Source organism: Rana temporaria, chromosome 4 (assembly GCF_905171775.1).
Source record: "Rana temporaria chromosome 4, aRanTem1.1, whole genome shotgun sequence".
Lineage (NCBI taxonomy): Eukaryota > Metazoa > Chordata > Amphibia > Anura > Ranidae > Rana > Rana temporaria.
Window position 1 is genome coordinate 192968731 of NC_053492.1, and position 60948 is coordinate 193029678.

General features: G+C 41.8%; 1 protein-coding gene across 1 annotated transcript; it reads left to right on the forward strand.

Moving 5' to 3' along the window:
• The first annotated feature begins 23698 nt into the window (after nt 1–23698).
• Nucleotides 23699–48104, forward strand: TMEM207 (transmembrane protein 207). Its single transcript, XM_040347475.1, has 5 exons — nt 23699–23959; nt 34969–35003; nt 35088–35132; nt 47373–47509; nt 47769–48104. The coding sequence occupies exons 1-5, from the start codon at nt 23888–23890 to the stop codon at nt 47924–47926; spliced, it is 447 nt and encodes a 148-aa protein (XP_040203409.1). The 5' UTR covers nt 23699–23887; the 3' UTR covers nt 47927–48104.
• The last annotated feature ends 12844 nt before the right edge of the window (nt 48105–60948 follow it).

A 60948-nucleotide genomic window follows, 5' to 3' on the forward strand; every position in this document is an offset into this window, starting at 1 on the left:
ACAGTTGTCAGCAGGGGATGTGTCATTTAATAGAGGTAGTGTGACTGGTCAACTTTGTTCGGTGCCAGGTCATCATGGCACTGAGATGACATCATAAGGTGACTGGGAAAAATTGTTGGGCAGTGGGTCATCGTAACTGATGAGTATCTACATCACAGAACAATGTGAATAACTTGGATTTTCACTTGGGTTATTGTGTACCATGTATATGTGTTTCTCCTTTTTTTACTGCAAACCTCCACATTCCTCTTGGGTGACAGGCTGAGGCAATAAGGTCCTTGTCCCTCAACATGGAAACATGGTACTTTGCAAGAGGAGGGCGGCTTTCATTCCCCCCTTGCAAGGTACCCAATGTTGAAGGCATGGAGACTGGTAGGATTTAGAAAGAGAGACTCACTGCCCTTTCTTTCCTGGCCAAGCAGGCTGCATGTCTATACAAGAACCTGGTGTGAATTTTACAGGGAACCCAAGTAGCAACCCAAACCCTATCCCCGCCCACAAGGCCTCATCCCTATATCCTGTCACTCAAAAGGGGTGTGGGTGTCTGCATGGAAACTTATCAGAATCTGCAAGCCCTGTTTATAATAAGAGACCCTCAGATATCTCCCCCCCCCCCCCAGGTACATTGGTACCCCTTATTAATCAGCCCTATACTGTATAATGTGAAAAGCAAATAAAATCACCACACCTTGAAAAAGTCCTTTGTTAAAAATTCCAGTATCAGTGTTGTCACAATGACCCGACACCCGACGAAAGTTTTTTTGCCACCATGATGACCCACTACCCAACATTCTTGCCTCGCCTCGCTATGGCTACAAAATGACAGCTCCTCAGTCAACATATATTCCTGAACAAACTGGGTGACGTCTTTGACCAAATATTGCCATTATCTTATTAAGTCAAATACATCACTCAAGATCCCTGGGACGATGGTCTTCATGCTGGACTTTGCCAAACTTCCTGCAAACCAAACTTTGCTCACTTCACTCATCCCTAGGTTTCCAAAATCGGCAATCACAAGGCTTAATAGCTGTTACTTGGGCATGTAGAGAGATCTTAGCACTTAGTGAACTTGAAGCAAACCAACTTGGAGTCAACTTATTCTTTCATGTTGGATAGCTAAAGGGGAACGCCACTCCACTCCCCCCCCCCCTTACCCCACCTCACCCCACAATAATAGGAGGATTTCTGTATTTAACCCAGCATAGCAAGTAGGTGGGCAATGGGGTGGGGAGAAAAAGTAGGGGCAAGTTAAGTTCTGCTTTAGGTAAACTTGTTGCTTAATGTCCTACATTAAACATACTATATAAGCATCATCATATTGTACATTAACATACTTTAGTTAGTACTTGGACATGTTTGGGAATAACACTGGTATATTAAGGGCAGTACACTTAACAAGAGCATTTACCAGAAGTGTGCTTGCTTCATACATAAATCGTTAACACTCTGAACATGTTTTTTTAGTTGTTGTAAATGTATAACTTCTAATTAGGACCAAACTAATTCTAGACAACACCTTATGTGAGAGATCTGCATAGCTGTACTCAATGAAGCATTTCATGTGTAGGGTGGTACAGTAGGTGATGGTATCTGGAATAAATGTCTGTGTTCTGTTTTGTATAACTAAAATGTTGTGTAACACTTTGAAAACCACCAAGTAAAACTGTTATATAGAACATAAGCTGTATGGACAAACCTGATGATTAGATGGCAACACTTCCATCCAGGTCTAGGAGTGAGTGGCAGACATGGTCACCAATGGGCCCCTGTGTGAAAATAATTTTTGGGTGCTCTATTTAACTTCTGAACAAATGTAAATGCTAATTCTCTATATTCAACTACTGTGAACATATGTAAGTGCTAATTCCCTGTTTTAAAGTTTAGGGGGTCAGGTATCACCAGTTCAGTCTTATAATCGAAAAAGTCTTTATATTTTTCCCAAAAGATAAAACAAACATTGCATCAGATGAAAATCTATATTTTTTAGCTCAAAAACATACTTCTGATGACCTTCAGCATAGAAACAAAACAGTGTTTTACCAACTAAAAAAGGCTTGTACCTGAAAGAAGGGTATTACAGGTTTTTTCCTGTGTTTTCCAAAAGAGAAAAAGTCCTTAGCCGGGCTCGGCAATTCTATAGCTCAAACAGCTTTTCCCCCAGACACGTCTCACTCTCAAACTCCCCCTACTTCACCTGTGCTCTGTAGAGTTTGACATTTAAATCCCTCCTGCAGGTCCTTTTTCTTACCTACTACTTCTTGATTATAATCCAAATAATGGGGCGATATATCACCCATTCAGGACTCATCCCAGGAGTCCTGTAGATATACAGGAAGTGGTGGAGGCATCTACATTGTACCCAAGAGCACCCACACAGCATTTTGTTGCTGTCTCCTGGGTCTGTTGTGTACTACAAAATTATGTTCTTGGAGGACCAGGGTGCAAAAAAGAGGAAAACACTTTTGAACATTAAAGTGGAAGTAAACCCAATTCATGAAATTTGAGCTGGGCACAGATATCTGCAGTGTTTTGTTATCTCTCTTCAAAGTGCTAAGACCTGTAGCTATCTCCTGACCTGTTCCTTTGTTATCAGCCTGAAATTTTTGTCAGGGGAGGTTGCTCAAATATATTAACAAGGAGCTGGTCCTGTTACAAAACACCTCTGAGAGTCTCTGCCTATGAGGAGAGGGGGTGTGTGCCTTTCTTCCAATCAGCAATGTTAGCTATCTTGGCTGTATGCCCAGACATCACACACTGTGTTAAACAGGACGTGTCAGAGAGGTTCCTTTGCTGGTCACACTGTTGGTCGCCCTGTCGTGCGCCTGTGCGTTCCTGTACACGATGGTCTGCATGCTGATGTGCGGGTGCGTGTGCCTGTGCGTGCGGGTGCCTGCACACGCGTGGTGCACGCACAGTGCTTGGTGCCAATTTGCTTTTTAAAACTGTCAGAGTGCCTCGGATCGGTGCTGTCTGATATGCAGCTACCTGTGACCTTTGCTCCTGTTACCTGTCTAAACACTTGTCTCCTGATTACCCGGCTTGCCTATTGGATTACCCCTGCCTTCCGCCTGCACCTGACCTCAGCTTGCCTTGACCTTGAACCTGCCTGCTTCTCTGTACTTCGCTGCCTGCCTGTTGCCAACCCTGCCTGTGACCCGACCATCCCGCTCTGCTCCTGCTCAGCATTATCTGCCTGTGTTCTTGTCTCCTGTTGCCTGTCCAGCCAGACACCTTCTTCCCTGCACCTGGATCCAGAGCCGCATCTCCTGCAACTACCCTCCAGGCTCTCATACCACTCTGCATTCCAGTGCCTCCTGTCCATACTACCAGGGACCGTGAGTCAGACACATAAGTGAGACCTTCCTCTGCTCAATTGGGCTCTCCAGTCTGGTACGTACAAGTCTGACAGGAAGAGACAATTTCCTAACACGATCTGAACTTTTTAACAGTATATAAATGTGAAGACAGCAGATATACATGTGAAACCTATGTAGGGAGATTTGGTTCATCTCTGTGTATCACCTGAGGCTGTTCCCTTCACTAGGTATATGCGAGGGTTTACATCCACTTTAAGCATTTATGGTACTCTTTTAACAACAATGCCAATTACTTGCATTTATTGGTGAGGGATTTCACACTTGGGTGGTGTCAAATGCTTCTATTTATACATCCAAGTCAGGATGCCCTAGATTGGTGGAAATCTCCTCATTACCTTTACCAGCCATGACCTGTAATGGGAAAGTCTTTTTCCCTCTGCCTCAAAGGTCAGCTCAGTCGAAAGGCCTAAAAAAATTGGTCAACATCACCATTACCACTATTGCCTTCAATTAATGTTTTTGTCTTCAGTTCTGCATGGTTCCCTTCTTTTGCACAGCCATGGAAATGGCATATTTCTCCAAGTCACTAAGCTGTACAGTTAGCTGATTTCTAAAAAGTCCCCCTATAATGTCATGCACACGTTTTTTTACCACCCTGTCCTCTTTTGTGATACACCGCACAAAGGGTGTTCCAATTTCTTCCAACCATTCTTGCCTGTACAAACATTACTATGCTGCCTACATCTAGCAAGGCCTTAGCAGGGAGTTCAAATGCATTGTACACTCAAACTTTTCTTGACAAGGGGCATGGTGCAAACCGTTTTGAAGTGTAGTGAGCATGGGACCCAAGTATTCCCCCAGGAGTGACACTGCCAGCACTGAACAGACCCCAGTTTCCAAAGAAGGGTTTGACTAATGAGGAGATGGAGGAAATGTATCTTGGCCATTTTGAACACTGGCTTTGGGATTCTGCAGAGCTGGAAGCTGTAGAAAACCTCAGCGCACATGAAGAAAAGGGGCCCTGTCATCTGGCAGTCCCAAGTGCATACTTCTCTATAGTGCAGGGATCCTCAAGCTATGGCCCTCCAGCTGTTGTGGAACTACGCATCCCATGAGGCATTGTAAACTTCTGACATTCACAGACATGACTAGGCTGCCTAGTCTAGGCATGATGGGAATTGTAGTTCCTGAACAACTGGAGGGCCGTAGTTTGAAGATCCCTGCTATAGTGTATCTCTCCAAAATGTTCACTAACTAATCCACAGCCTCCATGGCTGATCCAGTTGTGGAGATTGCCAGGCAAGGACCTCAGATGCCAGTCCTTCACAAACATTCTATTTATGGGCTAGACGCCATTCCTTAACAAACTGCACCATGTTGTGCATTTAGGACCATGTTGTTGATCTGGTCGATGTCTCCAGTTATACACCTTTTTTCCTACTGACCACTGGGGGAGGGGTTATTACAGCCTGCCAGTGACCACCAATGCGAGGAGGTTTAACAATACTACCAATGTTGACCAACTTAGGGGAGATTATTGCAGTCACTTACACCAATGCTGGGGCTACAGTTTTTGTTAGTTATTCCAATGATGGGGGCTTATTTTACTCCCACATTACAAGACATACAGTGTAATGTATAACTCACTTTATTAACCATGCCCCTGTTGTCTGGTGGGTGCCACACTATGCACACCAATTTGTTTTATTTATTTTTTGATCAGTTCAAGGCTTCCTTTCTATCTATTCTCTAATGCTGGCAACTATGCAGGAGATAATGTCTCTGAACTCCTGCACATCAGACATATTGATATGCTAAGTTCAGTGTCTCAGTTGAAAGTTGCAGCTGTACTTACAGCTGTCCATGCTTCTTCGGCCAATTCTGTACCCAAGCCCAGCGTGCATGGTTTCATGATTATTGATATTAACCACTTGCTGACGGCCGTACGACTTTGTACGGCCTCAGCGCGGCTCCCAATTTCTAACAGGCCGTCTTTTTACGGCCTCCCCCTTTCGCGTTCCCCGAGCGCGCAGCGGGGAACTGCTGTGCTGGCCGTGTCCCTTGGACACAGCCAGTCCCAGATCGCCGTGAACGGCCAATCGGAGCGGCCGTTTCCTAGGCGATCTGTGCGGCCAATGAGAGATGATCTCATATGTTTACATATGAGATCATCTCTCATTCCCGGCTCTCGCAGACAGCGGTGCTGTCAGGGGAGAGAGGAGACGGATCTGTGTCTCTTGTACATAGAGACACAGATCGGTCACCCCCCCCCAGTCACCCCCCTCCCCCACAGTTAGAACACTAATTAGGGTACACATTTAACCCCTTCCTCACCCCCTAGTGTTAACCCCTTCCCTGCCAGTCACATTTATGCAGTAATTAGTGCATATTTATAGCACTGATTGCAGTATAAATGTGAATGGCGCCAAAAATGTGTCAAAAGTGTCCGATGTGTCCGCCATAACGTCGCAGTCCCAATAAAAATCGCAGATCGCCGCCATTTCTAGTAAAAAAAAAGCATTTATACAGTAATTAGTGCATATTTATAGCACTGATTGCAGTATAAATGTGAATGGCGCCAAAAATGTGTCAAAAGTGTCCGATGTGTCCGCCATAACGTCGCAGTCCCAATAAAAATCGCAGATCGCCGCCATTTCTAGTAAAAAAAAAAAAAAAAAAAATTATAATTCTGTCCCTTATTTTGTAGGCGCTATAACTTTTGCGCAAACCAGTCGCTTATTGCGATTTTTTTTTTTTTTTACTAAAAATATGTAGAATACGTATCGGCCTAGACTGAGGATAAAAAAAAAACGTAAAAAAAAAATTGAGCTATTTATTATAGCAACAAAGTAAAAATATTTTATTTTTTTTCAAAATTGTCGCTCTATTTTTGTTTATAGCGCAAAAAATAAAAACCACAGAGGTGATCAAATACCACCAAAAGAAAGCTCTATTTGTGGGGAAAAAAGGACGTTAATTTTGTTTGGGAGCCACGTCGCACGACCGCGCAATTGTCAGTTAAAGCGACGCAGTGCCGAATCGCAAAAAGTCCTCTGGTCAGGAAGGGGTTTAAGTGCCCAGTAAGGAAGTGGTTAATTTAGATGTAAGGGGGATGCAAAGGATTGTTGGATAATTTCTGAAAGATTAATCTCAAAGTGATACTTAAAAAGCATTAAAGAACATCTCTTAATCCTTAAGGGATATATTAAAAGAAGATCTGTTGTATTTCTACCTCGTCTCTCCAAAGGATTCACCAGCATTCACTGCAGATTTACCAACATAAGCCAGCAACATTTGTCTACATTTGTAACAAGCACTGAATGGGTGCTAATTCTTTAGTATAGGATGGAGAAGGTTTTGATTTGGCTCACAGTCTGATTGCCTGTCCTGAAAGAGTGGTCTTTTATCTTTTTAGCTAAAAATAATGAATTCCTGTACATTCCTCTAGGATAATGCATCTAATCATCTTGGGTTTTTGAATATATGAAACCACTTATTCACTCATATCCAGTTCAGGTAACCTTAGTTTAGTGAATGTTTAATAAATATTTTTCTTTATTTTCTTAGATTTTATATTATGTGATTTTTTTATTTTATTTTTTAAGATACTAATTTATGAGTTTAGAAAATTCATTTATATTTTTCAATTAAATATTTCTGTATTTATATATAATTTTATCAGCAGTCTATAGATGTATTCAATTCCTTACATATATTTCTTATCAATGTCAATGTCTTATCAATTACAGGTGCAATGACAGACGCCTGAGTACACATCAACTCTGTTAAATAGAAGCTTCACTGAACATCCTAAAGTAAGCACTACACATTGCGCGCAAATCCAGCCTCATGCCCGGCTTCTCTTACCTAACAGTAATACAGCAGTCTCCTCCTAGAAGACTCTTGTCATCAATCAAACATTAAGCCAGAGTCGTTTTGGTCATATGTATGCCCTGTTCACTCATTACATATATACGAGTAATAAAAGAGAATAAAATAATTATAAAGAAGTATACATGGACACTTTTATCTCTAATGCACATTATTTTACAATTTTTTTCTTTTAAGTGGACACAGTTGGATCTTCATGCCTTTTTATCTCTGGCCGCACTTGTAAGGATACAATTGGTTATTTCAATTAATTATTTAATGTTTAACGTTTTAGGAAGTAGTCACAATAAACAATTACTCTGATTAGTTGCTGATCTGATTTTACCACTACCCACCTATGAGCAACATTCCTTGGTTCCACCCCCTACTCACCTCCTAGTACTGCCTCTTTTAGATGATACAAAACTAAGTATAATTTTATAGACCCTGGCAGCAACAAAAGATCTCAACAAGCTGCTAACAGCCCTTGGTGGGCGCTCAACAAGCTTCAATAAATGCTGAGGCCTGCAAGCAGCTTTCTTAAAGCTTAAAGGGTCACTAAAGGATTTTTTTGTAGCTAAATAGCATTCTTTACCTTACTGCAGTCCTGGTTTCATGTCCTCATTGTTCGTTTTTGCTGTAATCCTTTTCTGTTCTGAACACTTCCTGGTTGTCTGTTTCCTGATGAAAAAAGTCATGGGAGCTTTCTCTCTGTGGTCACTAATCAAGAAGGTGTGATTACTGTGTGTCTAAAAACCCCTCAACACCAATCAGTTTCGTTTTCCAAACCATCACTGCCCTGTATTGGCTCTGTGTAGCAGAGAAGCAGTAAACATGCAAAAACGAAATTGAAACTGTAGGTACATTATATGATTGATTTTTATCTATTTTTAATAATTTTTAAAAGGAATCAGTTAACTATTATGTCTCTATACCCTGTAACCAGTCATTTCAGCAAAAAAAATGTTTCCTTTACAAATCCTTCAACTCCAGGTTTGCTATGACTTGGAGTTGGCCCAAACAAACTATTTCCTTCACCAACAGGGAGCGCTGCATACACTGTATGTAGCATTAGCGCCATTTTGCATCAGCTGTATGGGAACTTCCCAACTCGATCCTGAAACAAAAGTGCTGCTCAGTTATTCACAAAAAGCCTTGTATTTTACAAATAAATACAAGGTTTCCTGTGATTCTCTGAGGTGGAGAGAGGGGCAGATGAAGTCATGACTCAATCTTTTTCCAGGAACAGGATGGGAAGCCCCTGTCCCACTTCCAGAACACAATGCTTATACTGTATGTAGCTGATGCTACGAAGAGTTTATACAGTGCTCCCATCAGGCACATCAGTTAGTAAAGGAATTAGCATAGTTTATTTGGTTCATCTTGAACCTAACAAGTTATTTAGGTTTTAAAATAAAAATCAGCACTTCTATTAATATCTGTGTTTAATCTGCAGAGGCGCTTTGCAGTGGTTTTTAACCCTTTCTCGACCGCTAGCGGCGGTAAAACCGCCCCTCTAGCGGCTGAATAGCAATGCAAAATTGGCGGTAAATCGCTGCTAAAAATTGCGGTGCTTTACCACTGACGCCGCCCCCACCCCAGTGTTTAAGGGGCATTAAAGCGGAGTTCTACCCATTTAAAAGTCAGCAGCTACAAAAAGTGATCAGACTTTCGCCTGTCCCACAGTCCAGTTATCTGGGCGCAAAAAGACTCACTTCTCTCCCTCTCCTCTCCGCCATCATTCTAACTGTGGGCGCCTGGCTGTGGCTTCACAGCCGGGTGCGCACTGCACATGCGCGAGCCGCGCTGTGCGCTGGGATAGGCCGGGCAATCTTCTGGGTCCTGTGACATGTCCCAGAAGATTGCAGGGAGGGAGGAGGAGAGGGGAACTTCCTTCCAGTACCACAGCGCCAGGGGAGGACGTGGGAGCTGGGTGCCTGTAAAAACTGGGTACTCGCTCCCCCCCCAAAAAATGACATGCCAAATGTGGCATGTCAGGGGGTCACCAGCACTTGAAGCGGAAGTTCCATTTTTGGGTGGAACTCCGCTTTAAAGCTTACTAAAAACACAACAATTTTTTTCAGAGCTTGCTGTACAAACTGTTCTTATACAAGTTGAAACCCTTGTGAATGGGGCCTTCAAGTTGAACTCTAGCCTTACCTCCAGTATTGCACAGTTGCACAGGCTCCTTTTCTGTACTGAAATTGCTTACTCTTATTTCACTGCACACTGTGAGCTTCAGAAAAACAGCAACATCTAGTCCTTTTTTCCCCAGCCTGACTGTCCCCACTCTTTCATCCATTGGATGCCCAGCTTCACATTGGGCATTTCCTGGCATGGTCTGCATGTAAATACAGTCTGCCCTGGAATAACCATTCCTCCAGGCTGACACACACTTATTAAGGCATTTATATACTTGCATAACTACCAAGATGCTAGCAGAATGCTACAGAAAGCATTTAGCAAAACAACAAATCAACATTATGGTAACACATCCAAAATAGCTTGTCTGACATCAGTGAAAGTGTGCGTGCCAATGGGCCTTGGGCTTGTGTCGATCAATAGTTTTGGCTTGCCTTTTTACTTCAGTTTGAGAAGCTTCTGAGATCATTTAGAATTTATTGACTGATGCGTTTGATCTGCAGTTGACCTACTTCTAACCTGCTTCAAGCTTCTTTTGCATTCCCATGGAGTTTTATTGGGAGAGAAGCAGTTTGAAAGCGAACAAAAACTCATCCACACAAGCCTTAAAATACATATTGCAGTTATTGACGGCAGGGACAAATGCTTGATATGTTAGTAGGGGAATTCCCAAAAATATTTTTTGTCCCTTATCTTATACTTACATTTTGTATAAGCCTTCTGCTGAAAGAATTAGGAATTATTTTGACAAGCAAGGGACTTTGCAGATAATGCAGGCAGTGAAAGCTTAGTAAAATCCAATAATGCCAACATTCAGTTGTCTACGATGTCCAATAGAAGCTAATGTTGGTAATTACTTCAATTATTTGTAACAAGAAGTTACAGATACTCTTATATATAAAATAAATGTGTATTTTGAGAATTATATTAAGAATACAAATTTATATACAGTTGAAGAATACATGCTGAGAACCTCATACATTTTAGGTGCTGTTATTTAATGTGCCTATACGTACACTATACATTGTACAAATCTAGAAAACTACAGAAAGGAGAATGGGCACAACACCTGGAGTTGATACACTTAATGGGCTGGTCAGAGTTCTTGTTAAAGTGTACGTATGAGCAAAATTAAAGAGATGCAGTATGTTTCTTCATAATACGCACCATGTTTTGTTTCTTTTAAAATCCTGCAAGTACAATGCCTGGTAATCATGCAAAAAATCTGGTGAGCTTCTAACTATATGTGCAGCCCTGTTATTTTTACAGCACAAACTGTAACCATACAACATAAGGCAAATTGCCTTGTTCTGGCATTGGGACTGGCTACTACAGTGATTTATAGGGCATTGGCCATGTATGGCTAGTACATACTGTGACAGGAAGTCAGGTAAATCTGGGGGTGTTGTCACAGACCGGAGATACATTTCTGTCTTGTTTAGAAAATTCACCAATTACTATCAGGTAGAGGTAGCCAGAAAGGTTTAAGGACATTGGATAGCTTCAGCTGTTCAGAATAAAAATTAAGGCCTAAGTTGTCCAGAGGATTACTACTGAATGCTGCATCCTGAGGCTTGTTGAGTTAAGGAGAGCAGTGAGCTGAGGAAGACTTCTGAAGGTGAAGTGGTTGTTGATCTTTTTGCTGTGTGATAAGAAAAACAAAAACGAATATGTGGGGGAAAAATTGCGCTAACTAGAAAAATTAGTGATAAGAGGTATGACCCAAAAAGCAGCCAGCACACAAACAAAGTCCAGGCAAATAAATACAAAAAAGTGCAGCGCTAAAAAACATTAATGTGAAAAAAATGTTATATAAACATAAACAATTGAAGAAACACTTGTGTTTTTATTTCCTATACCAACGTGGAGATTGCTACAGACAAGCCATTACCACTGTTTGTTTGAATTTACATCATCTGTGAAGTGCATTCACCTTTCCAGCTGGAAGCAGTTTCATGAACTCTCCCCACAGATCATTGAACTTTGATTGCTTTTTTGCATTTATCCAGTGTTTTCCACTAGCTTGGTCGCTAGACACATATACTTTGGCTCTCATGAGCTAACTTCCCATTTACCATTCACTACACAAGTGTTTCTTCAATTGTTTATGTTTATATAACATTTTTTTTACATTAATGTTTTTTAGCGCTGCACTTTTTTGTATTTAAGAAAATCAAAAAGACTATTGTTTTCTGCTGGGAGACCAGCAGTGTCTGCCCAGCAGTAGGCTGTGCCAGACTCCATAAGTAGGTTCCTGTGTTGTGAAGGTAGATGGCCCAAGTGGCCAGGGTTTATTGTATGTTTTGTTTTGTTTATGCTGTTTGGATGCTTGCACTTGTTTCCAGCAATATGGAAGAATAAACCATAACCCTTGTTTTTCAACCACCCACGGCTGCCTCTCTGTATAATTCAGTGCGTAATGAACCCACTCAGGAGGTCACACACCCCACTACCGAGCTAACCCCTTACAATACGTAGTTACACGGGACCAATGTAACTATGTATAACATGCCAATGCCTGGAATTCTTCTTTAAAGACTAGTAAGCTGCAATATATTGCCATTTTATTTAGATTTTGGGTTTAAATAACTTTATTTTTAAAATTTTCTTATATATTCAAAATTAAATATGGAATTGGTTGGTTTCTGTAGGTGATTGCTTGACTTTTGTGCTTATTCAATATTCACACAAACATTACTAGGATTTCAAGTATAAATTCAACTTTTTAGAAACATTTTACAAATTTCCCCAATGCAATTCCAGATCCTCTGAATAGTACATACCAGTGCTTTTCATTTTCAAATACTGTTTCTGCTTGCCATCACATCTACAGCAATTTTTTGGGGGAGGGGGACCTCTCCACAGAAGGAGCTGGCCCGTCGACCCCCCCTCAGGTTGAATGCTACAAGTTCAAACTGCCCAGTGCACTTTCTCCTTCTTTAGTTGGAGTGGTTGAGCTTATGTACAGTAATGTACAGTATTTTTCATGGCATTTTGAATTGCATAGATGGCTTTTTGTAAACTGTGCTTAAGGTGAACCTAAATTTTTTTTTTGTATGTAAAACATCAGAGATGGACTTGTAATGGCCATGCATACAGAATAAGTACCCCAGCCTATACAAAAAGATCAAAGTATTTCAGTGCACGGAGTGTGTGAAAAAACAGCTAAAATAGGTATACACCAAGTCAAGCTGTAACTGTTCTTAAAGTCCATAATTTGTGCAAAGGTAAGAGTCCATAAAGCTTAATGCATGTGGTTTAGAGCACTTGCGGCCGCTATCCTGAGAGTCGAGACAGCTCTGTGTGGAACAAAAAGTAAAAAAGGGGGAAGCGCCACCTAAGTGCAGTAATAAATCAGGACAGTTTATTCACAATGGTCAAAAAACACTCAGAAGATGTAAGATATAAAATCGCTTATTGTAAGATATGGTATTGTAACAGGTGCTCATTGCGCCTGTTACTTCCTTGTACCTCGTAATGCGTTCCACGCTAAAACGCATTACGGCGACCGCGCAATGACGTCATCACGCGGCGCCGCCTGCGTTCCAGACTGGAACGCGGAAGTGCGCCGCAACTAACGGCGCCTTCTTTCAAATTAGTGCTTATGCACTACAGCTGCTTCCTCCCTATAAACAGAGCGGAGTGCCTTTTGCACACCGTTCTATTATTGTCAGCCGTAGCTCGGTCACGCCACAGAGATGGGTCCTTGCTAAACATACTTTACCACAGAATCCCAATTGCCTATACTGAAGCCTGCAAAACAGATAAGTAGCTATTGTATCACTTGTAGTGCTATAGCAAGATCTGCTACTTATGTTCCATCTATACAATTGCTATTGTTTATCATGCCTTCTGACTATCAACATATTTAGGATATATTGTTGTGCTGAAGGACTGTTTGCTAAGGTATACCTTAAAGAGACATCTACACTTAAAGCGGGGGTTCACCCTTAGAGGGCACTTTTTCCCCTTAGATTCCTGCTCGTTTTCACTAGGGGAATCGGCTATTTGTTTTAAAATATGTGCAGTACTTACCCGTTTAGGAGATGCATCCTCTTCGTCGCTTCCGGGTATGGGCTGCGGGAATGGGCGTTCCTTCTTGATTGACAGTCTTCCGAGAGGCTTCCGACGGTCGCATCTATCGCGTCACGATTTTCCGAAAGAAGCCGAACGTCGGTGCGCAGGCGCAGTATAGAGCCGCACCGACGTTCAGCTTCTTTCGGCTACGAGTGACGCGATGGATGCGACCGTCGGAAGCCTCTCGGAAGACTGTCAATCAAGAAGGAACGCCCGCTCCCGAAGACCCATACCCGGAAGCGACGGAAGAAGATGCATCTCGAAAACGGGTAAGTACTGCTCATATTTTAATACAAATAGCCGATTCCCCTAGACCGAACGAGCAGGAATCTAAGGGGAGAAAAAAAAAAATAATAAATGGGTGAACTCCCGCTTTAAATACCCTGAGCTATATTCACCTCTCATATGTAAGTATTAGTTGTTGCTACAACTCCTAATTACTACATATAATCTCAAAGTACCTGAGCTATATTGCCTCCCATACGTAACTATTAGTTGCCACTACAGCTCGTGTATTACTACGTGTACTCTCAAAGTACCTGAGCTATATTGCCTCTCATACTCAACTATTAGTTGTTACTACTATTACTATTTACTGCTTGCTTGACAGAAGTATACATTGCTTATAGGCCCTGTCTTAGTTGTTTGAACATGTTCGCTCTAACTTTTCTATGCTAGGGGTTGATGCTATTTCATAGCATCTCCCTTAGTAGCCTAATACATCCCTATACGCTCAAAGTGATATGATGTACAGAACCCCCAAACTCCTGTTTGTGAGGAGTGACGCCTGGGGTCCCTTACTGATAATCACTTGCATATTGAGGTGTATTGGAATATTGACCTTGAACTATATTTTTAAACGCTAAGCTCTGGTCACATGTTGTAATGTGTCCATTCTTAGTAGCTCAACACCTTTCTTTATGTGACACAGATATGATGTATAGATTCCCCAAACTCCTGTTGTGAGGAGTGACGCCTGGGGCCCAATACTGAGTTGTCACATAGAGAAGCGCATTAAAATCCTTGCTAACCGTAGTTGTGGTTCACTCCGTTCACCAGTGCTGTTATAGGTATCCGCCGCTCGTCTCTGTCCTGCAGGAGCCCCCAAGGATCTGACCCGCTGGAGATTGTATGGAAGGCCGGTGTGTTCAGACGGTGCATTCCAGGCTGGTTTGTGTGGACTTCCTGGTCTCATACAGGGTGTCCATTCACTTACATACGATCTCCAGTAGTCCGGATCCCTGGTGGCTCCTGTAGGACAGAGACGAGCGGCGGATACCATATCTCACAATGAGCGATTTTATATCTCATACCTTGTGAGTGTTTATAACCATTGTTAATAAACTGCCTTGATTTAATACTGCACTTGGGTGGCACTTCCCCCTTTTCTTCTTTTTTACCTCAGCCTAAAGGAGAAGGGAAATTGTGCTGCACTCATACAGAACAGGTACAGATACTAAGAAGTACAAGGACTCGTGTCGACAGAAGTTGTTTTCTTACACTAAACGAGCATTGGGCAGCACAGTGGCTATGTGGTAAGCACTTCTGTCTATCAGCACCAGGTCCATTAGTTTATATCCCAATCATGACACTACCTGCCTGGAGTTTGCATGTTCTCTCTGTGCCTGTGTGGGTTTCCTCCCACCATGCAAAGACATGCTGGTAGGTTAATTGGCTCCTGTCCAAATTGGCCATCATATGTGTATGTATGAATGCGAGTTAGGGAATAGGGACCTTAGAGTGTAAGCTCCTCAAGGGCAGGGACTAGATGTGAATGTACAATATACATGTGTAAAGCACTGCATAAATTGATGGGGATATATAAGTACCTTTAACAAATAAATAAATAATACATTTGGAAGGCATTTTATAAGCAGGTCATCAAAATTCCATTGACTTTAAAGGAGCCATACACATGACAGTTCAAAGTCTGCTTTTCACCTGGTTTGCATTGGGTTGTGTTCCTTTGGAGGTAGTGTGTCTTATAAGGGTACCTTTAAACTGCAGGAAAAGCAGGTCATACACAGATTTTTCCTGTCAAATGCTGCATTTTTCCATTTGAATGGAAAATGTAGCTTTTGACAAGAATGCCCCTTGACAAAAGCTCTAAAGATCAAAAGTGTCCAAACCTCAGAATAAGGAAAAGAATAGAGATTGTGGGCTGGAAGGCATTGGTACACCATCCAGCTCCACTTGTAAAACTCTAGGAGAAGCAGAAAGCTGCTGCGGCTAGACAAGGCACACGCTTACTTGCATTCTGCGCATTAACACTTATTATTGCTGACATCTATTGCTGACTTGGTATCTCCCTATGTATTCCCCTCCTGTTTAGTGCCAGTTATTTCAGTCCTAGTTAAATACTCCCATTTCTTACATGTTCCCTTAGTCAGTGTTGGTTCATGCAGGAACAGGGCTTGGGAAAGTCATTGTCTTCTTACACCTTAAACAAATTATAAAACATACTCTCTACTACATTTATGCAAAGAAAAATTGTGTTGGAGTCAACATCTGTGGCTTATTGAAGTGTTAAGCTGCCTCTCAATGAAAAACCGGTGAGGTGACCATACCATATCAAACTATCAGGGTCAGACAACATAGCCCTACAAGAAGATTTTTTTATTAAAGCTATTTAAAAGATACTCAAAACATATCTTTATTTGATTGGGTTCGCTTTCCCGACATATTGCACTAAACAGTGAATCTAGCTCCATTTCTAAATGTGTTTGTTGAGTTGATGACCATAACCTCAGACTGAAGAATTGTTCAGGGTACCAGTCGTTTATTATGCAAAACCATGTCCACCAGAGTGATTATGTTTAAACTAATGTCCACTCTTTCTCAGAATGAGCCCTCTACATAAGCTCTTTGAAGAATAGATTTTGGTATGCCGATGAGGCTTTGCATATTTGACTCAGTTTCCATTAATTGATTTACTTCTCACTGTTTGTACAACTTTCCATGAAGTATTTGCAGACAAAATTGAATAAAACCTCCAGTGTGTAGATATCAAATACAAGTTGCATACTTATGAGGATCAGATGTAAGTTCTCAGATGCTGACAATGGTAAACCTTACAGCTATATTTTAAAGAGACACAGTAACTAGACCAACCATTTCAAAAGCAGTTTTCCCAAAATATTACTTGTGTATTAAAAATATTTAAAATCTGCTTGTGATGTTAGCAGACCCAGTGGACCCATATCTGTCAGTCAAGTAATATTTTCTCTCCGCTCCTCCCTTAGTAGCTACAAAATTATGTATCAAACATAGGTGTGCGAACAGGGTGTGATAAATGTGCCTGGGCACACTCTAATCACTCTGTGTGGGGCAGATTCCCTGTTTAAACCCCTGATATTTCACCAAGGCCCCCTAACGGGGCTCCTAAAAAATGTGTAAAAAAATAATAAAATACAAATAAAACCTGCTGACACCATCCACTGCCTTACTGACACCAATCTCTGCCCTACTGACACCCACCACTGCTCTACTGACTCTGTCAGTATGTATACACATGCACACACATATGTATTTGAGCTTTGAGGTGCACACCCTAATGCAATAGGCTCTGCACACGTATGGTATTAAAGTGAGGGCCAGAGGAGCTGGGCCAGCATTGAGAATTTATACACTACAAAAGGAGGATTGGGCTATGGCATGTAAGTAGGCAGAGGGTTGTACAAAGGAATAGGCTACTTCTGAATTAATTATATTTATTGGCAAGTTCAGAGACAGGTGGCAAGTGAATACAAATTGTTCTATAAATGGAAAAAGTTGCAGGAAAGCATTCAAAGTGGTTGTAAAGGCATACCGTTTTTTTTATTTTAATGCATTCCATGTATGAAAGTGAAAACATTCTGGCCGGGATTCAGAAAGGACTTACGACGGCGTATCTCCAGATACGCCGTTGTAAGTCCAAATAAGCGCCGTCGTATCTATGCGCTTATTCAGAAAGGCAGTTACGTCTGAATTTGGCCAAGATACGACCAACGTAAGTCTCTTAGGCCGTTGTATCTTGGGTGCATATTTACGCTGGCCGCAAGGGGCGCTTCCGTAGATTTACGTGTCGAATATGCAAATGACCTAGATACGCCGATTCACGAACGTACTTGCGCTCGTCGGATTTAGCTATGCCGTTTACATAAGGCTTATGTCCGGCGTAAGTTTACCCCTCATAAAGCAGGGGAAAGTCATGTTAAGTTATGGACGTCGGAAACGTTGGAACAGCGTCGTATTTTACGTTGTTTGCGTAAGTCGTACGTGAATGGGGCTGGGCGTACGTTATGTTCATGTCCAAAGCATTGAGCCAACGTATCTTAGGGAGTATTTGCGACGTGATTCTGAGCATGTGCAACTTACTTCAAGCAACTTACTTGAACCCCCTCTCAATCCACTGATGTCCGCGAGAGCCTTGCCTCTCCAGGGACTCACACTCCTGATTGGCTTTTGGCAGCAGCAGGAGCTACAGCCAATGAACCAATCAGAAGATGGAGGGGGATGGATTGGTTTGCGCAAGAGTTATAGCGTCTACAAAATAGGGGATAGATTTATGGCATTTTTATTATTATAATGTTTTTACTACTAATGGTGGCGATCTGCGATTTTTATCCTGACTGCGACATTGCGGCGGACAGATCGGACACTTTTGACACTATTTTGGGGACCATTGACATTTATACAGCGATCAGAGCTAAAAATAGCCACTGAATACTGTATAAATGATACTGTCAGGGAAGGGGTTAAACACTAGGGGGCGATCAAGGGATTAAGTGTGTTCTCTGGATGTGTTCTAACTGTAGGGGGGATGGGCTCACTACAACATGACAGAGATCACTGCTCACTGTCAGGGAGCAGTAGATCCCTGTCACGTTGCTAGGCAGAACAGGGAAATGCCTTGTTTACATAGACATCTCCCCATTCTGCCTCTCCTCACCGCTATCGCGGGCCGTCAATGAACATCAAGTTTTCGGGACCTGCGGGCACGTGTGTGCACTGCCGTCGTATCGCGTGGGCCCACCGAGCTGGGATTTCAAAGGGACATACAAGTACGCCCTTTTTGCCTGCCCGTGCCATTCTGCCGGCGTAAATCGACGTGCGGCGGTCGGCATGTGGTTAAGTGTTTGGGTGTGACTTTAATTCTTTTACTTTTTATTTAAATGTATAAATGTGATGCTTATTTTGGGCTGTCTTTAATGAGACATCGGGATCTAAAAGACCTTCAACGTGAACCTGGGCTAACACAAACTCCTGACGGCTGCAACTGCTGGAAGTGTGTGTCTTTTCTCCCCTCTTTCTGGTTTCAACCTTCATTTAACTTATATAGCTGATACAGGTTTATTGGGAGTCTGGACATTTGGGATGAAATAATACCTTGAGATAGTACTATCCGATAAAATTGTGATTTTGCAAGGTGGAATTTTTATGTTGAAGTTTAATTGTTCTCAGCTGTCAGCGAAGAAATGTTTTCATTTCTTGCTAGGTAAGTGACGGTTCACACTACAGCGACTTGGGATCCGACTTGTGTCGCCCCAAGTCGCCCGACATGAGAAAATCCATTGAAGTGAATGAGAGCTGTTTTAATGTACACTACTGAAGTCGCTCTGAGTTCAGAAAAGGTTCCTGTACTACTTCAAGGTGACTTGTAGGCAACTTGTAGGCAACCTGTACCCAGATAGCTAGATTCAGGATGGCGAGTGCATACTTGCAGCGGCGTAGCTTAAGGTGTTTAAGCTACGCCGCCGTAAGTTAGCGAGGCAAGTACATGATTCACAATGTACTTGCCTGCTAAGTTACGGCAGCGTAGCCTAAAGCGGGCGGACGTAAGGGCGCCTAATTCAAATTTGTCTGAGGGGGCGTGTTGTATCATAATGAGGCTTGACCCGACGTGATTGACTTTTTTTTTAACTGCACATGCGCCGGGCGCCTACACTTCCCAGTGTGCATTGCGGCTAAGTCCGCCGCACGGGCCTATTGATTTTGACGTGGCCGTAAATCCCTATTCACGGACGACTTACGCAAACAACGTAAAATTTTTGAATTTCGACGCAGGAACGGCGGCCATACTTAACATTACTATTCCATCTATTTGATGGAATAACTTTAGGCCGCTAATGCGTTACGTAAACGGCGTATCTGTACTGCGTCGGCCGGGCGTACATTCGTGAATAGGCGTATCTACTGATTTACATATTCTACGCCGACCACAATGGAAGCGCCACCTAGCGGTCAGCCTAAAAATTACACTTTAGGATAAGAGGGTGTAAGACACTTACGCCGCTCGTATCTGAGCCTAATTTAAGCGTATCTGGTTACCAGAATACGCTTAAATTAGCGCCAACGTAAATTCTGACTTAGGCTGGTGTATCTACTGATACGCCAGCCTAAGTCTCTCTGAATCTGGCTAATAGATTTCAATGGAAGTTGCCTCCAAAGTCGGATCTTTGTCTTAACTAAAACAACTTTACAGGAAAAGAAAATAGTTTACCCAGGCAAACCCCTTCCTCCCACAGAGCTGATTATTCTGTGATTGGCCACAGCCAAAGTCACCTGTCCTGGAGGCAACTTTAAGTCGCATGGTAAGTTTCTCCAAGTCACGCTGAAGTCGCCTTGCAAAGTCGCGCTGTAAGTCGGGTTGCCCCTGTGTGAATCGGCACTAAAAGAAAGCTTGTAGATTAAACTATTGAAAGAAAATTAAATTAGATTCAACTTGGGATTAGCAAAATTAGATTCTTTCTTCAAAATGGATATTCCCCAGTGGTTAAATTACAAAGAGATGACAACTGGATTGTAAAAAGTAGCCATACCAGATACCAAGATTTGCCTTGTAATGATTTTTGAAAAGGGGGTAAATTGGGCTTTTCTAAAGTCTCCCATCTCTAGAAAGAATGATTGCTATCACATGACTATGGGCTGGAGATCTGGCACTATAAAGAGTAAATAGTATTCTACACAAACAGAGAATTATTGGTCAAATTTCCTAAGAAAAATGGCTGACCCTATAAAAATGAGACACTGACAAAATCTGCTAAGCACTATATACAGTATAAACTGTTGACAAATTGGTACATCACCCCAGTAAAGCTAACTAGATGGAGCCCCCAGACCTCTAGCGCCTGTTGGAGGTGTGGGAGCGATGTGGACACCCTCATACATTTGGTGGCAATGCCCGTTACTGACCTTGTTTTGAAAAAAAGTCAAGTAAATAATTTTAAGAATCACAGAAACTAGCATTACGTTCAATGCAGCATGCTGTTTGCTAAATATTTTACATTTCCAACTTAAACAATAAAATAAATCCTTAGCCAAACACCTGCTAAACGCTGCTAAAGCTCTAATTCTGACCCTTTATGCCTAGTACATACGATCGGTTTTCCCGAGGGTCAAAAGACTGTCGGGAATACCGAGGGGAAAACCGGGAACCGACTCGGTCCCTTTTCCCCTGTACACATGGCCGGCTTTTCCGAAAAAGAAAAATGACAGGAGAACTTTGGTCGGGAAACCCGATCGTGTGTATGCGCCCTCGCAGTGTTTCCCATAGGAAAACTGCGGGGAAAAAAACACAGCGATTTGCGGCGAGAAAAAAGAGAACATCAATTTTTAAACCGTAGTTTTCCTGTCGGGAAAACTGCCAAGGATCATACACATGTCCGGTTTTCCCAGCCAAAGGAAAACACCGCATTTTCCCAACAGGAAAAAGGATCGTGTGTACCAGGCATGAGACTAAAGATGGGAAAAACTAGACACATTACCTCTCTGACCAATAAGGTCACTCTGTAATTCTATCTGTACTGCCCACTAACTCTCTTCTGATACGCCGCGTAAGTGCGCGGATGCGCCGTCGTATCTATGCGCCTGATTCTGCAAGTAAGATACGCCTGAATTTTGGCTTCATATGACCGACGTAAGTTTCCTATGCCGTCGTATCTTGTACGCATATTTACGTTGGCCGCAAGGGGCGCTTCCATTGATTTACACGTTGAATATGTAAATGAGCGAGATACGCCGATTCACAAACGTACTTACGCCTGTCACTGTAATCTACGTCGTTTACGTAAGGCGTACGTCCGGCGTAACTTTAAGCCTCATAAAGCAGGTTTAAGTCATGTTAGGGTATGGGCGTCGGAACAGCCATCTTATTTTACGTTGTTTACGTAAGTTGTACGTGAATGGGGCTGGGCATAGGTTATGTTCACGTCGTAGGCATTGAGCCGTCGTATCTTAGGGAGTAAATTCGACGTGATTCTGAGCATGCGCGCGCATGCGCCGTTCTTTCGGCCCTTCATTTGCATGGGGTCACGGTTAATTTAAATGTATCACGCCCACTACCTTCCTACTTTGAATTAGGCAGGCTTATGCCGGCCAATTTACGTTACGCTGGCGCAACGTAGGGAGCGAGTGCTTTGTGAATACTGCTCTTGCCTCTCAGAGTTACGTCGGCGTAGCGCATGTGAGATGCGCTACGTCGGCACAAAGATGCGCCAATCTACCTAAATCCGGCCCTATATTTCCTTTTACTTACTTTTTCTTCATTCCAGTTCTTTACTACATATTACGCAAACTTACGTCGTTTGCGTAAGCGTAAGGTTACCCCTGCTATATGAGGGGTAACCTTACGCCAGTCCCACGTATGCCATGTTAAGTATGGCGTCTGGTCCGCGTCGTCTTTTCCCGTTGGGTACGTCGTTTTCGTAAGTCGTTCTTGAATACGACTTTACGTCAATGACGCACACGTCGGCGTCATTGACGTTTTCCGTCGAGAACTGGAGCATGCGCACTGGGCTATTTTAAGCCCGGCGCATGCGCAGTTCGAACGGCACGGGGGCGCGCTTAATTTAAATACAAGCCGCCCCTTGGAATTACGCGGGGATACGCCGGGCCAATTACACTACGCCGCCGCAAACTACGGAGCAAGTGTTTGGGGAATACAGCACTTGCTCCTGTAAGTTGGGGCGGCGTAGTGTAAATAGCTTACGCGACGACGACGACGCAGGAACTACAAGAATCTGGCCCTCTATGTCTGAGCATATCAGCATACTAGAATAAAACAAAAGTTATAGCAGGCACATTTACTAAGATAAGATTTTACTTTTTTTTATTCTTGTTACACCATTTTTAAGATTTAATCAATACTTTGTGGGGGAAATTTTTTTATTTGGGTACAGTGTTGCATGACCGCGCAATTGTCATTCAAAGTGTGACAGTGCTGAAAGCTGAAAAATGGCTTGGGCAGGAAGGGGGTGAAAGTGCCCTGTATTGAGGTGGTTAAAAAACAGTAATGAGCATTTTCCAGGGTACTTCATAAGTCTGTTTGACGAATATTAGTGATTTTAGTAATGCTTTAGGCCTGTTCACATGATTAGTGCATGAAAATACACACAGATTTGATGTGCGTAGAATATTTTAGGATCTGAAAATGGTGCAAAGATCTTGACTCCTGAAAAAAACCCTGAAGATATTGGCTGTCATGGACATTCTACTTTGGGCCTAGAGGAAGCCAACTATAGTTGTGCCCCGCAATGGAGTTGGTGACAAGTCCTGTCCTACCTTGAAATTTAGAGACTAGGCTACCACTAGAAACTCAATTGTCAAGGAGCAAAATTGTAAGTTTAGGTGTCAAGCTAGCATAGGTTTATAAGAGAGGGACCCAGAAAGTTTAGACAAAGACTGTGTCTATGTAGAAGCCTTCAGATTTCCTGTGCTCCCTACACCCTCATTCCTGTTCTCTATTCAATTGTGTAACAAAACTACAGAAACCTTAACAAAAGTGACTGGTGCCCATCTTTTGTACATTCTGAGACAAAAATCACTCAGGGAGGTGAATGTGTCAGTTAAGTTCACTACATTTGCAATGTAGCTATTGGTTAGCTGAAGATCAGTACTCATTAATATTTTTTTAATTTTCATTACCAATAGCAAAAAAAAAAAAAAAAACACAGGAAAAAGGCCAACTTCCATGATTCGGTGTGAATCCTTAAAACCTTAGCTATTTTAACATCTGCTGCCAAGTCTATAAGCTCCATGTGCCTTACTGCAAGGAACATGTGTAAAAGTGCTAATGATTATATTTAACGATTTAACATTTTTTAATTTTAAAACAATTTCCTCCTTTTTTCACCAAACAAAATCCAATAGTGATCTTTTTACTTTCTATAAAGTCTTAAAGTGGCTTTTTGCTCTTACTTAAACCTATATTTTGTTCTTTTATATATGTACTGTACTTGATATAAGTAGAATTTGACTTCTGAATGTAGGGAACTATATGTGGAGAGTTTGTGTTGCAATGGGTGTCTAATGACGTGAAACAAATGTTCATTTCACTGTTAACACCCTTTAAAGCAACACATTCTGCAGCCCATAATCAGTTGGTCACACAGGAAAAACTCCTTAATGAATTCAGCTGCCAGAACAGAAAACTTCAAAAGCACAGGAGACTGGCGTTCAAGCTGCCAGCGCAAATCTAAATAGGATTTTTCACATTCATAATGAAGTCTAAAACAGCGTGCTCCTATTTTCTGAACCTTTTTACTGGAGCGGTCTATTTTGCTTTTCCTCAGGTAACATTACATGCGGTGTATACATATGCATTACTTTTTACATTCATTTAGTTAAATCATATAAGGTGTATAAATATGCATTACTTCTTGATGTAACATTTAATTGCATGTAATCTAATTCATGCTTTCTAACTGTCCATGACTGCTGATCATAGGGTGCAAAAAGAAGTATTTAATACATAGCTGATAGTTTGTTGGATGTGGTTGCCTCAGTCAGCCAGGCTTTTTAAGATGTATCATTTAATGCTTTCCTCAATGCATTTATATATAAAAAATATATGCCGTATATACTCGAGTATACTTTTTTCAGCCTTTTTTTTGTGCTGAAAATGCCCCCTTTGGCTTATACTCGAGTCACCTTTTTGTTTCTGATCTCCCAGAATTTGGGGATCCGGTACCAGCCGGCCATAGGACCCCAAACTTTCTCTACAAGTGTGCAAAGTTTGTTGTCCGGGGGACCTATGGCTGGGGAGCACCGATTTTTCAAGCCGGGCCATAGACTCCCATGTTAAACGGTAATTTCTCCAGTGACTTTGGGGACCCGGTACTGGCAGGTCGTAGGTCCCCTGGACCTGGAACTTGGCACACATATAGCCCCATTCCTCCTCTACAAGTGTGAAAAGTTTGTTGTCTGGGGGACCTACGGCTGGGGAGCACCACTTTTTAAAAGCCGGGCACCCCTTCCATAGACTCCCATGTTAAACGTCAGTCTAGTCATGGACACAGTGAGGCATGGGCACAGTGAGGCATGGGCACAGTGAGGCATGGGCACAGTGAGACATGCACATGGACACAGTGAGGCAAAGTGAGGCACAGTAGGGTATGCAGATGGACACCCTAGACTTATACGCGAGTCAATATGTTTTCCCATTTTTTTGTGGTAAAATTAGGTGCCTTGGCTTATATTTGGGTCGGCTTATACTCAAGTATATATACGGTATATATAAACAATAATATATATTTGGGTGTGACATGTTCTGGGCAAAAAGTGGATACCTGCTACTGTTCTAAGATAATATTTAAAAAATAATATCAGAAGGCTGATTACACCTATTGCCATAATGAATTGCCTAATAAAGTCACACAATAATAAAGGAGACATTTATTTGCCCCCTGGGCCATTACTAAGAGGAAAGGTAGGGCCAGTGGCCCCAAGTGGGGATACTTCACTGTTCAGATATTGATTAGAGTGGGACCTGCAGTCAGTGAAATATAGTAGACAAGAAAGCTAACTCTTTGATGTGGTGTGACCAAATGTCGGGATCTGCAAATAAAGGTAACACAAAGATATATTTGCACCTACCATGAAAGGGCCTCTTTTTTGTGTTTCCCCTCCAGTCCAAACGTTTCCAGTCCTCCCTTGCCAGGTAGTGTAAATAGTCTTTAAAACTGACATACAGCATTTTTGGAAAGTGGACATTGGATTTCATTATCATTATCACGTTCCAATAAGATATACTGGAAAGTAGCATCTCAGTACAACTCTCCTTGTACTACTCCAATGTACTTTTGCTGCATTAACAAATGATATGAAATTGTTTCTGGCGATAACATTGATGTTTAAATGTCTGCAGGAATTTGTAGAAATAATTCCCTGAATATGTTCACCATTTAGAAAAAAACTTAAAAGTATGTGTAAATCCAACTACTTCATTCTCATATACTGTACATTTTATCATGTTTCATTTCAAAAGTCATCTCCAATATTTTTAAATATGCAGTTTTCAGCAAGTTAAAGTGGAGGTTCACCCGAAAACTTAATTATTAACATTAGATTGATGCTCATTTTGTCTAGGGGAATCGGGTAGTTTTTTTAAAATCGAAGCAGTACTTACCGTTTTAGAGAGCGATCTTCTCCGCCGCTTCCGGGTATGGGCTGCGGGACTGGGCGTTCCTATTTGATTGACAGGCTTCCGACAGGCCGTATAGAGCCGCACCAACGTTCGGCTTCTTTCGGCTACTCGTGACGCGATGTATGCGACCGTCGGAAGCCTGTCGGAAGACTGTCAATCAAATAGGAACGCCCAGTCCCGAAGACCATACCCGGAAGCGGCGGAGAAGATCGCTCTCTAAAACGGTAAGTACTGCTTCGATTTAAAAAAAACTATCCGATTCCCCTTGACAAAATGAGCATCAATCTAATGTTAAAAAAAAAATTCGGGTGAACTCCCGCTTTAATACACAATGATCCTGCCATAGCTTCATTGTTCAGGTATTTTCCCTTACAGGATAGACTATGTCCTTATCCCCCTACTGCAGGGGTCTTCAAACTTTCTAAACAAGGGACCAGTTTACCGTATTTCAGACTTTAGAGGGGTCAGACTGTGGTCAGTGGGAGTATAAAAGGTCCCAACGTCAGCAGGAAAAAACAATGCCATGTCATTGGTGTCATTGAGAGGATTCACGCCCCAACATTGGTGTCAATGGGCGCAACTGTGCCACATCATTGGTGTCATAAAGCGGAATTGTGCCCCTTCACTAGTGTTAGTGGAGGAGGAAATTGTGCCCCATTGTTGGTATCGGTGGAGGAAACAGTGCCCCAAGGGCCAGATTAAAGCAAGAATGGGCAAGCATCTAGCCACAGTTTGGAGACCACTGCCCTATTGTTTTGCTGTCATGTGGGCTTCTGATAGTGTCTATAAGCGGCCTTTTCAACACACATTATTCAGGTATGGCCATCAGGATTTCACACGCTCTAACGATCTGCCTAATAAGTAGATCCACTGGTTCCGATAAGAGTATTCTCCCTTACTCCTTTGCAAGAAGGCTTATGAGATGACCCTGAGGCCCCATACTCACGACCAAACATGTCTGCTGAAACTGGTCCGCAGGCCAGTTTCAGCAGACATGTTTGGTCGTGTGTGGGCGCGAGCGGGCCGAATTCCAGCAAACATTTGCCCGCCGGGCCTTTTCCCAGCGGACAAATATTCCTGGACTTGTTTTAAAACAGTCCGCTGGAATCCTGCCCGCTCGGACATGTACGGTCGTCAGTACAGACCTACCGTACATGTCCAGGCGCCCGCCGTCCCTCGCATGCGTCGAATGACTTCGACGCATGCGTGGAAGCATTTTAAAGGCGGGCCGCCCACGTCGCTGCGTCATTGTCGCGGCGACACCGCGTCATCGACGCGGCGACACCGCGGACACGCCCCGCGTATTGTTTACGCGCGGACTTCTGTACGATGGTGTGTACAACCATCGTACAGAAGCCCTCTGGCAGACATGTATGGTGAAAACGGTCCGACGGACCGCTTTCACCATACATGTTTGTCCGTGTGTACCCGGCCTTATTGTTACACGTCTGATTTGATTATCAAATTACATGGTCTTTTGAATGGACTTTATGTGGACTTATTTATTTATCTATGTTTCACTTTTTGCACATTGAGGCAAATCTCACTTTGTGCGATTTGGTATCTCTTATTTTCAGCGCTGCATTTTAATTATAATGGTTTACTGTTGACTACATGAGGAAGCTCACCCTAATAAAATGCCATGCAGCCTTCCATAGAGTGTGTGAATGTAAGCAGAAAGTGGATGCAAGGAGGCTGCAAAAGAGCAGAGGCACCGAGATACAATGAAGGATAAAAAGGGTGAAATTAAGTATGTTTTTAAATGGAAATCATTTATGGTATACAGTGCATTAAAAAAAAAAATTGTCTTGTTTTAAAAACCAACATTTAAAACAATTGGCCAGATTCAAGTAGAGCGCCGCATCTTTAAGACGGCGTAGCGTATCATATTTACGCTACGCCGCCTTAAGTCAAAGAGGCAAGTACTGTATTCACAAAGTACTTGCCTCCTAACTTACGGCGGCGTATCGTAAATGTGGCCGGCGTAAGCGCGCCTAATTCAAATGAGGATGGGGGGAGTGTTTTATGTAAATTACTCGTGACCCGACGTGATTGACGTTTTTTACGAACGGCGCATGCACCGTCCATGTACATATCCCAGTGTGCATTACTCCAAAGTACGCCGCAAGGACGTATTGGTTTCGACCTGAATGTAAATTACGTCCAGCCCTATTCACAGACGACTTACGCAAGCGACGTAAAATTTTCAAATTTCGATGCGGGAACGACGGCCATACTTAACATTGACTACGCCTCCTAGGGGGCAGCTTTATCTTTACGCGGCGTATTCTCTTACGGAAACGACGTATCTTTGCTGCGACGGGCGCACGTACGTTCGTGAATCGGCGTATCTAGTCATTTACATATTCTACGCCGAACTCAACGGAAGCGCCACCTAGCGGCCAGCCTAAAAATTACACTTTAAGATACGACGGCGTAGGAGGCTTACGCCGCTCGTATCTTAGCCTAATTTAAGCGTATCTGGCGTAACTCTCTATGAATCCGGCTAAATGTTTATTTTAAATAGTAAAAGTCAGAGAAAAATGCTGAATGGAGGGAACTGTCACTGTTATCATCATCATCTATTTGAAACATTGTTGGAGAATATGCCAGATGTAGAAGGCCGTACATGTGACCCCCCCTACCATTACCAAAAGGCAGCACACAATATTCGGTAAATGTAATGTTACAGAAAATTGTCACAGAGTGTAGGCATGCTACAGGAGAGGAGATGAACGAAGACTGAGCAATGAATGCTTTAGGAGGCAGTCATAGAATGGAGCCATTATGTGAGACTACCAGAGATTACCAATAATAAAACCCCTTTGTGCCACATTCAAAATTTCTCCTTATAAAAGGTCAGAGGAGAAAAAAAAAACATTAAAAGAGAAAAGGGGTGCACAAAGAAAAAAGTAGGTTAGTGTGAAACTACTAGAAGCCTTTCCAATCAATATTTTTCTTGTACTAGCTTGAGTTAGCACCGTTATATGGATTACAATCTTTAGGGACCCAGGGGGCCAGCACAATACGTACCACAGTTTGAGAACCAGAGCTCTACAGTATCATAACAACAGAGCTCTACAGTATCTGTCTACCTTACATTTACAATAGAAACAAAAAACATGTGAGGCCCCGTACACACGACCAGTTTCCTCGGCAGAATTCAGCTTCCGACCGAGTTTCTGGCTGAATTCTGCCGAGAAACCCGGCCGTGTGTACACTTTCGGCCGAGGAAGCCGACGAGGAGCTCGGCGAGGAAATAGAGAACATGTTCTCTATTTCCTCGTTGTTCTATGGGAGCTCTCGCCCCGCCGAGCTCCTCGGCGGCTTCAGTGCTGAACTGGCCGAGGAACTCGATGTGTTTGGCACGTCGAGTTCCTCGGCCGTGTGTACGAGGCCTGAGTCTATTTTACTGTGGATTTTTTCTATTCTTGTTGTTACTTGCTACTAGAGATGGGCCAAACATCCCCGTGTTTGGTTCGCAGCGAAACTCCCGAACAGGGGAAAATTTCTGACCTGAACCCTATTGAAGTCAATGGGAGTCGAATAGGAAAATCAAAAGTACCCATTTTGAAGGCTTATATGCCTTATATATTCAGGAGCAGTAATTTTAATGATGCTTAAAGTGCAACAATAAAATCAAAAAATTCCTTTAACCACTTAAGGACCGCCTAACGCTGATATACGTCGGAAGAATGGCATGGCTGGGCACAGGCACGTTGCCCTTTAAGAGCCCAGCCGTGGGTCGCGCGTGCGACGCCAGCAGCACGCTCGCAACCCGGTCCGAAGCTCCGTGACCGCGGGACCCTCGGGCCCGATCGCTGCCGGTGTGCCGCAATCGGGTCACAGGAGCTGAAGAACGAGGAGAGGTGGTTAACCCCTTCACTTCCATTATCATTTTCACAGTAATCAGTGCATTTTTATAGCACTTTTCGCTGTGAAAATTACAATAGTCCCAAAAATGTGTCAAAAGTGTCCGATGTGTCCGCCATAATGTCGCAGTCACGGAAAAAATCGATACCGTCATTACTAGTAAAAAAAATACATTAATAAAAATTCCATAAAACTATCCCCTATTTTGTAAACGCTATAACTTTTGCGCAAACCAATCAATAAACGCTTATTGTGATTTCTTTTTCCAAAAATAAGTAGAAGAATACGTATCAGCCTAAACTGAGAAAAACTTTTTTTTATATATATTTTTTGGGGATATTTATTACAGCAAAAAGTTAAAAATATTGTTTTTTTTTCAAAATTGTTGCTCTATTTTTGTTTATAGCGCAAAAAATAAAAACCGCAGAGGTGAACAAATACAACCAAAAGAAAGCTCTATTTGTGGTAAAAGGATACCAATTTTGTTTGGGAGCCACGTTGCACGATCGCGCAATTGTCAGTTAAAGCGACGCAGTGCCAAATCGCGAAAAGGGGCCAGGACCTTAACCTGCATATTGGTCCGGGTCTTAAGTGGTTAAATATAGTGCCTGGGGTCCCCTAAGTCTGCCTGTAAAGTGGCGCATCTGTAGCATATATAGAACATGCCTCTGCAGATATGGCATTTGTAAAGAAATTGTCAAATCCCATTTAAAATGGCTTGCGGTAGCTATTGCTAGCACTGGGCAATTGAAAAAAAAAATAAAGAATAAAAATCCCATGCAAAAAAAAAAAAAACGGTGTGGGGCCCCCCCCCAAAATTGATGCCAGACCCTTATCCAGATCAGCGAGCACTGCCCCCCACCAAAGCACCTTGTCCCCATGTTGATGAATTGTGGCGATTCCTGTACAAAGTGTAATTTATATGGTCAGCAAATGGTTAGATCTATAAAAGGAAAGCTAGAGCAATCTCCCCCATTCTCCGTAAAAATAATAAGATCAAAAAAGGGATGGTTCCTATGCTCCCATGGATTGACACAGTAAGCTATGGTAAGTATTTGATACAATTTTCTCTTTTCCTGACACCAACATGGCAGCATATATGTGATAAATAAGGAGCTAATCAGGGAGGGCTTAAAACGTATAATCAAACTTTATTACAATGGACCGTCATTCCATCAAAGTCCATTAACGGATAATTATTATTATACAGGATTTATATTGCGCCAACTGTTTGCGCAGCGCTTTACATCCCCTGGATCTTCCCTGTAGCGCCAGGCAGGTGCACTGCACCAACCAGATCTTGAGGACAAAAAGGAGAATAGAGGAGGTTGCTCTAGCTTTCCTTTTATAGATTAAAAGAGGTCCTGTGTGTGTGTATATAGGGGCAGGGCTATATCACGTGTATGCTGCCATGTTGGCGTCAGGAAATAAAGCATAGGGACACGAATGGGTGGGTATCTGGAAAGTTTGTTTTGAATACTAAAAATTATTTTTGCAAGGTAAGGCAAACAAACAACACAGGTAATATATCTACATTATTACCTAGTTACAACAACAAAAACATTTGAAAGGGTACAATGCCTTTAAATTAGCAGCAGCGTGCTTGAGGTTTTGCCTATCTGAAAATGCTTATTTGATAAAATCAGTTGTTCAGTTCTTGTGTTGGTTTAAACTGTTTTATTTTAAAATAGATAATGATCTTCTATCTGTTTTATATACTGACAGAGCTACTAAAAGATCATTGATTTTTCCACTAGGGGTATTTAACAGCAGCGTATAGAAAATGAGTTGCATTGCCTATCATTAGGGAAGAGATATTAATGCTGAACATCAGCCTTATATTATTCTTGCATAGACATTCACCAATCAAGGCAATTTGATATTTTCATACCTTCTCCCAAAAGCCAGCACACTGCTTGCATCAGGACTCTTCAGAGGAGTACGGAGGCTGGTAGTTAGGATTATAGCACCCCGCCAGCACCTCCTACCAGCCATGATGTGCCTGCATTGGACAGAGAAGCACAGAGACCCATTGATGACATCACTGTGTATAAAATAACCACTTGCTGCCAAATAATATACTGTACATGTACGTGATTGACTTCAAGTGGCTATAGTGAGGTTATGGCTGCAGCTGTCAGCCATAACCCTGATATTGTTTTCTTTAGCTGGTGATGCTCTACAAAGTAAATTACTTTTACAGGTGGCAGAAATGGGTCCTCTTGCCTCCCACCGGTGCCTCTTCAGGCTTTTCCATCTCAGCGGGGGGACCAGGATCCAATCTGATGGTTGCACCGACTTACAATGGAGGTGTTCGGAGACCAAATTGCCTTTAATAACTTCTATGGTTTATAAGACTTCTATGTTTACGGCAGATGTAAATACTGGCCTTTTTTCTGGAAAGCATGAGATCAATTTTTTTTCTCATACTTTCAAGGGTAGAGAAGAGATCTGGAGTCGTATAGACCCCAAATATCTCCATAAAGAGGAACTGTCATGCTTTATTTCTATCACAAGCAATGTTTACATTTAAAAAAAAATAAAGGGACAGTGTAAACTGGTAACTTGTAAAAAATTGGTTTATATATTGTGTTTTTATTTGCATTAATATTCATTGAAGTGTATTTTTTCCAAAATATTGCATTATAAAAGTCGATGTCTAAATACCATGTGACATAAAAAAAATTGCAATGGCCACCATTTTATTCTCTAGGGCTTCTGCTAAATAAATATATATAATGTTTGGGGGTTCTAGAAATTTTCTAGAATATATTTAGATTTTTTACTTGTAAAAGGAGTCAGAAAAGGCCTGGTCTTCAAGTGCATGAGAAATGTACTGAAAACTCAATTATTTTTTCATTAGCACCTTTTAAGGGGGTAAAAGAAGAAACAGCGAAGACAAAACTTCAGTAGATTTAATTTTAGCTTTACTTTCAATATGTTTATTGATGTTTAACAGAGAAAGGAGTACAAACAGTGACATTCTGGTCTTCGGCCTACATTAATTTTAGCTTTAGGCTCCATGCACACTAGTGTTTTTTATAAGCTCAAAAGTGCAATGTTGATAATAGCGTTTTTGTGCCAGCTTATAGAAGTTTTTAGGAGTGTTTAGGAGTGTTAGTGTTTTTTTTTTGCGTTTTTACAGTACATGAAGAAAACAAATGTAGCGGGCAGCTATTTTCTTTGCTGACTCTGCTTTACATTTAGGGGTTAGTCAGAGGTTTACTTACCTCTGACCTATTTTGTGTTCAAATTTGGACCTCTGTTTCATCCGTGGCTGTACTGCAGGTGACCACTATTGTTGTCTGGGGTGTCAGTTCCACCCCATGCCAAGGGTGGCAACAGTCAGATCCAGGTGTGTTGGGTGTTCTTTCTCAGCGGCCAATCAGTGGTGGTTGATCGCCTCGCTGTACATGCCGGGGAGGAGTATTTAAGGGATAGACATCATGGGTTCTGGGTCTTCGTCGTCCGCCCTGGGCAGTCATCCCACCACCCCTGTGTGTGGCCCTCCTGGCCAGGGGTGCGTGTTCAAAGTTTCCGGGCTCCGGGACCACGCTGATCTGTAGTCGTGCCCTGCTGACCAGGCCCAGTAGTCAGACTGGGTCTGCATTGCTAAAGTGGTCCTGTGCTATCCGTCCTAGAGGGAGGAAGCCATCAAATGATCGCATCCATCGCGTCACGAGTAGCCGAAAGAAGCCAAATGTCGGTGCGGCTCTATACTGCGCCTGCACACCGACGTTCGGCTACTTTCGGAAAATCGTGACGCGATGGATGCGACCGTCGGAAGCCTGCCGGAAGACTGTCAATCAAAATAGGAATGCCCAGTCCCGCAGCCCATACCCTGAAGCGGCGGAGAAGATCGCTCTCTACAACGGTAAGTACAGCTTTGATTTTAAAACAACTAGCCGATTCCCCTAGACAAAATGATCAGGAATCTAAGGGTAAAAAATGTTATTTCCGGGTGAACCTCCACTTTAACAAAATTATTTTTTTCTAACCTGAACCAATAACGTTTAAGAATCTTGAGGGACACCTACTAGCAAACGTATGTAGGCATAGGACATGCCCCTGCCACACCCCTTAAAGGGGACATAACCAAAATACGTTTTCTTTTTTTTTTTACCACTAATATTCCTTTATATTGGCTTTTAAAATTGACAATTGTCGCAATTTAGAATTTGGATGAAAGGTTTAGCACTAGGAAACACTTTTTGAAAGGTAAAAAGTGCATTTAATATACAACTATATAGATCAGACTAAAATTAGTGACAAATGAGGGGGGAAGAGGGACAGAGGGACATTGCTCCAAATCATGGACAGTTGGGAGCGAAGATTGTAGGGCAAAAAAAGAAAAAAAATCTCCTTGATGTATGAAGCCTGCCCATGCCAGTTATTTTCTTTTGCTTGCCGATCTGAAATTTGATCAGTGTTTCATATGTTGTTTTTATAGGCCGAAGTAATTTGTTATGGCTGTCCATGCATCATAAATGCAGATGATTAAATAATGAAGTCTAGAGCTAGTCATTACAACTTTCTTGTATAAGTTCTGTTCAATCTGCTTTAAATTTCTGAAAACCATGAAATGTGAGGGCCTATATAAACAATCCATGAGGTTGTATAAAATCAGGGAGGCTCTTACATTACATTGTTGACAGATCTAAGGGAGATTGTACAGCAGCCTAGACCAGGAAAAAAAAATGTATTTTTTTAAGCTCCAAAACAACTTGTTGGACCTTACACAGGGCTATGAACACCTTTCCCAGACCGGGCAAGTCATGATGCTCCCAACACATGCTACATGGGATTGTTGAGGGGGGATTTGGGAAAGTGGGACTTTAAGTGAAGTCATGACTGGGTAGAGTCATGTACCTCCATCCCTGTCATCTTGACGAAATGGGAACAAAATTGCAACGCAGCAAGGTTGCAAAGAAATGGGGACTAAGTCACATTCTCACCCATCTCAGAATTGCCAGGTTTGTCACAAAGTTGGTCGTATTCAAAGGAATAAAAGCTTCAGAAGCCATTTTATATGCCAGAAAATGTTGTGGAGACTTCTGATTCTCTGTTGAATATCCCTATGCTCTTAGTGGTTGTCCAGATGATACCAAACAGCATCAAAACCATATTAATGTAAATCAGTATAGATAAACCACCAATAGGTTCAAAAGGCTTTTTTACACCTATATATATATATACTCAAAGTAGATTGTGGATGTTTTGTCTATATAGATGTCTACAGTACAGCATTTTACAGGTTTATATAAATAATTTTATATTTTTCAGCCATCCTGCTCCAGTGTGTGTGACATATCTGACATGTAAGTTTAAAGTTTTATATGCTGTTTGTCATTATTTCTAAGTTTTTGCAATACAGTTCACTATCTAATTTTCTTACATTCTAGATGTGTCAATTATATTGAACAGCCCATCCATCTGTGGTATATTTGGTAAGTGTGCATAGTGATATATGGACAATACCTTGAATGTATATATGGTTATATTTTCTTCATTACCCTTCTATAGATTTTTTATAAATACAACAAAATAAAATGAGCAAAATTGATTTTTTTTGGGCTTCCGAAAATGTGTTACACAAGAAATAAAAGTATCAGAAAGGTGAAAAAAATGTCAGAAAAGTGAGAATGAGATAGAAAAGAGCATGTTTCCTATAACATTTTTGTTTCTACAAAGTATTCAGAAAAAAGTATTACATAAAAAAATAAATATATAACACCTTTAATGGCCTTATTCCTAGCAATGGTGTGGTAGTGGGGAGTTTAGCATTTACTGATTTTCCTGTAATAGTACATGGGGGTCATCCTGCAACTGATAGCAGCTACTCCCCACCCCCACCAATCTTGGCACACACTCGCATATTCAAACTAAGCAATTAAGTACTAGGTCCCATCACCTTGTTTCCTTCATCATTCCAATCATGGAGGCTTTTATACAGTTTTTAAGTTCTCTCCACTTATACACACTCATAGCTATATTTGTATATCTCAATTATCTCTATAATTGATTAGGAAGAGAGAAAAGACAGCTATTTTAGGTCAAAGAGCAGTAGGAAGAATCTCATTGAATGAATTGTAGGAAGATGCAGTGTAATCACAGGTAAGAGGTGACCTGGAGAGTGTTGCGAGAACCATGATTAGGTATTATTTTTATCCTGCATTAGGGCCCAGGATAGAAGGGAAGAAATATGATTATGGAATACTAGATGTCTACTGATCTACATGGGAATTATTTATTGGCTGAGATAGTTTAGGGCTGTAAACCTTTGATAAATGGTTAAGCTGACCTTTGATTTGTTTCAAACATGACATCATTGATTTGCTGCTATTAAATAATGACCACCAATGGCTAAATAATCTAATCAGAATGTAGAAAAACTTATAATAAGTGGTACTAAAGCCTGTGATTTCTTACATTAGCACTTTGCAAAAGCCTTATATCTATTTTCTTTTCGTTTTTAGAAAGGAATAGAACTATCTTTAAATTGCATAATATGATCTAATGTGACAGAACAATCTGATTTTATTTTTTGCCTGAAGGATCCCTATAACTTTAAGGTGCAGATTTTAGATCTACAATTCAGCTTTTTTTTTGAATATTTTCTGGATAAAATATGCTTTTATGGGACGCTTTTTTAAATGGGCTAGTTGACTATTTTGATGTGGCTGGAAGAAGCTAGGGGGCTTTTCCTTTATTATACAGTTTAGAAGCAACTGACATATGCCTTTTATTTAATATTTTATAACAATATCTGCGCTACTCTATACCAAAATAGTACAATATTTTTTATCAGCTGCTGTGTTTATATCACCAGAATGGGAAATGGAATGAGCCCCATTTGGGTACCTGCTTCCCCTTACCCACAACCCCCCCCCCCTTTTTTTTCCCTCCTCTCTTTCCTCACAATATTTTTTAATAAGTGAATAGGTATATATATATAGAGAGAACACCCACACTGTCACTAAATAAGTTATCACAAGAGAGGGAGGAATATAAGGGGATAGGTATGGGAATAGTATAGAATGGTAAGGGTGGGACTGGGGAGGTATAATCCTCCCAAGGTTTTGCCCCTAAATTATCATAGTTGGCCTCTAGCACGATTTTTTCAGGGAGGGGGAAAGAGGGAAGGCAAAGAAGGAAGGAAAAGGAATACAATACATATTTTTTTATTTTTTGGTGCCCGGGTTGAGAATGCCCAAATTGGGCCTCATTGGGTTATCACGAGAGAGGGAGGGATAAAGGGGATAGGTATGAGAATGGTGAAGTTTTTACACTTGGTTTTTGGCACAAAAAAATCCTTTTTTTGGTTGATGCTGTTGCTGTTATGTCACAAACACAGGGAGCTGGGGGGGGGGGGGGGCGGTAATGAAGGCGGGAGGACAACTGGAACCGGGTGGGGGAGCAATGATTTGAATATTGGGATTTTTTCATTCTTTCCTACTTTTGTTTTTTTGGATTTGGATGTGTGGTTTTCCCCACCTTTTGTACTCTCTTGACCCCTTCATGGGGAAGAAATTTGATGCATATTATTATTTTTATGTTTTGTAATACATTTTTCTTAAATTGAATAAAAAGAATGTAAAACACTAGGATATTCAACTTAAATCTCAACAATCAGCAAGTCCGGTGGCTACAATGGCCGCTAGCCACCCACGATTGTTCACAGGAGAAGCAGAACGGTGGTCTGCCTACGTAAACAAGGCAGATCGCCATTCTATGAGGTAGGAAAATTGAGATTTTGTGTTTCAGGAACATCACTGTGTTCCTTCAGTCACAGCATTCCCCCCACAGTTAGAAAGCATTCCCTAGGAGCACACTTACTCCTTTGATTGCCTCTGATGTTAACCCTTTCCCTGCTAGTTGGAAAAGAATAATTGGACAGTTTCCAGAATAGACACGATACTCCAGCCCTTGAAGTGTTAAAAGGAAAAAATGGGGGAAATAAACTGAGCGGGCATTAGCCAACTCAGAATAATTAGGACTTTGCGGAGATGGTGTGTCTATTAATAGGGGAGCATAGAAAACACACAGGTTTTACTAAAAAATACAAAATGTATTAAATAAGAATAAAATAACATAATGATAAAATCATTTTTGCCCTTTTCGATGCTGATTACAGAAGTACTAGACGGAGATAATGCTGGCCAATGCTAGAGTCATTAGTACAATTACAGTGCATATTGTTTAGCACTGATCACTGTATTAGTGTCACTGGTCCCCAAAAATTGTCAAAAGTGTCAGTTAGGTGTCCGATTTGTCCACTGCAATGTCGCAGTCCCGCTAGAAAATGCTGATCACCGCCATCACTAGTAAAACATTTAATAAATAACAATTCTATAAAAAATATCCCCTAGTTTGTAGACGCTAAGACTTTTGCACAAATTTACCAAAAATGTACCAAAAATATGTAGCAGAATACATATTGGCCTAATCTGATGATAAAATAAATAGATTTTTTACATTTTTTATTGGACATGTTTTATAGCATAGTATAAAATATTGTTGTTGCTTTTTTTCAAAATTGTCAATCTTTTTTTGTTTATAGCACAAAAAATAAAAACTGCAGAGGTGATCAAATACCACCAAAAGAAAGATCTATTTGTGGGGAAAAAAGAAACAGATACATTTGGGCATTTTTTGATTAGCTCTTATATTAGTATTAATTACTAGGGCTTTTTGATATTAATAAAAGTATTATTATTTAATAATTTTTAATTCTTATTCAGATTGTGGAGAAATATAATGATTTGTAGTTGGTTAAAAAACACATACTAGATAACGTGATCTCCAGCAAGAAAACCTTCATAGAAAAAAGCACTAGAAAGCAGAGACTCACTCATCAAAATATCTAATAATACTTATTCCGCAAAACATCAGTATTGTCATGACCAGAAATGAATATTCAGAGGTAAAACTGAATTATAGGCTTCTCTGGAAATGAGATTGGACTCACATAATATTAGATTACTCATATCAGTAATGCAGCTTTGTACAGGCAATCTGGTGTCAGCACATTTCCTGGGTCTTTATGTTCACTGTTGACTGAGTGTTTTGTTTCTGCTTTGCTGCACTGCAAAGAAAATCAACAGCTTATTATTTACTTATTTGTAGCTGCAAACCAGGTGAATGCAATGCTCGTCAATTCAGAAAGCACCGTTTTTACTGAAAGATTGTAATATAAAGTCCACATTGTCATGCTTCATGGATATAGCATTTTCCTCCTGAGTTTTTTAATAGGAAAATGTAGAGACGCATACTATTCAGTACCAACAAAGTTTGCAGTATATTGTATGCCAGTGCCAGGAGAAGGAGAAAAGTTAAATGTGTGCCAAATAATACTAATAAAGATTGAACTGCAGCAGTCAAGTCTGGCTTGCAATGTTTTGCCCTGTACATGTGATCGGTTCATTCGATGAAAACGGTCTGATGGATTTTTTCATCAGATGAAGCTGACTTTCATCAGTCGTACCTACACACCATCGGTTAAAAAAAACGATTGTTTCAGAACGCGGTGACGTAAAACACAATGACATGCTGAGAAAAATTAAGCTCAATGCTTCCGAGCATGCGTCAACTTGATTCTGAGCATGCGTGGATTTTTAACCGATGGACCCACAGACGATCGTTTTTCTCTATCGTTTTTTTAACCATCAGATCATTTTAAAACAAGTTCCTAGTTTTTTCACCGATGGATAAAAAACCGATGGGGCCCACACACGATCGGTTCGTCTGATGAAAACGGTCCATCAGACCGTTTTCATCAGACGAACCGATCGCGTGTACGCGGCATTAGTTGTATAATGCATCAGGCTGGGTTCACACTGATACTACACGACAGTCATATGACTGTCATCCTACTTTGCTCTGCGTCATCAATCCTACATTGTTTCTACATCAATCTGACTTGCTCTTGGAGAGGAAACCCATGCCGCTTTTTTTTTATTTGGCGTGGAGTTCCCCTTCAAGATCCTCAGAGAGCACAAGTCGCCCAAAGGGCCTGGTAATGGACTGGGGGAGGAACCCATGCCAATTTTTTCAATGATTTTTATCTATATTACCGGGACCCGGCAATACATTACAGCCGTGAGTAGTTTTAGAATAAATGTTTTCCTTTTTTAAATATCATTTTGCTGTGGTATTGTTCTAAACACGGGAGAGATGAGGAATATTTCATGTTTAGTGTTTAACGTTACGCATTATTAAAATCAGTGCTCCCAAAAAAAATGCAGTTTTTAAAACTTTCTTTTGCATTAATACATGTCCTCTGAGGCAGAATCCGGGTCCCCAAGCCTTTAAAATTAGCATTTTTTTTTCATGTTAGTGCCCCATGGAGTTTAACAGCGTTCTGCGGCTTTCGAATTTGCCGCGAACACTGCATATTGTTCGCTGTTCGGCAAACGGACGAACACCCGATGTTCGACTCGAAAATGGGGCTCATCCCTAACTGTGAGTAAACTTTTCACTTCCGACATGAGACTAGCATGCCACAAAAAAACGGACGGTCGGTTGTCCAAAATCCAAACGTGTGCACGAGGCTTTAGGCCGGATTCACATATGTGCTGCTGCGGTTCCCAGCATGATGTCCAGTGCATCCCTGTTCAGGTGCAAATCTAGTCAGAATTTTTGCCAGAATTCACACCTGAATCAGACCCAAAGACGCACAAGACCCTTTTGGAATGCAGACCGCGGACACCCCAGACATGTGTGAACCGGCTCCATTGCGAGTTGGGCACACTCGCATGTCATGCAAATTGGATGCGCGGAAACCTGCATCTAATTTGCACATATGTGAACCCGGCCTTAGGCTTAGATCCAGCCATCCATCCATCCATGCTCAGCCATTCCTGCCATACTCTGCAATACTCTGCAATACCCTGCCATACTCTGCAATACTCTGCAATACCCAGCCATACTGTGCAATACCCTGCCATACTCTGCAATATCCTGCAATACCCTGTTAGGTATCTCTTTACTCAATGTAACTTCATATTTCACATTATGCAAACACATTAGGCTAACTTTACTGTTTTTTTTTTTTTTTAAAGCACAAAACAGTTTTTTTCCCCCAAAAAAACGCGTTCGAAAAATTGCTGCGCAAACACTGTGCAAGATAAAAAGTTGCAACAACCGCCATTGTATTCTCTAGTGTCTTTTCTAAAAAAACATATATCATGTTTTGGGGTTCTATGTAATTTTCTAGCATGTAGGAGAGAAATGTCAGATTTGGCCTGGGTGCTCCAGAACGCCTGATGGTGCTCCCTGCATGTTGGGCCTCTGTATGTGGCCACGCTGTGTAAAAGTCTCACACATGTGGTATCACCATACTCAGGAGGAATAGCAGAATGTGTTTTGGGGTGTAATTTGTGGCATGCATATGCTGTGTGTGAGAAATAACTAATATAACAATTTTGTGAAAAAAAAATCTTGATTTTGCAAAGAATTGTGGGAAAAATTACATCTTCAAAAAACTCACCATGCCTCTTTCTAAATACCTTGGAATGTCTTCTTTCCAAAAAGGGGTCATTTGGGGGATATTTGTACTTTTCTGGCATGTTAGGGTCTCAAGAAATGAGATAGGCCGTCAGTACATCAGGTGTGATTAATTTTCAGATATTTGCACCATAGCTTGTGGACTCTTGTAATAAAGAGTTACGCCGGCGTATCAGTAGATACACCGTCGTAACTCGCAATCTAAGCCGTCGTAAGTTTAAGTGTATGCTCAAACTGAGATACACTTAAACCTAGCTAAGATACGACGGCCTGCGCCCATAAGCTGCACCCACTGTTTCAAACCTTCCACCCAGCTCTCACAGAACTGCTTTCAAAGGTACAGTGCTATCCCATTGCATGCTGGGAGTTTTAGTATGGGGCTGGATGAACATAGGTGATAAGACGGGAGGCAGAGGAGATCATGTTGCATCTGTCCTCTTCATGCAGGGATTCTGGGGCCTGGAGACATTTGGTCAATAGGAGAGGATGAAATTCTGCACTGACAACCACTGTATTGTTACAGGCTTTTACAATCAGGTTGTTTTATTTTTTAATTCATTGAAATACAAATGATTGGCAATCCTGAACACTAGGCAATTGATTCAGCACCTGAGACCTCTTTAGGGCCTACATTCATCTGGCGACACAGACACCACTTCAGGGAAATTTCACACACAGGGAATTTGATAATTTTATGGAAATATTTACACTGGTAATCAATGGTATTGATTACTCTAGGTAACTAATTGGCCAAAGGAAAGAAATTAAAATGTAATTAAATGCTTTTCAGACTTTGGGGGTTACTTACTAAAGGCAAATTTACTTTGCACTACAAGTGCAAACCACAAGTGCAAAGTGCACTTGAAAGGCACTGAAAGTGCACTTGGAAGTGCAGCCGCTGTAAATCCGAGGGGGACATGCAAGGAGATTAAAAAAACAGCATTTTAGCTTGCATGTGATTGGATAATAAAATCAGAACAGCTTCCCCTTATTTCAGATCTACCCCTCAGATCTACAGTGACTGCACTTCCAAGTGTACTTCCAGTGCAATTCAAGTGCACTTTGCACTTGTAATGCAAAGTGGATTTGCCTTTCGGAAATAACCCCCTATATGTGTTTCTTCCAACATTCTAATGAGTTATAACTGAACAAACAGTTTCATGTAAACTTACACAGATGTTTACCAGACAAATAAAACACTTTTATGTGCGCTATCTGAATATTTTAATTTTCAAAGTGACAGTGATATCATTGTGTCCAGCAGCTCAATAAGTGACATCTATACACAAATCAATTAGCACAACAGTTCCTTTATGTATTAATTGTTCTATATTCTGGTTCTAAATATTGCAATGCTGGTGCGCACCACTAGTTTTGCTGTCATTGCTTTTTATCATGTAACAGCTGACAGTGCACTTTACTAAAATAATAGTTATTTTAAAAAAAATTATTCTCTCTCACTTCCGTTGTTTTGAAATATAACTGGTTTATTATCATATTCTTTGTTTTCCTCAGGAAAATGGCTGATTAGCCACCTGTCTTGGCTCCTCCTCTGTAGACTTAGCTATTGTTATACGTACTGGCCTAACTAATTAGTCTACCAAGATCTGTCAAGCATTCATAATAATAGTCAATAAACTTCTCTGATGTCTTCAAGTTGAACCATATCTTTCAAGGCCTGTGGAAAGTACAACCATTTTTAGACAGACATGGCACAGCCTAGTGCAGAATTTATCAACCTGTTTACCACAGAAGAGCCATTACCATTATTTTCAGGCCTCAGGAAATCCCTGAAAAATTCAAATTTATTTAGGGTCAGTGGAAAAATGCCCCTATATTGGTAGTCAGTGGGAGGTATGGCCACCTTTCAGTGATGATCAGAATGCTATGATGCTGACTCTGCCAAGTAGTGCTGGCCTGGAACTATGCAGGCACGATGAGAGATAGAAGGTAAACAAGTCACAGCTCAAGGAACCCCTAGCAACTCCCGAAGGAACCCAAGGATTCCATGGAACTCTGTTTGAGAATAGCTGGTCTAGTGACTCTGCTGTCACCCAGCACAGGAAAACAGAATGGTAACATTGTATGCAGTTTAACCTAGTGACCTTTACCAAAATAATCTGATTTCCTTTGTAATAATGAAAGATACATTTTGATTAGAGGTTATAGGTGTAGCACTACCCCCGGAGGAGCTGCTGGTTTGTTTTGGGTGGCACATTTACCTTGTGGCTCTCCGAATTCCTAGGGGTGTATGGTGCATATAGCAGAAGTAAAGGAATGTCTGCAACAGGTGTCTTTTGATGTGCTCTTTATTACACAGCCGGGTAAAACAATAAACTTATGGTGAAGAGGGTAAAGTTGAAGGAAGAAGGAGAATAGCAAATTCAGGCGTAGTAATGGGGAAACAGTCCTGCTCCCATGTGTAACACTTCTTTGCTCCACTCCTACCTGAGTGGAATAGCGTACCTGGACAGGCCTCTCTCACTGACCTGGCAGCCAGAGTATCGCTCGAACCTTTGAGAAGAAGTCTCTACCACAGACCCTCCTGGAATGAATTCAGTAAGAAACCTCTGCCACAGGCCCTTCTGATTGTAGTTACGGAGATGTACCTCCTTAGTGAAATTACGCCTGGATCTCCTTCTAATTCCCTTCAGGCACCGACTGACAGGTGACCAGCTTCCCAGTGTCCAGATACCTCGATCCCTGGTGGATTCTCGAGAGCCTATTGGATCGCCAGCCTCTCATTGGCTTTCCTCAGATGGACTCCCCACCGAACAGCTATACCTCTTGGGATCTTCAGGATTGGGAACCCAGTAGACCACTGGGCTTCCTGCCATGACTCAAATGTTCCGGACCCATATGGTCCCGAAATCATGAACTCTGCGTGGCACGCACGCCCCGGCCAGGTAGGCCATAGCGCCGGGGCTCTGTGGTGCAGACACCCTAAAGGTGAATGCCGTACTTGAAGAAGAAGACCCAGAACCAATGGTGTCTGCCCCATAAATACCCTCCCCTAGCCATCACAGCGAGGCTCAACCCTCCTGATTGACTGCTGGGAAAGAGCACCCAAACCTTGACTCCACTGCTGCCACCTACTGCCCTGGGGTGGGAGGAACACCCCAGCACAACAGAATGAGCCCACAGCACACGCAAGCTGGGACAGAGACCCAATTTGAACATTTTAACCAGATCAGAGTTTAACTACACTCTGATCTTTTTCTAAATTTAAATAGCACCGGTACTTTGAAGTAACCAGGCACTACATAGGGTTAGGTTGCTATAGGTTATTAGTGTAGCGCCTGGTTACTTCAAGGTACCGGTGCTAGTTACATTTTAGAGGGGGATTAGAGTATTAACTGACTCTTATCCAGTTAATATGTTTAAATTTAGGTCTGTGTCTCAGCTTGGCTGTTCTGTGGGCTCATTCTGATGCTTCTGGGGTGCTGTTCCCACCCCAGGACAGCAGTGGAGTCAAGGTTTGGGTGCTCTTCCCTAGCAGTCAATCAGGAGGGAGTTTCCTCGCTGTGCATGCTGGGGGAGGGTATTCATGGGACAGACTCCATTCTTCAAGTGCGGCACCCACCTTTAGGGTGACTGCATCACGCGCCCCGGTGTAATGGCCTTCCCGGCCTGGGGTGCGCGTGCCACACGGTGTTCCTGGTTCCGGGACCATGTTGGTCCAGAAGATTTGAGCTGTGGCAGGGAGCTCAGTAGTCGACTGGGTTCCCAATCCTGAAGATCCCAAGCGAGATAGCTGTTCGGTGGGGAGTCCATCTGAGGAGAGCCAATGAGAGGCTGGCAATCCAATAGGGTCTCGACAAACCACCGGGGATCAAGGTAGCCAGACACTGAGAGGCTGGTCACCTGTCAGTCGGTACCTGAAAACAATCTGAAGGAGATCCAGGCGCAAATCTATTGAGGAGGATCATCTCTGTAATCACAATCACGGGGAGGGCCTGTGGCAGAGGTTTCTCCCTGAGTCCATTCCAGGAGGGTCTGTGACAGAGACGTTTCCCTAAAAGTTTGAGTGATACTCTGGCTGCCAGGTCAGTGAGATAGGCCTGTCCAGGTACACTGAGTCCACTCAAGCAGGAGTGGGGCAAGAAGTGTTACACGTGGGAGCAGGACTGTTTCCCTATTTACTCCTGAATCTGCTGTTCCTCTTCTCCTTTCAACTCTTCATTTCACCACAAGTTTACTGTTTTTACCCAGCTGGGTAATAAATAGCACAGAAAAGACACCTGCTGTGGACATTCCGTTACTGGTGCATTCATCACTAGTGTTGAGCAGAATATGCCATATTCGATTTCGCGATATATCTCGAATATATATTCGAATATTCGAGATATATTCGCTAAATTCGAATATTCGTGATATTTTATCGAAAGTAAATAATTGCGATTTTTCGCTATTGCGAATGCGAAAATAATTGCGATTTTTTTGATAACTGCGGTAGGAGCACTCTGATTGGCTCAGAATATTCGTGATATTTTATCGAAATATCGCAACATGCGAATGCGATATTTATTGCGCAATTTCGAGAAATGCTGGAGGAGCGCTCTGATTGGCTCAGAATATTCGTGATATTTTATCGAAATATCGCAACATGCGAATGCGATATTTATTGCGCAATTTCGACAAATGCTGTAGGAGCACTCTGATTGGCTCAGATTATTCGTGATATTTTACAATACAAAATAATTGCGAATATTCGGCAAATGCGGAAGGAGCACTCTGATTGGCTCAGAATATTCTTGATATTTTACAATACAAAATAATTGCGAATATTCGGCAAATGCAGAAGGAGCACTCTGATTGGCTCAGAATATTCTTGATATTTTACAATACAAAATAATTGCGAATATTCGGCAAATGCGGAAGGAGCACTCTGATTGGCTCAGAATATTCGTGATATTTTACAATAGAAAATAAAAAGTGTTTTGCATTGGTGGTGATTCTTTACTCTATCCATCTGTCACAGCCATTTGTCAATCAAACACCTTGAAGATTGAACACGTTCATGCTGCATGCTTTGGACTTTTTTTCACTTCACATATCAGACATTTTTATGAAAGATTATTTTTCTATTATTGGGACTATATTTCTTTATATATTTGTTTCACTGTGTATTTCACAAGTTATTTGCGCTTGCTTATTTTATAATTTGCCCACATGTCTTGTCACTAGACATATTTTTTATTCTTGTAGAGCGACTCCATTTTCTGTCTTGTATTAATTTATGTTGTATAACATTTTTGAGTTGCTGCTGTATTCTCCCCTTTTTTAAGGTATGCGCAATTTTTTCCTTCTTACAAAAAATAATAATATCAAACATACAAATATTCATAACATACACATACACAAAGCCCCCCCCTTTTGCATCAGAGACAATCAGAGTTCTCCTACCACAGTTATCGAAAATTCGCAATCATTTTCGCATTCGCAATAGCGAAAAATCGCAATTTTTTTTTTTTCAATTTGGCAACATAAAAGGATCGCCTCAGCTTAGCTACTCGGCCCAGGGTCTCTAATCATACCAGCAATGCTTTTAGACGTCGATAGGATGTGATCTGTTTTAAAAATCAAATTGAAAAAATGCGAATATTCGGAATTGCGAATATTCACCGCGAAATTCGAAATATAGCGCGATTTCTCGAATATGCTATATTCGAGTCGAATATTCGCAATGCGAATATTCGTGAGCAACACTATTCATCACACACCCTTAGACGGCGGAGGAGCCATGAGGTAACATGCCACCCAAAACAAACCAGCAGCTCCTCCGGGGGTAATGCTTCATTAGCATTTACACTTTTTTTATTTGGCTTACCAAAGCTCAATACAGTTATTTTACAATAGGTTACAATTAAAGTAAAACTAGATCTAAAAAAAATGAAGATTATCCAGGGTAAAACTTTTAATTCTGAATGTGTCCATAATACAATTGTCACAATTTTATAGCACTGAAAACATAAAAAGTTTGGTATTAAACTGCAAACGTGCAAGAAAAAACTTCAACATTTCTGGGAACAATGGGATTTAGTTATACCACTGAAGCCCAAGGTTATAAATATATACATTGTGGCTTAGCCTTTAAGTGTTATCCATATATAATTATCATACAGCCGATTTAATGGTCCATATGTAGTGTATGTTCCATATGTATGTTTTATATGTTGCAGGGTATTCCTGGTTGTGCTTCTGATTGTGTTGATCCGTTGTTTGGTGGACTGTTGCCTCCAGTGTCGGACAAAGAGAAGAAAACTCTCCAGAAAAATGGTTACTGTTGTCACATTAAGTGGCTTGGATTCCTTACAGGGTAATAATGAACAACAATTGTGCATTGAGCTAAATGTATTATCAGGTGGTGGAAATCTTTACACAATAGCCTTGCAGATAAAGAAAATTTATTAAATATTGATAACTACAGCAGTGAGTATATTCATGCATTAACTAGAACATTTATTGAGAACACAGTTAAAGTTCATGAATTATACACTTGATGTACAGTAGGTGGTGCACACATTCTTTTACATATATCTGTGTAAAAAAATAAAAGCAGCTTTTTTTTCTTCTAGGAAAAGAAATCTTGCAACATTCTAATTATCAGACATGGACTTCACATGAAACTTTAGAGACCACATTTTGTGCTGTAAATTTTGGGGGGCTAGAGTCTGGAGCTCCACCTTCCTATGAAGAACTGTTTTCAACAAATAAAGCCCAGCTTGAATTATGACCACAACTAATGTATTATCTTTCTGAAGCAAAGGAGAAGTCCACTTAGCAGGGATTAATAAAGCTGGATGAGGAGAGTGTTATCTTTCACGAGCTGTCAGCCCATGTCTTTACCTGCCTTATGCCGCGTACACACGATCATTTTTCGGCATGAAAAAAAACAACGTTTTCAAAAACGTAATTTAAAATGATCGTGTGTGGGCTTCACATCGATTTTCGGCTTCTGAAAAAAATGTTGTTTTTCGGGTTGTAAAAAATGATCGTGTGTGGGCAAAAACGACGTTTTAAACCCGCGCATGCCCAGAAGCAAGTTATGAGACGGGAGCGCTCGTTCAGGTAAAACTACCATTCATAATGGAGTAAGCACATTCATCACGCTGTAACAGACAAAAAAGCGCAAATCGTCTTTTACTAACAAGGAATCAGCTAAAAGCAGCCCAAAGGCGAATAGAACTTCCCCATTAGTGTGCCGTTGTACGAGTTGTACGTCACCGCGCTTTGTTCATCATTTTACAAAAACGATGGTGTGTGGGCAACATTGTTCTTAATGATGAAGTTGGAAAAACCTTCGTTTTTTGGACATGCTGAAAAACAACGTTTTTTTTTCATGCCGAAAAACGATCGTGTGTACGCGGCATAAGGGTCACAGAATTTTTTAATCACTTTCCATGGAACTGGGTCCAATGAAGGCAAAGGTTAGCCCAGGACGTTGAGGGTAGAAAATGCTAATACCGGGTATTTAGTTTTGAGGATCAAATAAATTGAGGAACAGCTCACTGTCTGTCCCACTTTTCTCCACCAGACCTTACTTTTTGGGCATCTCCTTTTAAATCATCTAAATAATGATTGTTCAGTGAAGCATCATAACGAGAACTTAGATTTTAGCCAGACAAGAAATTTTAGTTTCTGTGGTGCTTTTGACCTACATGCACTTTAGACTAGAAAAAGGTTTAGAAATTATTTCTATACTTGTAATTACATCATCTCAGCATTCAAGCCAAATGGAAAAACAAGGTATACTCCTTCATGCATAATATACAGAATTGTTGGTGAGAATTTTTATTTGTACATTAAGTAGTCAATACATTTTAGTAGTTATCTGTAAAAAGACACTAATAAACCTGAACAGTTAGCTATTAGCCAAACTGTAAATGTGAATTAAAGTTTTGATCATTCTTACTTGGTGTATTGTGATCATAAACACAGAAAATCAGTTTTGCTGCACTGCACCATTTTGTTCCTTTCTGTTTATCAATCTAAACACACACACGCACACACACAAAAAATCATGCTCTTTATATGAGATTGTCAAAACTAAACATGGTAATAAATGTCATTGGTTAATTCTTGCATACTAATGAGCACAGCTTGACTATTAATATTGATTATTTTAAAAGATATGACACTGGTGTGCAATCTACACCATTATCACTTAGGTGTAAGTAATGAAGCAATTAGAAATTCGTTAACTATAATTTGTGAACGAGAAAGTACCCAAAGAAAACAAAGTCATGTCTCTCCATAGCAATAGATTTCTCAAATTATTAAAATACAAAGTAGTAGTAGACAACTTGGTTGTGTGTATGCTATATGGTAAGGTATGGCAGCTAAAAACTAATTGTACTGATGCTTTGCAAGAAAAAAACATCTTGAAGTTTATGTCAAGGCAATCAAAAACATATTCAGTAAGTTACCCAAGCTTAGGGCCAAATCCACAAAAGAGATACGCAGGCAGAACTGCTGTTCAGCCTGCGTATCTCTGTGCCTAACTTTGGAAACGATCCTCAAAAGGGTTTTTCCAAAGTTAGGCAGAAGATCTGACATCTGTAAGACACTTACACTGTCAGATCTTAAGATGCAGTACCGCATCCGCCGCTGGGGGCATTTCGAGTCGAAATGCCGCCTAGCGTATGCAAATGAGTACTTAAGCAGATCCACAAAGCTTTTAAGCTTTGTGTTTTCTGCGTAAGTTACGATTTGCTTGCGCAAAATTAGGGCTGCTTTTACAATGTGTAAAGTTAGTACACCATGTAAAACCAGACCTTTTTTTCGATCGCCGCGTTTTTTTTTAAATTTTGATTTTTTTTTCCCGGCGCGTAACTTTTTTTTAACCCGTCGCAACTTTATTGTCCCGTCGCAATCCACAAAGCCCGGCGTAAATTACGTTTGCGCGCTGCCCGTCGGGAAAAATGACGTCACACGCATGCGCAGTACGTCCGGCGCGGGAGCGCGCCTAATTTAAATGGGAATCGCCCATTTTAATTAGGAACACCTTAGGATGCACGGAGTTAAGTTGCACTGCCGCAATTTTCCGGGTAAGTGCTTTGAAGAATGCTACCTAAATTCGGAGAATTGCGGCCGTGTAACTTAACTCTGAAAAGTTAAGTTAGGCAGCTTTTCTGTGGATTTGGCCCTTTGTTTCCAAATTGTAAAACTATACCAGTTGATCCTATCAAAGATCCAGTGTGCTCCTAATGTCCTGACCTTTGATCTCTGCTGTGCTCCCCCAATCACTGTTAGTCCTGCCCAGTTTACTTCTCCCCTTAGGCCCCATGTTCACTGCTGCTGCTAAACGGATGTTCAGAGGCAGTTGGACACTTTATTCAACTGCCCCTGAACTCATTCAATGTTATCTTATGTGTACATGTACACAGGTTCGTTTACTAGACAGTTGCGTTTATAGACCTTTTTTTTAAGGCAAACAAAATTGTTCAGACACCGAAGTTTCCGACGTTTCAGACGCCAAGCGCTTCTAAACGTGGCTAAACATGGTAACCCACGTTTAGAAGCGTTTCATTTATAGGCGGTTTTTGTTTTTGCCCATTGAATTTTTTTTTTTAAATGATTCTAAACGCAAATGCGGCAATACGCTGCTAAATGCAACATGTAAACACGGCAAAATGGACGTTTTAAACGTGGTTTACTATCTGTCAAGTTTAATCGTTCAGGAGAGGTTGTAAAACGTTCCATGTACATAAAGCCTAAATGTTATGGAGATGAGGAAAGGGGAAATTGTCCTGTAGCCCCAAAATGCTTCCTGTCCTAGGTTAATAATGCTGTCCCTCCATAGATATAATACAGTGTGTAAGTGTTGTCACCCTAGGACAGGCAGTGTCCTAATGGTATGATCTTCAAGTGAAAAGGAAGGCAGAAAATAAAGTGATATTAAAGCCCCCCCTCCAAAAAAATCATACTTACCTGCTTTTGCACAAAGCAGCCCCAATCCTCCTCTTCTCTGGTCCCCTGCTGGCACTCCTGGCCCTCCCTTCTTTTGAGTGCCCCCAGAGCAAGCAGCTTGAATTGGGGGCACCCAAGCAGGCTTGCTCCCAAGCCGCTGCTCTGTGTGTCCTTTCAGAAACACAGAGCAGCAGCTTGGCCCCACCCCCTCTCTCTCCTCATTGCCTCACTGGAGGTGATTGACAGCAATGGGAGCCAATGAGGGGAAAGTGTCCCCAAAGAGCCAATGTTCTTGTGCACGTCGCTAGATTGAGAGAGAGCTCAGGTAAGTATTAGGGGTTATTATGTACATATGCTCAAGTGCGCTCTGTCAGCTTGATAAAGAGAATGGGCAATTAAACATCTCTCTATAGCAGGGAGTCCATGTAAAAAAGTTCAAATGCAGCACAAGAAGTGTTGTTGGTCACAGATAGGCTGACTGTGGATGGGTGCCGGCTCATAACAAGCTAGAAGGGGCTCTGTAGACAGTAAAACACAAAAGAGAAGCAGCAATTATAAAACATTTTTAATATGGGAAAGACAATTTGGAACTCACACGATCCTAGAGATCACAGCACATTTAGGAAGGTATAAGAGGTTCATCCACTCCTTGGGGAAGGCGGTAGGCTCGCAGGTGGATAGGCAGCTGATGTTCCCAGCTGTGCTGGTGGCTCCCAGCACTTCCTGGTTCTCAGAATCTGCTCAGGGGCGGCTGGACACATCACTTAAGGATGGAGAGGGAGTGGGGAGGAGTGCAAGTTCGGAGCATGGGTGCTCCTTCATCAGGCAATACTGCGTGGTAAGTATTAGGGGGGCTGGGGGCTGCTGCACAGAGAAGGTTTTTTACCTTCATGCATAGAATACATGAAGTTAAAAACCTTCAGACTTTAGAACCATTTTAATGCAGCCACCACATCTAAAGAGTGGTAAGCTGCAATATATTGTATTTTTCAAAGTAATAGAAATGGTATAGAAAAGGGGCCTTATCTAAAAACGCTAAACCAGTCTCCTATTGTGGGAATCACCAGCCCGGTAAAGTAGGAAGAAAATACAAAATGGACGTTTAAGCAGTAATTTCCTAGATATGTTAAAGTATATTACATACACATATGGTAAAAGTAATATAAAAGGTAGCATGTAAGGACGATGAGGGAAAACATAACCTCAACGTACATATAAAAAAGACACATGAGTATTAGCAGAACCATTAAATATGTGAAAACACAAGTCACACAGAATATGCCAACAAGTTTTGCGGCACTGTTCACTTCTTCGGGGCTTCAAGATCCATGTCTGGTTCAACAATGTCTAACATATAAAAAAGAATAACAGTTAAAGCGGAGCTCCACCCTCAAATTAAACTCTGCATGAGCACTTTTTAAAAACTGTCATTAGCTGAGTAAAAAAAAAAAAAAATTTTTACATACCTTAAAACGGTTGTTGCTAGGCAGACTTCCTAATCTGCCTTCTTCCTGATCCGCGGTCGTTTTCCTCTGCCTACACCGCACAGACTCCTGGGATTGTTGAGTCAACTCCCCTCCTAGTAACGTAGTATACCCAGTAACACCCCCCCTCCCCTCTGAGACGCACTCAATAATCTTAATGTATATAATGTATAATTGTCACTCGCGGCTCCCGGTAACCCCCCCCCCCCCGCTTCTCAATAAATTTTTATTTTATCTTCTCCCACGGCTCCCGCGCCCCCCGCTTCTCAATAAATTTATATTTTATCTTCACTCGCAGCTCCCGCGGACCCCCCCCTTCTCAATAATTATTTCTTTGTATTTCTCTCGCGGCTCCCGCGGTAACCCCCCCCGCTTCTCAATAAAATGTTATCTTATCCTCTCTCGCGGCTCCCGCGGTAACCCCCCCCGCTTCTCATCAATAAATTTATATTTTATCTTCTCTCACGGCTCCCATGGTAACCCCCCCGCTTCTCATCAATACATTTTTATTTTATCCTCTCTCGCGGCTCCCATGGTAACCCCCCCTCGCTTCTCAATAATTTTTTATTTGATCTTCTCTCGTGGCAACCGCCCCCCCCCCCCTCGCTTCTCAATAAACTTTTATTTGTATTTCACTCGCGGCTCCCGCGGTCCCCCCCCCCCGCTTCTCAATACATTTTTCCGTAATTGTCACTCGCGCCTCCCGCGGACCCCCCCTTCTCAATAAATGTTTCTTTGATTTTCACTCGCGGCTCCCGCGGATCCCCCCCCGCCTCTCAATAAAATGTTCTATAATTGGCTCCCGCGGCCCCCCCCCCGCTGCTCAATACATTTTTCTATAATTGTCACTCGCGATTCCCGCGGACCCCCCCCCTCGCTTATCAATACATTTTTCTATAATTGTCACTCGCGGCTCCCGCGGATCAACCACCCCCCCCGCTCCAGCCCCCCCACCTGCTACTCAATAAATGTTGCTATAATTGTCACTCGCGACTCCCGCGGATCTAACCCCCCCCGCTTCACTTCTCAGTGCAGCACTGAGCATGTGCAAGGTCTGCAAAGCTGAAATCCAGGAAGTAATACAGTCTGGCTTCATATGCCCACACTTAAGATGGCCACGGCCTAATGCTAGTTTATAAAGTGTCTAAATGCTGTAACAATCTAACAAAACGGACCTTAGTTTACAGACTAGCTTTACTAGAATACATTAAGCTTGTGTATTACAGGGGTATTTATATTTAAAAAGTGAAATTGTGGCCGGAACTCCGCTTTAATTATTGTATACCCATACATATAAATATACACAAATATATGCACTCGTATTGCCCTATCCCAGGGCACAGAAAGGAGGAAGAAAGGGGGGGGGAAAAAGATTAAAAAAATTGTATATAAATGTTCCTCAAAAGACATTGAATGTGTTTGGGCTAAGGGGAGATATCTATCATCATTAGCAACCAATCGATACCAGGTGCCCCAGACTTCACACATGGTATTTACTCTATATTAGGAAGAACAAAATAATAATTTACTAATAATAAATAAATAAGGAACCAGTGTAGCATGCTATGTAGTAAACACTAATGCCGCATACACACGATCATTTTTCGGCATGTAAAAAACAGTTTTCAGCAAGTAGAAAAAAGTAAGTTTTTTCCAACTTCATCATTAAAACAATGTTGCCCACACACGATCGTTTAAAAAAAATGCTCTAGCAAAGCGTGGTGACGTACAACACGTACGATGGCACTATAAAGGGGAAGTTCCATTCGGATGACGTAACCCTTTAGCTGATTTTGTTTTAGTAAAAGACGATTCGCGCTTTTCTGTCTGTTACAGCGTGATGAATGTGCTTACTCCATTACGAACTGTAGTTTTACCAGAACGAGCGCTCACGTCTCATAACTTGCTTCTGAGCATGCGCGGGTTTTTAACGTCGTTTTAGCCAACACGCGATCATTTTTTACAACCCGAAAAACGACATTGTTTAAAACAGCGTTAAAAAATGCAGCATGTTCGAATTTTTTTTTTGTCGTTTTTCAGAACCCGAAAAATTATGTGAAGCCCACACACGATCATTTTAAATGACATTTTTTAAAAACGTTGTTTTTTTACATGCCGAAAAATGATCGTGTGTACGCGGCATAAGACACTCTCACGTTAATAAACAAGCTCCCACATTAGGTGCATAAAAAGGAGTGGAGGTACACTGACACAAGAAGGTCTCTCCAAAATCCTATTTGATTTGCCTAGATATGTGAGAAATGTATAAACGTTGGTGACAGCACTGAAATAATACCCAGGGTGTTGATACATCACAAGGTCCCATGGATACTGCAATAGATCATTAACGTTGATTAAGACTCTATCAAAACCATGAATAAGGTGAACAAAAACGTCCATTATCTCGTTCATAGCAAACAGAGAGAGAGACAACTCAAACTTACCAATAACAAAAGGACCACCCAATAATTATTCCAAAATTGGTCAAATAAGTTGGAAGCAAAAGTGAGCAGGGACTTGTAGTGCACTCTGTGGGGGGGGGGGGGCTGAGATATGGCAGCCTCCTATGCTGGGACTTGTAGTGTACTCTGTGGGGGGGACTGAGATATGGCAGCCTCCTATGCTGGGACTTGTAGTGCACTCTGGGGGGGGGGACTGAAATATGGCAGCCTCCTATGCTGGGACTTGTAGTGCACTTTGTGGGGGGCTGAGATATGGCAGCTTCCTATGCTGGTACTTGTAGTGCACTCTGTGGGGGGCTGAGATATGGTAGCCTCCTATGCTGGGACTTGTAGTTTCCTCTGTGGGGGGGCTGAGATTTGGCAGCCTCCTATGCTGGTACTTGTAGTGCCCTTTGTGCAAGGGGCTGAGATTTGGCAGCCTCCTATGCTGGGACATGTAGTGCCTTAGATTGTCCACAGAGTGCACTACAAGTCCCAACAGCATAGGAGGCTGACAAATCAGGGTGCTCTTACATAACAGGAGAAGTAGCGGGGGGTTGTACTGCGAGGGGAGAGGAGGAGGCACAGGTTTGAGATGAGGAGGGATTTTTTCTGAAAGTGAGGATTTATACTGGGAGGGGGAGGTGGGGGAGGATTTGTGATGAGGGGGGATTTATGCTGAGAGGGGGAGATGGGGGAGAATTTGTGATGGGAGGGGGAGATTTATGCTGGGAGGGGGAGATGGGGGAGGATTTGTGCTAAGAGGGAGAATTTATGCTGGGAGAGAGAGATATGGGGGAGGATTTGTGCTGAGAGGGGGATTTATGCTGAGAGAGAGAGATGGGGAGGATTTGTGCTGAAAACGGGATTTATGCTGGGAGAGAGAGCTATGGGGAGGATTTGTGCTGAGAGGGGGATTTATGCCGGGAAGGAGAGGTGGAGGAGGATTTGTGCTGAGAGGGGGATTTATGCTGGGAGAGAGGGATGGGGAAGACTTTATGCTAAGAGGGGGATTTGTGCTGGGAAAGGGGAGATTGAGGCAAGGGTTTGTGCTGAGAAGGGGGATTTGTACTGTAAGAGGTTATATGAGGGTGAGGATTTGTGCTAAAAGGGGGTATTTTTGCTGATAGGGGGAGATGGAGGGGGCAGGGGCCTGTAAGGGGTGTGGTTTACATATGATGGGGTGGGTCTTAAATAGGAAGGGGTGTGGCTTTGACAGGAAGGGTGGGTCGTATTTAAATTAGGTGGTGCATGAATTTAGTCAGGCCTAGGGCAGCACAAAACCTAAATACACCACTGGGTGCATGCTATTAACATACCTTATGAAGACTGATTGGAATACTCCCAGGGCGTTGCTAAGTGAGGTCTAGTCATTACTGCTCACCTCCATCATCACTGAAGTGAGCTCTTTCTCTGATTCCATCCCCCTCACATACTCTTTCTCTCCCCTGATGTAGTAGCTCTGAGCTCAGTATTTAAGAGCTCACTCCTGTGATGAGTGGAGAGGGACAATTTGTTCCTGTTTAGGCCTGTCCTTTTTCCTCTTGCTCATCTCCTCCAGCTCACCAACCTTCCTCATTATCCTTGTATTCCTCCTGCTGCCTTTGCCTCACAGAAATAGAGGCAACGGACAAATGTTCCTGTCTGGCCTGGAAAAACAGCAAGCCCTCCTCTTTCTCCTGCTCCTATGCCTCCAGTGTCCGATCTATGACACTACACAGTAAGGTTGATCTACTAAAAGCAAATAAAATAGGCTGTTCCCTTCACAAGGACATGAATGTGGTGAAATTTCACTTCAGCAACTGTAGGAGTGGATGAGATATAAATAAACTGTTATCATTAAGGCAAAAAATATATATAGATCTAAGACAAATCAAGCAAAAGGTGGGAACTATAGTTCTATAAAATCGTATCTGGTCCAAGATAAGGCGGATCAAGTGGTAGAATGTGCAGGTGAGATTACATCACCCCCAGTAGAGCAAACAAAATAGAGGACTCGTATGGGAACCCGGAAGTTCAATGCTTTCACGCATGCGTCGAATCACTTCGACGCCATGCGCGGGTTCTCGGGCCAGCGGACATGTCCGATGAGTCGTACTGACCATCGGACATGTCCGACGGACAGGCTTCCAGCGGACATGTTTCTTAGCATGCTAAGAAACATTTGTCCACTGGAAACCTGTCCGGTCGGCCGGAAAATTGTCCGGTCGGCCCTACACACGACCGAACATGTCTGCTGAAACTGGTCCGACGGAAGCCCTTTATGTCAAAATATAGACTAGAGAAAGATCAAGTGGGTTTTGTCCCTGGGAGGGAAGCGAGGGATAATGTAATAAGAGCATTGCTTTTAATCCATGGAGCCAAAAAGTAAAAGAAACCATTATTATTTCTGTCAGTAGATGCCGAAAGGGCCTTTGACAGATTTGACTGGGAGTATATGCTTTCGACAAGACATGTTGACATAGGATCACGTATGTATAAATGGATAGAGGCATTATACTCCAGACCAATGGCTCAGGTCTGGGTTAATAGGACCCTGTCAGATCCTTTTGTGCTTTATAATGGTACATGCCAGGGATGCCCACTTTCACCTTTACTTTTTGTCCTTTCTTTAGAACCCTTGTTAGCAACTATACGGGCAAATCAAATTAGGTGTATAGAGGATGCCAGACAAGAACATAAGGTTTCTGCATTTGCGGATGATATGATGTTATATGTTTCTAATCCTACATAAACCCTTCCAAATATCTTAGCTGAATTTGAAAAGTACAGGGAAATTTCAAATTTAAATATCAGTCTAGAGAAAATGGAAATATTGAATGTCTCTTTTCCCCTAGCGGAATGTAGAGATCTTAGATCTCTATACCCCTTTGCTTGGAAGCAGAAGGGCTTATAATATATATGTATATTTCTATCTGCATTACTAGCGGACTCATAGCAGGATAATTATTTGCCCTTGTTAAATAACATTAAACAAGATCTGAAGGGATATCCTGTTGATAAGTTGTCCTGGTTTGGTAGGATAAGTGTGATTAAAATGGTGACCCTACCGAAAGCCCTATATGTTTTTCAAACCCTCCCGATAAACATCCCAAAGTCTTATTTCACAACTCTTAGATTATTGATTAGGAGATTTATATGGAAAAATAGGAGCCCTCACATTTATATTGAGATATTGGTTAGACCAAGGTCAAGGGGGGGGACTATATCTCCCAGAGTTTGAGAGGTACCACGAGGCAGCAGTGCTACTGGGGACAGCAGACTGGATTCATGGTACTTTTCAGAAAAAAATAGGTATCATTGGAGGAAAATTTAAGTGGAACATCCCTGGGACAGATAATCTGGGTACCAAGGCAATACAGGGTCTCCCCGGGGATGTAGCTCCGATAACAATATAAACTTTTAGAGCTTGGGATAGCCTGTTTAAAAGCATGTTATGGCAATATAATAGTCCTTTAATGACCCTCTCGGGTACAAACTACTTCCCGCTAGGTAAAGAGAATAAGTTGTACTTGAAATAGACATTTTCAGACAGCCTGAGATTAAAAGATGTCCTGAATGGGAATACTCTCTGTTCAATATCTGAATTACGAGAGAGATATGGTGTCTCACCCTGGGATGTCTGGAGATATAGACAACTTCAAAATGTTGTGGATGCCCTCCCAAAACCCCTCTGCTCTATTAGGGAGTTTAGTTCATGGGAGAGACCTATAAACTGGGGAGGGGGAATAAACAGGCATGGGACATCCAGTATATATGGGGGTGCTGATTTCCCCCCCCCCCCAGGTTCTGGGTCCCCGTGTCTTCTGGAGAGTTGGGAATCTGAACTAAATCAAACCATATCAGAACAATTGAAATGTAAGGTTATTGATTATATACATTCCAGTTCAATAGATACCAGGATAAAAGAAATTAACTATAAACTGTAATCTAAATGGTATTATGTCCCAGCAAAACTTCCTAAGATCACTCTAGATGTATCATCTTTGTGTTGGAGGGATTGTGAGTTTGAGGGAACACATGCCCATATATGGTGGCATTATCCCTTGATCCAGCCATTTTGGAAAGAAAAATTGAATGTAACTAAGAAGATTAGTAATGTTGAAATCAGGCAGGACCCCTGGCAGTGTTTGTTTCATGCTACAGGTGAGACGAGAAAACATATAGAGTAGCTGTTATCCTGTTTTTGTTAAATGCAGCGAAAGCTCTAATTCAGATATATTGGAAATGAAAGAGAATACTGTCAATAATGGATTGGTTTAAGGAAGTAGACAGAACTAGATTAACTAATATCTTTGCAAAATGACTCTGGATCAAGATTTTATGTAACTTGGAGAGGTTGGATTAAGTTTAAATAATCTTTGACTTATTTAACCTGTATGAGGAATTAAAATACTGTTCAAGGAAAGATATAAGGGGTATACATGGGGGGGTATGAGAACACAAAACTTTAGGGTGGAATAGGAATGGGGGTATATGTAGATTTTCCGTCCCTAGATCCACCCCTTAAATAAATTAATTAAATAAACACACAAGTCAACAGTAAATCAGGGGGAGTGGTAATTGTTTGTAGTGCACTGCGGTGGTGGAGTTTAAAGGGGGAAAGGAAGGGATTATAAATAGATAGAATTGGGGGAAGGAAAAGAGGGTTGGGAAAGGGTACATGGAAATTAGGGTGGAACTAGGGTAGGAGCCCTTTTGCAGCCATCTCTAAACACACCCCTTAATTAAAAAATGTATAACACTTTAGGTTTTTATGGTTAAAAGGGGCCGTGGTTATGTTTTTTTTCCCTCTCCGGGTTGGGGGCGGGGGTCTCTGGGGGGCAGCGAATGGGGTGAAGGGGGTAGTTTATCCCCTCTTTCTCATATACTTTAGGAATTTCATGTTTAATGTGATTTTTGAATGTCATGTAATCATGTATGTCGTGATTTTTTGAATAACATGCAATTAAGTGTTTACTATTCTTAAATTGAATAAAGATATTTAAAACTTAAAAGGGACCGCAAGTTCTGAGGAATTGGAGGATGAGGCCAAGAGAAGGGGGGAGTAGAGGTGGCTGTCACAATTGGACAAAAACATCAAAACCAGCTCCAGTGGTATGCCCCATTCTGTATTCCTCCCAGCCATCTGAAGCTTGACCCAGTGTACCGTGAAGGAAAAGTAGAGTTCATGCTTGATAAAACATGTGTCTGTGCTGATGTGTACTATGGCACTGACTGTGTGGTCCAGTAACAAATTTGTTTTCTTCCATTCCAGCAGCTGTGGAAAAGATGCCTGTATTGGAAATGATACTGCTGGAGACGGTGGGGGGGATGTAGGAGAATTCTGCCATTTAAAACCTTCATTTGGCTCTCCTCAGCATGGTCTGAAGACCCTCTTCCCCACTTGACGTGTTATATCCTAAATCTCTGAAATACCTTGTGAGTCATTAGAGGCTACATATCTTTCAGCAGATGCAGCAGGAAAATGTTGTGGAGGGAGGGGGAAATGTAGAAAGTGAGCAATGAGGAGCAGTGCAGGCCTTTTATTGATAACATGTCTCATTGAGGTGCTACTTACACGGGGCCAGATTCTTGTAGTTCCTGCGGCGGCGGCGCGTAAGCTATGTACACTACGCCGCCCCAACTTACAGGAGCAAGTGCTGTATTCCCCAAACACTTGCTCCGTAGTTTGCGGCGGCGTAGTGTAATTGGCCCGGCGTATCCCCGCGTAATTCCAAGGGGCGGCTTGTATTTAAATTAAGCGCGCCCCCGTGCCATTCGAACTGCGCATGCGCCGGGCTTAAAATAGCCCAGTGCGCATGCTCCAGTTCTCGATGGAAAACGTCAATGACGCCGACGTGTGCGTCATTGACGTAAAGTCGTATTCAAGAACGACTTGCGAAAATGACGTACCCGACGGGAAAAGACGGCGCGGACCC

Coding starts and splice junctions, on each gene's coding strand:
- TMEM207 (XM_040347475.1), top strand. CDS start 23,888: ATGAAGTCTAAAACAGCGTGCTCCTATTTTCTGAACCTTTTTACTGGA. Junction 23,960..34,968: donor TCTATTTTGCTTTTCCTCAG/GTAACATTACAT, acceptor TATATTTTTCAG/CCATCCTGCTCCAGTGTGTG. Junction 47,510..47,768: donor TGGCTTGGATTCCTTACAGG/GTAATAATGAAC, acceptor TTTTTCTTCTAG/GAAAAGAAATCTTGCAACAT.